Source organism: Triturus cristatus, chromosome 6 (assembly GCF_964204655.1).
Source record: "Triturus cristatus chromosome 6, aTriCri1.1, whole genome shotgun sequence".
Lineage (NCBI taxonomy): Eukaryota > Metazoa > Chordata > Amphibia > Caudata > Salamandridae > Triturus > Triturus cristatus.
This window is the reverse complement of record NC_140589.1, coordinates 1,653,280,509-1,653,352,597: the sequence shown is the minus strand read 5'-3', so window position 1 is coordinate 1,653,352,597 and position 72,089 is coordinate 1,653,280,509.

Below are 72,089 nucleotides of genomic sequence, written 5' to 3'. Positions count from 1 at the left end.
TACATATAAATTTTGTTACCTTCCTTACATCGTGACACCAATAGAGTAGTATACAACTCATAGATCGTCATCAAATAGATCAGGAATCCTTCATTCATAACGACATCTGTGCATAACACTGTGTAATATGTATATATATACATATATATGTAATTGGTCAGCTTCATATATTGTGACACCAGTATAGAAGTAAAACAACTCATAGACGGTAACTTCACTACTCGGGAACTACCCATATTGTGTAAAAAAAGTTCACCTCCCAAGATCCCCTAAGCGGGACATGCGCACAACGCACTTCCGCAAAGGGGCGTAGACTCGGAATTCCGGCAGTTGACGGGATCATCTCTCGAGGTTCAAGTGGAAGCTTAAAACCATGGCCATGAGGACGCGAGTGAGTCCGGATCGTGGGAACCCATACCGATTAGATGTATATACGGGGCAGGACCCTTGGTGGCGTGAGTAATCTGGATGAGTGACCTGAGTGGATGAAACAACCGATTGAGACACAGAGTGTTTGTTGGCAAACGTGTACCCGTTTCATTTAAGTTTATTTGTTTCTTCTTTTTCATATGTCGATAACCTGATATGGTTCTGGATCTCCTGATTGTGATCTGTCTTATCAAATATCGCGATCGCTGGATCGGGAATGTACCGATCTGCACTATTGTCACATTACCAATCCACAGTGTGTGACTACAGGGCTACCCCACGTATAGAGGTCCCACATGATGCTTATCCTCTCCTAAATCGGGGTAAGCTGTACGATACGACATATGTGTGAATGACAACACGCATTTATTATAGAGAAATAGAATAGGAGTGGATTTGTTTTTAAACTCGTGCTGATGTATTGGAAGACTGACTGTGAAGACAGGTGTCCTAGAATCACACGCAAATGAATGTGTGGAAATGGGAAGCGGATATATACCGCTACCTGAGTAGTTACACGTTATAAGAGTGTGTATGAATAGAATGCGGAAAATTACCGCCACCAAATATACACACGCTATAATTGTTGAGTGTCACTTACACGAGTGGTTATGCTACAATCACGCGCACATTCTATTTTTAGTTTTCATGCATGATGATGTGGAGAATACAGAGACAATCACATTATTCATGTTGAAAAGATGATTTACAAAATGGAATTGACGCACTGTTTGTTGTTTGTCTTTCTTGTTTGTTTTTCACAGATGGAGTGAATTTATTAACAGAACGACATCTTTATAATAAGGAGCAGCTACCTGCCCTTACATTGTGTATTAGTATAGGGAAGTTCCCTTTCTATTCTAACAGGGGGTACACGCCCTGAAGAATGTCCGTGCACCCTTTATGGGGCTTTTAGGACAGAAACATGTTGGCAATAGGGTCCTAGGACCATAATATCCCTGGATACCCGCTTATGTTGTTTTTATTATCAGTGCCAAACCCAAGAATAAAGGGAAACTGGGGTTTGACACCGATTTTTAATCTTTAAAACCCCCTGGCCAAATAACATCTCATCAAGTGCTCCCTGAAATACTGGTTGAGCCCACCCTGACTTTTAGGCATCGGGGTGTCCCGATGATGAAGCATGACACCACTAGGGTGTGTGAGGGAAAATAAAAACAAAAGGACTTGCTTCCTTCCCCACGCTTAGGTGGTGTCTCAAACTTCGGATAGGGCATACCACCGTTTGAACTAGCAGTATACTGTTATTATTGGTTTAACCATCGTGGGAGTACTTATAGTGATTTAGTGTTACTCACGGGAGGGCGTACTCCCTCTTTGAATTCCTCTCTGCCCCTTGCCTAACTAGGGAACCTCCCTACTATAGGTTTGTGTATTAGGAAACCTAACTTCATCATAACAGTGGGATTGGCGTACAGGCTAATGTTACCACAAATTAGGGTACTAGAGTGTTGTGCTGTGTTGGGTCTGTCTCTTGCTGTGTTGGTTGCTGTTCCACCCACCTTGTGTCACATGAATCCTTTGTGATCCCACTCACCTGACAATGCCTGCTTGCCCACAAAGGTGTCCCCAGTTAAAGAGTTACTTTTGTATGGCACTGTGTACACATGTGTGTCATTGTAGTTCAGCCCACCGTCATGCGTTGTGTACTAGCCTGGGGACACTGAGACACACACACCGGTTGTGTATGACATGCAGTGTGTGGCTGCCTGTCTGTGTTTGTGCATCTGCACCTCAGCATTGGTATGGCTTTAGCATTACATTGGGGGGATGTTGTTTGTGGGTTTGTCCCTGATGTCCATGCATCTTGTAGCTCATCATCCTGCACATTGATCATGTTTGGTATGTTCCATTGCTGTCGCGGTATGTGACTTTGTCACATAACATCGACAGTCTCCACAGGACTCCACAGTTTGTGTTTCTGTTCGTAGATATGTGTGTATGCATCATGATGCTCACTTTTCACATAGTCTAATTGTGCGCTGTTGGCATTGGCAGAGGTCATGGCCAATGTTTGTCTGCACATGGCAGAGGGAGTTCTTGTGCTACACAGCATTCTTTGCCTCTCGTACCTATGTTTGTATGTGACACAACCACTACATTGCCACTACATTGGTTGAGGTGTTGGGTCCAGTAGTCACAAATGCTGGTCTGGTGATGCTGCTATTGTTAAGTCCACACTCACCTTTTGGTCACTGTAGTGATGTGGGGTTTAGACCCCATTACCACAATGATCCTATGTATCATGTTTTTGGAACCCCACAACATGCATTTGTGCAGACATGTGATGTGAGTCACATTGTGTGTTCACTGTCAGGATCTGGTTTGTGGCTATTTTGCATCCTCAAACATATAATCTTGCCAAGATGTTAGGGGGATGGTTTATTTGGTAATCCTATGAGCGGGGAGGGTAGTGTAGGGTAGTGGTGCAAGGCATACAGCCCCCTTTGAGATGGGGGTAGTAGTGCAGAGCATACAGCCCCCTATAAGATGGGGTAGTGGTGCTGGGCATCCAGCCCCATATGAGTGGGGAGGGTAGTGGTGCAGGGCATACAGCCCCCTGTGAGTGGAGAGGGTAGTGGTGCAGGGCATCCAGCCCCCTATGAGTGGGGAGGGTAGTGGAGGGTAGTGGTGTAGGGCATACAGCCCCCTATGAGATGGGGTAGTGGTGCAGGGCATCCAGCCCCCTATGAGTGGGGAGGGTGGTGTAGGGTAGTGATGCAGGGCATCCAGACCCCTATCAGTGGGGAGGGTAGTGAGGGTAGTGGTGCAGGGCATACATCCCCTATGAGATGGGGGTAGTGGTGCAGGACATGCAGCCCCCTATGAGTGGGGAGGGTAGTGTAGGGTAGTGGTGCAGGGCATACAGCCCCCTAAGAGTGGGGAGGGTAGTGTAGGGTAGTGGTGCAGGGCATACAGCCCCCTATGAGATGGGGGTAGTGGTGCAGGGCATACAGCCCCCTATGAGATGGGGGTAGTGGTGCAGGGCATACAGCCCCCTATGAGATGGGGTGGTGGTGCAGGACATACAGCCCCCTATGAGTGGGAAGGGTAGTGTAGAGTAGTGGTGCAGGGCATCCAGCCCCTATGAGTGGGGAGGGTAGTGTAGGGTAGTGGTGCAGGGCATCCAGCCCCCTATGAGTAGAGACGGTAGTGGAGGTTAGTGGTGCAGGACATACATCCCCCTATGAGTGGGGACAGTAGTGGTGCAGGGCATATAGCCCCCTATGAGTGGGGAGGGTGGTGTAGAGTAGTGGTGCAGGGCATCCAGCCCCCTATGAGTGGAGAGGGTGGTGTAGGGTAGTGGTGCGGGGCATACAGCCCCTATGAGTGGGGAGGGTAGTGGAGGGTAGTGGTGCAGGGCATACAGTCCCCTATGGGATGGGGGTAGTGGTGCAGGACACACATCCCCCTATGAGTGGGTAGGATAGTGTAGGGTAGTGGTGCAGGGCATCCAGCCTCCTATAAGTGGGAGGGTAGTGGTGCAGGGCATACAACCCTCTATGAGTGTGGAGGGTAGTGGTGCAGGACATACATCCCCTATGAATGGGGAGGGTTGTGGTGCAGGGCATACAGCCCCCTATGAGTGGGGAGGGTAGTGTAGGGTAGTGGTGCAGGGCATACAGCCCCCTATGAGGTAGAGTAGTGGTGCAGGGCATACAGCCCCCTATGAGTGTGGAGGGTAGTGGAGGGTAGTGGAGGGTAGTGGTGCAGGGGCATACAGCCCCCTATGAGTGGGAAGGATGGTGTAGGGTAGTGGTGCAGCACATCCAGCCCCCTATGAGTGGGGAGGGTAGTGTAGGTTAGTGGTGCAGGGCATACAGCCCCCTATGAGATGGTGGTAGTGGTGCAGGGCATACAGTCACCAATGAGATGGGGTAGTGGTGCAGGGCATACAGCCCCCTATGAGTGTGGAGGGTACTGTAGGGTAGTGGTGCAGGGCATACAGCCTCCTATGAGTGGGGAGGGTAGTGTAGGGTAGTGGTGCACGACATACAGCCCCCTATGAGATAGGGTAGTGGTGCAGGGCATACAGCCCCCTATGAGTGGGAAGGGTAGTGGTGCAGGGCATCCAGCCCCCTATGAGTTGGGGATAGTGGTTCAGGGCATACAACCCCCCATGATTGTGGTTGGTAGTGGTGATGGACACCCCCTCAGGTGTGGTGACTGCTGGTAGTGAGGACCATGCTACCCCTGTGGTATTGCTGTTGCTGGTTGAAGGGATGTCACCCCCCTATGTGTGTGGGGCATTTCGCATGTGCATGATGTTGGTTTGTGGGGGTGTCTGACTTACCGTCTGCGATGTGCCGGCTGTCCCTGATCCGGTCATAGATATACAGTACTGGGATGACCTGCGCGATGGGATTCATCGTTGGTTCGTCTTGTACTTGCTGCTCGTTGTTCTGTCTCGTGCATGTTGAGAGTTGGTCCGTCTCGTAGCCGTGGATCGTGTTGTGGTGCGAATCGGACCTGATATGCAGCTCTACCGGATGCTGTGATGTGCTGCTAGTGGCGACCCGTCCGGTGCTTATGATTTCCGCATCGTACTTGTCCGGCCGGAAACTGCTGTGGGAACTGCTTCCGGGCGACTCGAATCGGCGTTCGGAGGTACGGCTCATACGGGAAATGCTTCTGGAATCGCTGCCTACTTGTCGGACGGATTTGTGGCTCTTTTGCGCATCGTACTTCATCGTCTGGATGGACCGGCTCCCGGTACGAGTCGGTCGTGAGGTAAGGCTACGGACAGCTCTCAGAGGGCTGCCCGACCGGGATCCGAATCGACCCCTCAGTAGAAAATAGACACTAATATTGTGCTTTTTCGACCCTATGTCTGCAGACACGAAGCATCTATGATGATCTTCTCCACTGCGTTGTATTACATTAGCAAAGATTGAAGTAGCACTTATCACGGCTGGCTCTGCAAAAGCAAAACACTGCAGTTCGTAAGATGCTTATTAGAGCCAGGGAAGTCAGTCCATGCCCATATGAACAAGAAAAGCATGTTCCAGTGGTAGGCAGCACGATAAAAGAAGGCTCGGCCATCGTACTTGGATGTTCGAATACGCCGGGGGCAAAGACGAAGTTGATTTTTAGATCCAAGGTTTCTGCTGGGACAATGGGGAATGAGTTTGTCCTGCAAATATTTGGGTCCATTGCCTGACAAGGCTTTATAAGTCATGCACAGTAATTTGAACCATGCTCTTCTTATGGGGAGACAGTGAAGGTCTCTAAGTAATGGAACTGAAGGTATGCCTGGTGGCATTGTGTTAAACAGGTGCGCTGCAGTGTTTTGGAGCACCTGCATCTTGAAAAGGAGAGAATTTCCATAGTCAGGATGGCTCAGTATCAATGCTTGGATAAGGGTTTTTAGAGGGCTTGTCGGAAGCCTTCTGAGGAAGCGCATTGTCTCAAAGCACGTGCCACAGGAGGACATAACCTGATGTTTCATTAATAGCTTATTTTCTACCAGTATGCCCTAGTTTCTGACTGTGTCGGTGGGTGGAGGGGCAGGGCAAAGCTCAGCAGGCCACCAATCAATTGTCCAGTGGAGTTGAGCTCTGCCAAACAGAAGGATCTCTGTTGTAACCCCATTCAACTAAAGAAAATTAAGGGACATCCAGGTGACAATTTTCCTCATGCAGGCGCTAAATAGATACTTAGCATTCTCAATGTCATGCCCAAAGGATATGACCAGTTGGGTATCGTCTGCATTGGAAAGTATTTAAAAAATACAGAACTTGACTAGCTGAGTAAGGGGAGTGACATAGATGTTTAAAAACATAGGGCTCAGAGCGGAGCCCTGGGGAACTCCCTTGCCCAGGTAAAGGGTTTTGGATTGAGAAGGGCCAATGGACAGCATTTGGCGTTGAATCAAGATAGAATGAGATACGGTGTCAGACGCCGCTGACAGGTCGAGAAGGACCAGCATAGCTCGATTCACAGCATCCAAAGATAGACTAAGTGTGTCTTCTACTGCTATAAGAGCGATCTCAGTACTGTGAGAGGGTTGAAAGCCGAATTGAGAGGCATCCAGCAGATGATGAATCTCCAGATAGGTGGAAAGCTGTTTATTGACCTAGGATTTTAGCATTTTTCCTATCAGAGGGAGGAGGTATATAGGGCGATAGTTTGCTGGCTCCTTGGAATCAGCATGGGTTTTAAAAAACAATAGGTTTAAAATGGGCAACTTTTGATGCTCAAGGAACAGCTGCTAAAGTCATGGATTGTTTACATAATGATGAACAGTGGGTGCAAGAAGGGTGGAAAGAGTGGCTATGACATGCGGGGGACAGAAGTTAGAGGGAGAGCCAGATTAAATGTTTTCCAGTAGGTCTAGCAGTTGAGTGTGGCAAATGGGCTCAAACATTTCCAGTACTACTGAGAGTGAGTGAGAATGAATGTGAGTGAGAATGGGTAAGAGTGAATGCAAGTGAGTGTGAGTGACATTGTGTTATGCTTGCACATCTGCAGATGGCCTTACCATACTGAAGGTAATGTTGTCCTACAGAGGTACCCATGGCAAACAAAACTGATTTTAGCATATTGGGGGTAATTTGTGGCATAACGTGCATCCATTACAAACTAATGATACTGACATACTAGAGGTACTTCTTGCCACAGTGGGCATCTGTGGAAAATTGCTGACACTAGAACAATTGAGGTAATACTTTGCACAAAGGAGGACAACCATGGCATATGGGAAGGGAGCAGCCATGGCTCTGACATACTGATGCAATTTTTAACATAATGATCATCCATGGTACTAGCATATTTTCTGTAATCTTTGTCATGTGGTGGCACCCCCATAGCACAATTTGAAAAAAAGAAATGGGGGCACCTCTGGAAAATGGTCATCTTTCATTGGCATGTTGCATTTAAATAGTGTATTTGACAAGGCTTTGGGCCATTAGAGAACTAGTGTTTTAAAATGTACTATTTGACCAGAGTTTTTTTTAACTCTTCTTGAGACGGAGAACCTCTACCAAGACATTAAAAAATGTCTGCTTGCTCTCTTCACTCAATAGCTACAATGCAGGGCTACATTATGCCCCAGTGCTTTCAAAGATCCCTACTAAAGGTGGTACTTAAAGTTTTGGTGAATCAATGTTCTTGCATTGATGGTTTTCTAGGCTGCTGGGAATGCTTTGCCTGTTGGATCGATTTGCTGCCTCATGCCCGTCAAAGGATCTGGTTTAGAGTTTAATCGACAGGTTACTCCCTTATTTCAAGTGGCATAGGTTATAATGCACTTTTAGTAAGAACAGAATATCCATTATTTTATGACAAAGTACCCTGTATGACAAAATTTAAATCAGACCCGTAGGTACTTTTTTAGAAGTCAAGATCCTCCAGCATGGCAAGCCAGACAGGACCACACAAGGCCAGGTACCTTTATCATGAGGTTTTGCTGAATCTGTTTTCAGCTATGCTGAAGGTTCCACTTCTCGCTTGCTTAGGGTGCAACCTTCCTGGGAAAGCCTAAGAAACTCCCAGTCATGCAAGCAGAGTATGGAATAAATGACTATGTGCCACTTTTCTATAGCTGCCAGGAGATTTCCTTCTGATCAGTCCTACAGCCCCTAGCTTTTCAGGGTAGGCATATAGGCTTGAGGGGTCATGTTTATCAAGGTTTTGTGTCACACTTGTGCCACATAAGGTGAAGCAGGGTGAAGCAAAACTGGGAATGAAATTTACCATTCCACGCACGGCCACCTTGCATGGCTTGGTACATCTGGAGTTACACAAGGCAGTGCAAGTCGGTGCCTTGCATTATTCTGTCCGCTGAAGGCATTCCATGGGTGGAGCATGGTGTTCCCACGCATCCACCCATGGATTATGGCGCATTCCCAGATTTACTAAGATAGGTAAACCTGGGGATGGGTCAAAATCCAACGCCTTGCCAGGAGAGGCACAAAAAGGAGAAATATCTTTATTTCTCCTTGTTGATTCATGCCTCTGATTGCTTTTATGCAGGAATGTATCCTTCCTGCAGAAAGCAATCCTGCTTAAAACAAAGGTACCCTTTCACCACAGCCCATGGGTGCCTCGTTGACGCAAGACAGCATAATGCGCACCAGCACAGAGAGAGGACTGTAATGCGCCATATAATATTAGATATGGCACATTCCTGCCCTGTCCCTCTCCCTTTCATGCAGTGCAGCAAAGCAATGTGTCTTGTTTCGTTGCATTAAAGTTTGATAAATCTGGTCCTTAGTCCCTCTCCAGACAGGCGTCCTGCAGGATGCAGTCCTGGTTAAATGGGAATTCTTGGAGTCAGGAATCCTTTTGAATTTTGTGTACCCGCAGTAAACAGGTCACTTTAACCTTTAAGCACTTTTCCAGAAACATGACTGCCAACAGAAGTAACAAAAATACAAGCCCTTGAATTAGTCATTGTCTTTCAACAGGAGTCAGAAGTGTTTTTTCCAGCAAGGCCAGTTCACCGGTCAGGAATGCTCTGAGGGGTAGTGATTGGGGTGTCAGGTTTATTGTATGCACTAGCCAATGCCTATTGAAATGCTGCCACCCAAACCTAACACTTTTCTTGCAGTTCACCTCCTCCTTCTTATACAGCACTTTCTCTTCTTTGCCATACTGTAAATTTACTGAGTGGCCCAGTTTCAATATGGTAGTTCCCTTCTGTTACCAGGCAGGCAGGCATATTGTTAGCTACTTAGCCACTGCCTTTTTGAAATTAGCTCTTCTCCCATATAAAAGTATCCATACTGGTTCTCTCCCATACTGTGGCTGGAGCCTGGGATTGTATAGGATAAGCCCTCCTTTGTATCTCATATTCAAAAGCAGTTCTACTAAGGTTGTCATTTGTTCTGCCAAATCCCTGCTACGTGGTCAGCAGTTAACACCACCTTGTACTTCCTGAACTCAAAAGGAGGCCATTCTCTTCTGAGCCAGAGTTGTCCCAGTTTAGTAAGTGTGTTCTAGCTCTGAGGCACAATGAGTGACAGAACTGGTTTTAAGCCAGTTGTGTGCCAGTCATTCTTAAGTACATTTTAATACAGTTAGTTTTCTACTCAAGTTATCAAAAGTCTAAATAGTCGCAATAAGCAAATGTTGAATATATTTGGCACCCTGCTGTTATGTGGCCGTGTTAGGCCCATGTAGCAACACTGCACATTTTCGTACATTTTCTTCATTCTGCACAATAACATTTCAGTGTAACGTTTTGCACACATTTGTGTATGTGACAATGTTGGATTAGTTTCTCTGAAATGGCCCTGTTTTTACAACTGGCTTCACGTGACATTATCATAAAGCCTCGAACACCAGGCACAAGGCCTTTGCACACGCTGTACAAATGTAGTTCTATCTTCATCCACGAGGCGACAGGGTTATCTACATATCCATTATTCATAACAATGCTAATCTGCATATACATTTCAAGGATGCTTTTTTATTATAAATGCATAAACATTTCCAGGATTAGCAGAGGAGACACTTCAGCTGACGTTGAGGGGCCCCTACATGCTGAGGTTTCGAAAAGAAGCTGCCTAACATCTCCCTGAGGGGTGTTTAGTTTGTGACCAAGACGGGGTCCTACCAGGTAATGACGTTGGATCATCCAGTGGTGGGATTCTTGGCTATGCACCTACATACACTCTGGACACACATAGAGTAGGCATTGCATAGTAGGATTATGTCTGATTACTACCTTGTTTTATTTGCCTGCATAGATATGCTGTTTTAGCACCATGGTGGAACTATATCTGCTATTCACTATTTTGGTGCTTTTAGATCACTTCCATATGCTTCTGTCTACTGATTATCGCAGCACATGTATTCTATATGAGACTAACGTTGGTTCAATAAATATATTGAAAACGTTACATTGTGTATTCTCTGTATATTTCTCTGAAAGCACGAGTGCATGAGTGACTGAGCGAAAGGGTTCTAGCTCTGTTACCAGAATCCCTGAGGGGTCAGGGTTGTCATATTCATTGGTTTCCCGAAACCATTTGCTCCCTGTTTGGTCAGGGGTGGGCCTTGTGATGGCACTGTGAGCTAGCTGTCTCTAGGCCAACATATACTACGGGGGTGCATGGTATCAGTCGGAGCACCTCACCCAAAGTTTATGTTGTCTACAAACGCGCAGTTCTTACGGATTAGTGGGAACTACACCACATGGACCTTACCGTTGGTTGCGTTCTTCTTTTATGGATGACCTGAGTAGTTAATTCGTGCCTTCTCAGAGATTCCTACTCCAAACCAGAAACTTCTGTGGTGGTAGGGAATCCACCTTAGCTGAGTAGGTAGACCCTATGTATTGGCTGTAGGTTATTAAAGCTTGAAGGATAAACCTCCCACATTGTATTAACCCTTCTGTAATTAATTTATATTATGTCTAGGGATGAAGCTGCCCACGCATTAAACATTGCAGAGAACTGCAGAAATGCAGTTACTCTCAAATTATTAAATTTTGATCTCTCGGCTACGGGGGGAGATGTTACCTTAGTGATTGAGGCACACGAAGCATTCAGGATGGAGGTATTCTATTACTGGGTTAAATTCCCAGCTGAAAATGCTCGTACACAATTATTTCATACCTATATTGAGGATGAAGCACCAAATGAATACACTCCATATGGAGACATAGAGATTCCTCTTTCTTACCAAGAACATATTAATAGGTTTAAAGGTGCCCTCCCACACAACAAAGCACATGAGACTCGGTCTGCTCAGGAAAGAAGGAGCGACATGGCAGGTCTTAGCTGCATGCACATCACATCCTGATACTGCTAATTTAACTGCATCATAAATGCGTATATAATACAAACATTTAGGAAAAATATACAGAAGTCTCACACAGTTCATAATGCAAACACTTACAGTAAACCCTGCATGGACTGCTCAAGCTCCATAACCACTATTCACTACAACGAGTATCAGCCTATAAACGCAGAAGGCTGTTATGTGAAAAATTCCCAACAGTCTGGAGCAAATTTCTTTCTAAATAGCACAAAAAACAAGCCAGTTGAAGCAGTTTTTCCCCCATACGGGATAACAGGAGAAACACGGAATATTAACTATTTGCTTACCGATGGGGATGGATCCCCCAGTGGAAGACTGTGCAAATTGGGGTACAGTCTTCGCTGCCATTTATACCAGAACATATGGTACCCCTTCTCTGGCTGTTCTACCAGATGTGTTGAAGCAGCTACAGAAAGAGTACGGGCAGCACCTGCCCTGGTCTTAGGGATGAAACTCATGGGCAATTTTGACGCAGTGTTGGCAATCATGTTAAGTAACATAAAAGGGGAGGCAGCTGCATTGGCTATACACTAACTACTGAGGGATCTCACTCCTGCACAGCAGGAGCAGGAATTACCTAAGATTATCGAAGAAACCTATGCTATGCTAGGTAGAGATAATTTGGGAGCCAGACCTGGGAAACCATAAGTTGAGTGTTTCTGAAAAGAAAAACTTTAAGCAAGCACCCGCTTCTTCGACGAAGAAGAAGTGGGATAATAAATTTTAAAAAAACAGGGTACACATGTCCATTTAGCAAAGGTGATACAATACCTATTTTATACAAATCACAATTGTACACAAATGCTGAAATGCATTTTGCACCCACTGAGAACATTCTCACAGTGGTACAGACTGCTGTAGTGAGAGAGAGAGCACTAACACAGACTAAGCGCATAATTGTTATATCCCCGGTATCAACCTTAGAGACTGTTACCAAAGTAAGCATTCCAAATACCAAAGCTTTACATCCACGATGGATACAATGGGCTAAATCTCTCACTGCAACAGATGTAGAATACTACATTACTAGCACAAGCATTTTTGCAGTATGAACAAGAATATCCTCTGCTGAATTAAATAATGCCTCCAGATCAATATGATTATATCATCTATACTGATGGATCTGCCCAGCCTGCCGTAGGGACAAAACACCAATATTCCACTGCATGCGCAATAGTAAAAGGGTGCATGCATGATGGAAAATTCCATCCTGAAGAAACACACTCGCAGTCACTAGATGATTGCACAGTGCAGCTGGCAGAGCTCAGGACCCTGATAATGGCACTGAATAAATGGATCATGGATTCCCCACACTTATCAAGCACAAGATGCTTTGGGAACAGGTGGCAAATCTGAAAGATTGCATGCCACGGGCTCATGTAATACACATATTGAGTCATCAACTTGTTGGTGCTCACATTGCAGGGAAATCCATGGCTGATGAAGCCACTAAGGCAACAGTTCGTACTGATGCCATTGCTGCAATCACTCGTTCTAGTATGAGAATAGACAGGGACATCATGGTGCCTTTCAATGCTGCGTGCAATGACACACCTGCAGAAAGGTCTTCCACTCAAGTATTCCTATAAGTAGAATGTACAGAAAATACTGTATGCTCAGATTCCAGGAGTGGGGGATAGAGTCATACCGGACACTGATCACAGATTAGTACTGATACTGGCTGCACATGAGGGTCTGTGTTCAGCACATGCAGGGATTACTGCTACAGTTACATTACTACAGCAGCGCTATTGGTGGCCAAGTCTTATTAAACAGACCAAAGACTTTGTCCTCAAATGTGACATCTGCCAGCAGATCAAGTGCTCAACCATAGCACGTCCACCACAGACACCTCTACTGATTTCAAACAAGGCTCTTGCTTGTGCCTATTTAGACCACTTTAGTCCTTTACAATCTGACGGGCTTATAAGTACATATTGTAGGCAGTGGATTCATGCTCTAGATTCCTGGGGCTATGGCCACAGCAGTCAGCTGACTCCCAAACTGTTATCAAAGACTTGAAAGTCTTCATCGGTACATACGCAATTGGCACACTACATTCTGACCAGGACCGACGTGTAGCTCCCAGGCTTATAAAGAAGCCATGTGAAGTTTGGGTGTGGCCTTGTGGTACTCCTCCCCCTATCATCCTAAGGGAAATTTGGTAGTCGAGAGGAAAAACCGTGACTTAAAGCAGTCTTTACCAGCAAGGGTATTAGGCTCATGTCACAGTTGGGTCCATCACCTGTGTGGGGTCCAGAGGGCAATTAACAACATACATGCCAAGAACATCCCTGGGTGGTCGTACTCCATATGAAATCCTGTTTGTGGTAAGAATGTGGGTCCCAGACCTCGATAATGGTGGCACAGTGGCGGCAGACACACCATTCCACTTCAATGAATGTTTGACTGTTTTACAGGAACCAAATGAATTCCTGGATGAACAAAGCAACTTCCAAGTAAAACGCGCTGCCATTGGGGAAGTGAAGGTTGTCACGGCAAGACCCAGCTGGGTCCCAAAGATTGGGGCACTGGTCAGGTAAAAGACTGTGGACAAAAAAGAATTCGGGCCATCTTACAGAACGCCTGTTCGAGTCCTGGCAGTTGAATGTACCAGAACTGTACTTCTTCCACCCCTTGCTGGTCCTCGAGACGAAAGGTTTGTCTCCATTGATCTGAACAAACCACATTATGTGGCCAATTCTCAACAGTAGGCAACCTGGGCTACTGGGGGTCTTGTGGTGGCACTGTGAACTAGCTGGTCTCTAGACCAACACATACTACAGGGTGCATGGAATCAGTCTATGCACCTCATCCAAAGTTTTTGTTGTCCACAAACATGCAGAACCTACAGATTAGTGGGAACTACAAGACACTGCCTTGTGAGCTAATAATGAAAATGGCCAATGCAGACTTTAGGGATGACCTATTCATTTCTAAATATAGGTTTTCCTACATGGCAAAAGCACTTTTCCTTGCCATGTGTTGGTGTAGTGCCTTTAAACCACAGTCCAGCTAGAGCACAGTGGGCCTCACGGTAGTACATGTTGTTGTCATATATGTGGATGGTGTAAGTACATTCTGCAACCAACATATGACATATAACCCCTATTTAATTGGTGCATTTTCTGCATCACTGTCAGCCTTTGGGTGGTCTTCCCCCAAACCTTTTGCCTCCTCCCCTCCTGTTTTTCTGATTTTTTTTTTTGTTGGGCTTAGAACTCTGTGCACTTTACCACTGCTAACCAGTGCTATAGTGTGTGTGCCTTCTCTTCTAAACATGGCAAATTGGCTTACATCTGGTTGGCATATTTAATTTACTTCTAAGTCCCTAGTAAAGTAGATTCCCATGTACCCAAGGATGGTTAGCTAAATGCTACAAGTGGGCCTGCAGCATTTATTGTGCCACCCACTTTAGTAGATCCTTAAAAGATGTTGCAAGCTGCCATTGCAGACTGAAGGCAGTTTTGAAGTGCCACTTTGACTTGGCAAAATAGCACTTTTGCCAAGCCTATAACTCCTTCTTTAATGCACATAATTCACCCCATAGGGTAGGTTCTAAACACTCTATAGGGCAGGGTGCATGGTATTTAAAAAACATGTACTTTTCAGTTTTACATATCCTGGTAGTGAAAAACCCACAACTGTGTTTTTCACTATTGTGAGGGCTACCTCTCCCATAGGATAACATTGGGTTACCCTATTACATCTAACAAGTGATAATTTCAATTAGGGTTCATCACATACAAGCAATTGATGCAGCTTGGATTTCCTTCCGGATATCAAGCCTTTCCCGGAGGAGAAGAAAAGTCAGTAAGCCAAGTCCCTGGGTATTATATTGATGTCCCTTGTCTGATCTTTGGGTGATGGGGTATCCAAAGATATTGGAGTAGACACCTCACTCACTTTTCGTGGCATGCTTCCTCATAGGCGTCTATCCACACCCAGGTAAGATGGTACGACCTGGGCGGACTCAACCAAAGATTTAATGGGAGTTATTATATAAAGCAGAAGCCAGTCATGCAGGGAACCAGATGAGTGATCATAAAAATACCTTCAGGTATACCCAAACAATATGTTTATTAGGAGGGTACCTGGGGTATGAATAAAAGTGTGCAAAGTTCGGACACCAGGAGCTTAGATTAAAACAATCTGTTACACAACTCACATCAAAAGTCTCAAAACAAACTATACAAATACATGAACTCCTAGCATTCAATATAAGACTTTTTATTAGCCGCTCAGTGCTACCATATCTAGACTCAAAAACTAGAACCTGCCTAAAACACAAACACTCATACTTTATGAATATTTTATTCTAAATGTTATTAAATCAAATAAAGCAAAGCAATTACAAATACCAATCTGAATAAATATTTAAAAACATAAACAAACAATCCAAAACAATCAACATTATTTTAGTTAAAACAATACTTTTCTACCACGTATAAAACTATATTAACACTGTACAAAAAACATGCATATAGGGAATGAATAATGAAACATACAATCAATAAAATAAACATTGCCCATTCAATAGAACAAATACGTAAAATCAGATAAGACTTACAAATTCATTGAAAAAATTGGGGTCAGTGAAATGACCATCCATAAGATAAGAAAAAACAAAATATTGAGAATAAAGAGCCCAAATATGAAAAAAATAAATCATAGATAAATAGAGCATCCAATGTGAGTCCAATGATCCAAGCAAACCTTCACAAACTCAAAAAATTAAAAATAAAATGAATAAATGCTCCCAGAAAACCACAAAATGGAGGAAAAAGTTACAATTTGTTTTGGTTAAAAAAAATCACCCAGTCTTTTTCCTTGAAAAACAATGGAATTCATCCAACTTAAAATAAAGTCGAACATCCAAAAATAAAAACTGTAAAAACCCACCAATATAAACCCCCTCAAAAACACTTACAGCACTGGCACAAACCAAAGTACAATAAAAATCTATTTTAAACACATAGAACACAGATACAAAATACAATTAAATATTTAATTTCACTGTAAAGTCTACTGCGATACCGGCTTAAACAAATTTATACATGCTACACTAAATAAAAATACACTAAAACAATATACAGTTACAAAAACAGGCCTAACTGCATCTGAACACCAACCCCTACAACTAAACCCTCATAAAATAAATGTAAAATTGTCTAACCTGAACCGGAGACTAGCAATAGGAAACCATGACTGCAGGCTATGGGAACTGCCAAAAAAGACAAAGAAAGACTACAAAATCAAAGCCACTGTAAAAAAAGAGTAAACAAATTAAAAAATACTTCCATCCAAAAGAAATCAATTTAAAACTATATATTTAATGTATTAATGTTTATAAAATACTAAAAAACAAGTCAATTATTTTCCTATGCATAAGAAATGTACAAAAATATATTAAGTATAAATATATATTAAAAAATACTTAAAAAAATATATGATCACATTTTCCAGTACTTTTTAGATATAACAATATTTTAAATATATAAATAATCTAAAAAATGACATCTATGTTCATTCTTTCTGTACAGCATGTTTAAAAAATTTGCATAACCACAAATGAAATTATAAGTATACTACAACATCATCCTATATATAATTAAATGTAATTTGGATTTAAAAATGTGAGGGGGAAAGTAAAGAAAAGTAACAAAAGTTGTGATAATGATTGAAAAATAATTTATAATAAAAATTGTATATTTTAGAACAGAGATTCATAAAATGTATACAAGACAGCAAACTTAACCACATTTGTGCAAGTGTTGGGACTTGGCAGGGTCAGATTTACTATTCCCACTCTAAACTTAAGCACGTGGGGTAAAATGGAGGACTTAGAGGCTTTCAGAATTACTATTCCAACTCCAAATGCAACCACAACGGGAAAGTGTTGGACTTTGTGGGTTATAGATTAGCTGTTTCCACCTTAACATAACCACTTTGAGGAACGTGTTGGACTATGTTGGACTATGATTTACTGCTTCCACTCCCATCTTAGGGCCTTATTACGATGGAGGTCGGTCGGACCGTCAAACACTTTTGCGGTGGTCTGGAGACGGCCCGACAAGCATGCAGTGGTCTGACCCCTGCATTATGAGTTCACCGCCATGCTGGCAGCAAGAAAGCACTCCATACCACTGTGGCTTGTGCTACGGCCAACGAAAAGGGCTGCAGCAAGAGCCGCTGTGGTATGGAGCACCTACTGCACATCCATGGATCGTGTCACCTTCACCATGTCGTGTATGGCACATGGTTAATATAACGTTATTTTAAATGGGGTTTTATTTGAAGGCTTTACCTCCACTATTTTCTATGGGAGGGTGTTGCTGTTCCAGTGATTGGCAATATGTGGCGCTTGACTTATTTCATCTCTCAGCTGGAGTAATTTACTATTGATTTGGGTTCCATTTTGATTGCAGTAACTTATAAAGTGCAGTTTGGTGATTAGCAATGGGCTTACTTTTTTGTGGGTGAGTACACGTCCTTCCTAATCCCATCCTTGAGACTCTCTAAGCCCCTTCTTACTGCTCCCTTAACCGCTTTCCTTTAGTAGTAAGTACGCCCTATTTTCCAGCCACTGCATCCTGTCCTCCACAATTACACTAAAATATATAGTTATGTGTGCGGATACTCTGAACTCATGAAGGGGATCTCCACCACACAGAGATAGGCTGGAGAGGCAGTGGAGAAAATTCTACAAGAGGTCCCATTTACCGCTAAAGTTATTCAAACAATTATCTTACCTAAATTGGAGAAATGGAATGGAGAGCTTTGAACAAATGCAGCCAGGAACAGCCCAAAATCACAAAGATAGACTTCAAAATTAATAAACACAAAAATGACTTAACTCTATAGAGCACAGTGCTAAATAAAAAGATATGTTTCTTTATTCTTTATTTTAATAAAGAAGCATTTTGAAAAAATTAACAAACATGTTAAAAGATTTAAAAATGCTACTGTACCAAAATTTCAAACATATATTTAAAAGAACTATAAACTAAAACATTACTTATGGCACATTTTGATATATAAAAACATTTCTAAATATGCAATGTATACAATAAAAGGTATGGTTAAATAAAAATGTATTACATTTCTGAAAAATGTATGTATGTAAAAAAGACTCAAAACATTCCATATGGATGTTAAAACAATTTAGTAAAATATATAAAAGAAAAGAATGTGATAATTAATGTTGTTAAAAAGTGTATGCCTATAACAGTTATGTTTTAGAAAAGGTATAACAATTTATGTTGAAATGCATGATATATAAAATGCATTAAAAAAAGTAAAGACACAACAGTATGTTGTTGATTTTTGTGTGCAGTTTATATGTTTGTGCATTATTAACAATGTGTAGAATGTGAATCTACTTTCGAATTTACATGTACACACTGACATACTGCTACTGCATTAGAAACAAATTTGTCATGTATTTTTAAAGTGTGTTTTTCTGGGATATGAGAACTAGGTAGCTGATTACGGCTTTCTGACAGCATCGTAATATGCTGGTCAGAATAAAAAACAGACATTCCGGCTGGCTTCTGAGCCCGTCCGCCAGACGGAAGTGGCTAGTAATCCCAAGGGTGGTCTTTCTGTCCTTGGGCTTATGATGTCGGGTTTCAGCAGCCTTTCCTTGCTGGCCTTTCTGACACAGAAAGGGTGTAGGAACTCGACTTTGGGGGCCCACAGCAGGGCCCCTCTGTTGTCCCTGCACCTTGTGGCAGGCACCTTGAGGTGGTTGGTTGGTAAGGCAATTTGACGTTTACTACGCCTGTGCTGTGGCTTGCTAAAAGTGTACTTTGTCTGCTCACATCATGATGATTCTGTGAAATTAATACTTTCCAATGCAAAAAAATATATATAAACCCCAGATTTTGGGGGTGAGTCGGTGCTTTCCTGAAGTCTTTCAGATGCTACTAGGGATGCTGTCCAATTTATTAATGATTTGCTGCCTGTTGGAACTTGGGTTATTTTGTCATTCTGCTCATATTTCTGTATTGCCCTATTAGTATGAGAGACTTCATGCATTTATTCTTTACCTGTCTGCACCTGATAATCTCTGTAAAATATCTTTAATATTTTTTCAGTAAAACTTTAAATGATCTATCTCTCCCCTAGCACTCAATTATTGAGTATTCCCTTCCTTAATTGACTGGATTTGGACAATGTGTAAGGTGCCTTATTTCAGGGACACATTGCCTCATGAAATTGATGTTTTAACACCATATGTGATTCATCCACCCGTGCATGTGCTGTGAGGTGCTATTTTGTGGTGTACAATTTTAGGGGTTTCAAGCCCCCACAACATTTTTGTAAAATGGCTGCATCTAACAAATACAACTGAGCTTACAAAACCACTGTGTCTTTTCTTAGTTTTAACTTCCTAACCTTTACTATAAAGCAAAGTATCATATTACAGTTTACATTCACATAAAAACACTACTTTAGCCAATAAAAATACAAATAACAATAAAACACCAATGCTTATTAAAAGAAGAGTTCTGGCTATCAAAAATTAAACATGGTACGCAAAGATTTCAATTTACAAAAGTGTAAATGAAATATTCCAACTCCAAACTAAGATACATTGTAGAACATTTTAGAGATTAAAGGGTGTAGATTTATTATTCACACTCCAATCTAAGCTACAGTGAGCAAAAGTGTTGGACTATGAGGAGTTTGCGTTTACTATTCTAAACCCGATCAAACACATTCTGGGGAATGCTGAACTTTGACGGGGTAGATTTACTATTCCCACGCCAATCTAAGCCACATTAGGGAAAGTATTAGACTTTGAAGGAGTAAACTTACTATTCCCACTCCAATTTAAGCCACATTGAGGAATATGTTACTCTTCAAGAGGTGTAGATTTACTATTTTACACTCCAATCTAAGACACATTGGGGAAAGTGTTGGACTTTGAGGGTTGTATATTAAGTATTTCCACTCCAATCTAAGCCATATTGGGGAAAATGTTGTACTTTGAGGAGGTTACATTTAATATTCCTAGTCCAGTCTAAGGCCTAATTATACGTTTGGCAGTCCATCGGACCGCCAACCCCACGGTGGATGTGCGGTGGCGGTCGGGGATCACCACACTGGTGGCCTGATCGACATATTATGGGTATGGCTGGCAGACCACCATAGGCACACTGCAACAGCTGGGAATCCGTGATCCCTGGTGGTGGTGCGGTGATCTAAGGCCCCAATATGCTGGCTGGGCCGTTGTTGCACCACCAAGCCTATTACAAGTTTCCTCAATGCCAGCGGTCTCATAGCAGTGATCATGTCAGAAAATGCTCTTGGTGAGGAAACTTAGGGGACTTAAAGGCACTCCTGTTGCCTCAGGGCCTGGGGGTGCACGCAGGTGGGCCCATGGTGTGCTCATCCGTCTGCATGCACCTCCTGTCCCTGCATGGCATAGACTGCATGACATGGTGAAGTTCATTCCGTGCAGGAGCGGGCTTTGGTGATCCCACAGCCCTGCCTTGCTAAGGCCCACATAGGCCGTGGGACTGCCAAAGCACCACCCACCAGACCACGATTGAAAACTTGTAATCTGGCAGGCGTCCAGCGATCGCCTTTGGTGGTGTGGTAGCAGGGCACTGGCATGGCAGCCCGCTGCCACACAGCCAAAGTCGCAATCAGGCGCTAAGTCGCATTTGGGGAAAGCGTTGATCTTTTATGGGTGTAGCTTTACTATTCCTATTGCAATCTAAGCCATAATGTGGAAAGCTTTTGACTTTGAGGGGGGTAGATCTACTATCAACACTCCAATCTAGTATATGTACATACATACATTTATAAAATATATTAAATATTTCTCCTCAAATACAGAATAATCAAAACAAAAAAAATCACATTTGTGTTAATAAAAATAATATATATAAACGAAATAAAATATATATATTAAAACTGAATTTTAGTTCCTTTGCAAAAAATAAGCACATTTAAAAATACAAATAAAATTATTGAAATTATTCCACTGGTCCATTTGAATAAAGTATCACTTTGTCAATGGAAGATACCTCACCTGTGCATTGTTCTTCTGACAGATGGGTGTTATTCTTAGCTTCTACTTTCATAATATTTCACTTGACGGATCAAACCTGATGTGTGTTGAAAGGTCCTCAAACTTTTTTAGACCAGTAAAATTGCTTTTCTTACATCTAGTTTAAATCAGGGTGACACACCAATGTGCTCTATAGCTGGTATTAGCAGTATGGTGTAAAACATGTGCAATGCAGGGCACCAATTTCCTATCAAAAGTTAGTTAGCACTTTGCTGCAGTAGATTAAATATTTCATTACTTCCTAGACCATCTTCCTTTTCCCAGACCTTGTTTACATGAGTAAGGAACAAGGAATAATGAAAGCCTGAATCCAGACATGGCACCTGCATTGTCAGGACCATGCAATGCTGTGCTATCCAGGACCCATTCAGAAACCGGACCCATTCAGAAACCCTCGTGAATGTGATGAAGTGGGTGATGGGACTGAAGCCTGCTGTGAATAGGTAACCCCAGGTATGTGAAGCTGCAGCACCATCCATCCTGCCTCAACTACAGAACTGGAGCAGGGTAGACTGCTGCCTTGCTCAACACCAAACACTACTGGCTGAGGCATTCAAGTGGATGGGAAATAGTACTGCATAGCAAACAATGCCACATGCAGGAATGGAGCACAAAATGCTTACTAAAAGGAGAAGGTTATTGCTTCCAGATTTTGACAGAATATAACAAGGGGTTTGGGAGTTTGGCGGTGCTATGGGCGAGGAGTATAAAGTATCAACAAAGAATGGGAAAAAAGGCTAGTAACTGTTTAAAATGACAGAAAAAGGTTTTTCTCCCTATGGGGCATAGGGTTCTTGGGTTGAGGCCTCACCTAAAGTAAGTAAGGACTGGGATGAGAAAAACTAGGATTAAAAGTAATGAAGATTACCAGTAAGGAATTGAGACGCTGCAAGCGTTTACTAAGGGAGACTCCGCTGAACTCAATTGACAAAACTCTACCTGTTAAATACAAGCGAGTGAGTGTGTGAGTGACTGACTGACTGAGTGGAAGGGGTGAGTGAGTATTAGAGCAAAGAAAGGAGAAAAATCTTCAGTGAATGAGTCAATGAATAGGCATGCCAATACAATGCACTTGTGGGGTAAGGTGTGTTATTTCCTTTCAATATTTTCCTTTCAATATTAATGTTTTTATTTTTCTTCTGTATAATCCCTCATTTCTAGCTTTAAGAATCTGAACGGGACTAACCAGTAAAAAAAAAGTATTTTAGGCTTGAGCTCATTTTGTAATCTTGACCCCGAAGATTGTAAGACTGCAATGAGTCACTGAGCACTATTAAGAATGAAGGGGCATATCAGCAACAACTGGAGATAATTATCGCTAAGCACACTTAGCGCTAGGATAATTATCACCGGCTAGCGTGGATTTTTATCACTGAGATAGCGTGCTATTAGCAACGCTTATCTCAAACGCGATAAAAATCCTAGCGCTAACAGCCAAACGTATGATTATTGCTGGAAACCCAGCGATAATCCCCCGAAGTTTGGCGATAGCTTGCTGATAGGGCCTCACATAGTGAGCCATGATATCCACCTTCCATAGGATATCATGGCTAAGTCAGTTTCAAAGCAGGCGTAAGGAAAGTAGCGACATTTCTCCTGTTATCCTGGGAACGCCCACTTTGCATCTCATTAGAGATGCAAAGATGGGCGTTAGGAATTCAGGCGCTAAGGCAAGATTTCACGTGATAGCGTGACCTTGCTAATATAGCGATAAAATTATCGCCGCATTTCGGCCGAAAACGGCCGCAAAAGCGGCGATAATTTTCTATCGCCACCTTGTAGATATGCCCCGAAATTTGTAAAAAAAAAAGAAATCCAATATGTTTTGAAGGTGGTGTTTGGGTTAGTATTCTCCCTGAAATCTTTGATTCATTGTGTTCATCAATAGTGTTGATATCTCAGTGATAATGATTGGACATTTTATGCGCTGTGGCATAATGTGCTGCGCTGTTTGTCACCCCTGACTCTCATCTAGACTAGCAACAGGATTGCATTTTTCTCGTCGCCATCACCATGGTGATAAATACAGTACACACTGTACGACAAAGTCTTTTCAGACAGTAAAAGCAATCCAGTTTCTTTTTCTGTTATATTAAATCATGTTGTTCTGGTTGTATTTTTATATTTTTCAAACCATGTAGAGGGGTAGCATAGGTTTTTTTCCAAACGTGTTAGATTTATTCACAGGTTCCTTTGGCCTGATAATACACTTCATTTTCAACTGCATTCTTTGAGAACTAAAAAACGCCTTTGCATTGACCCTGCTAGGTGTTCTCAGACGAGTTTACCAAAGCCTGACAACGAAAACCCGAGCCTGACATGGAAACGCCTGAAATACTCTGAGAAATGTGCTGGAATTAAAACTCTTCAGTTCTATTCATGTGACAATAATTGATGATCGCTTTTAACAGCGTATTGTATCTGCTTCATTTCCCAGGTACTTAGCACGCACATACGCATGTGCATAACTCTTCACAAGTTGATATGCGTGAAACATGCTATATCACACGCGCAAACACGCATGCATACAGACACGACATCTCCAAAACTAAACCTGCAAACCCATTCAATTATTTGAAATGCAAAAAACAGCAATACCATTGTTTGGGCGTTAGTGTTTTACATGCATTTCCATATAGTACATGATCAATGTACTCACATCCTTAAATTTAAAAAGGAACGAGGATCACAATTTATAGTCAGAGCAGAGCTGCTTTTTAAATAATTGCACGCTCGATTATTTTGTCGCTTGCCTCCTTCCAATGATTGTTTGTCTTGTCATGAAAGGGAAAAATGGCGTGCTTTATATATAGCACCAAGAATTTATGGGCATATTATCAAGGTGCGGCGATGATATTCTCGCCGTTTTAGCATCCGTTTTCGGACGAAAAGCGGCAATAATATTATCGCATTATTTACAAGGACACGCTAGCGCGTGTTTCCTTGATTCTGCTCCCATTTTGTGAACGCCTCGCTTTGCATCTCTAATGAGATGCAAAGTAGGCGTTCCCTGGGAAAACAGATGGGAAATTATCGCTAACTGTCCTTCGCCATGTTTACAATACGGCCCAGGACACCCTTAGCGATATTTAAAGGCGCACTAACAACGGTTATCGCCGTTATTGTATGTCTGCTTTTTTCCTGACTAACATATATTTTAGATGGGAGGTGGATTGAGTGGCTAAATCCACATCTCCCTATTATCAAGTATTCCTCTATCGCTGCAGGATTATCGTGGGATTCCCAGCGATAATCCTGCATTTCGCAGCCATCGCCGGATTTCACATTGCCATGGAGATAAGCGTTGTAAATTACGCGATAGCCGGCGTTAGGCATATCCTCGCTAAGCTCGCTCAGCGCTATTTAACGCTGTTCTTTGATAATATGTCCCGTACACTTGTAGAGACACATATACATATACGTGAACAAGGCAGCGTGAGCCTGTTGAAACGCGTAGATGCTAAACTTCATCTTAAAATAAAATAGACCGAGTGTCAAAATTTACCCTGGAGTGCCGGAGGATCATTTTAGAAAAGAAGTGTACTTATAATGGATATATATATATATATATATATATTCACTGAAAAAACCATGGGTTTCACACACGTTATAGTTAGGAATTAGCATTTAAAAAACCTTAGAAATTCACTGAAAAAACCATAGGTTTCACACACGTTATAGTTAGGAATTAGCATTTAAAAAACCTTAGAAATTCAGTGAAAAAACCATAGGTTTCACACATGTTATAGTTAGCTGGACATTTTACTCGTAAAAAACCAATGAAATTGCCCCGTTATAGTTAGTTCAGCTAACTATAACTCACGCGCCCGCAATGCACTGCTGATGACGTCACATATTACATCACTCATGACATGGTCAGTGACATCACTCATGACATCACTGATGACATCTCAAATGACATCACTGATGACCTCACTGATGACATCATCCTTGTGATAGAGTGGCAGACCTCCTCTTCCCCTAATAAAACCTTTGATACACACAATCAAAAATAGAGACTAAAATATACAAAACAATGGACATACCAATAACAGTTACAACAACCTCTTCAGTAATTCTAAGATCCACATACACATCCACTCATTCACCAACAGTCCAATACAGTCACTCATACATGTACTCACTTATCATATGTACTCATACACCTATACATCCTGCTACACAATGCCACTCATCCATAGAGCTACTCACACACATAGTCACTCATGCCAATAAAGAATCAAACATCCATTTACTTGCATATACAGTTAAACACACACCACCACACTTACTTCTACGGAAACTTACACATACTTAGTCTTTTAAACAATCACTTATAGAAACACATACTTATTCATACAGGAACTCTTTCAATCTGTCCCTCTCACATATACTCACATATATACACCAATAGTCACATATACTAGTTTAAAACATATGTAGTTACTCCTGAAGACACTATTGGGACAGTCATTCACTCACTAACACACCCATACACACACTCATCCACCCATACAGTCCTGCACACATGCTGTCTTCAACACATACAAACAGTGAGTCACTCATTCATGCACCTATGCACTACGTAATACCCCCCACCGAACCATACAGACACTCAGACTGATACTCAAAAAAACAACTACTAACCTATATAGACACCCATGTAGCTACTCACCAACCCATGCAGCCACTTATACACAAAGTGAGAGATACACTTAATCAGTCAGTTACACAATCAATTTTTTAAAAACAAATCATCCATTTAGACAGTTATATACCCATTTATTCTTCCATCGACCTTGAGATATACATATATAAAACATATTTAATTTTCAGAAAAACACACATTCACTGGATGATGTCATCAGTGAGGTCATCAGTGATGTCATTTGAGATGTCATCAGTGATGTCATGAGTGATGTCACTGACCATGTCATGAGTGATGTAATATGTGACGTCATCAGCAGTGCATTGCGGGCGCGTGAGTTATAGTTAGCTGAACTAACTATAACGGGGCAATTTCATTGGTTTTTTACGAGTAAAATGTCCAGCTAACTATAACATGTGTGAAACCTATGGTTTTTTCACTGAATTTCTAAGGTTTTTTAAATGCTAATTCCTAACTATAACGTGTGTGAAACCTATGGTTTTTTCAGTGAATTTCTAAGGTTTTTTAAATGCTAATTCCTAACTATAACGTGTGTGAAACCCATGGTTTTTTCAGTGAATTTGCAAGGTTTTTTAAATGCTAATTCCTAACTATAACGTGTGTGTAACCCATGGTTTTTTCAGTGAATTTGCAAGGTTTTTTAAATGCTAATTTTTTTTTTTATTCTTCATTTTTTTCAAACATATTTTTAATTTAATTTTCTTTCATTTTATAAAGACTATGCTTAAATTTTTAAAATCCTTAAATATTTTTTTTTAATATATTTTTTAAAATAAACATGTAAAATTTATTACCAGATTTTTTTTTTTTTTTTTTTTTTTGTTTTTTTTAGTACGCGTACCGTAAGCTCACGGTAAGCGTACGGTTTACGCAACGTCCGTAATCTATCTACGCTGCTTGCGTATAGTTACGCATTTTGCGTAGCCGCGCGTACTGCGCGTGGGACGCGTGCGCGCTTACGCCACACGCGCACGTTACGCGGAAGTGCCGGGGAGTGACTGTTATGTGCATGCACAGAAGCGCGTGTCTTTTTTACGCGCACGCGTACTTTTTGCCGTAAGCGTACCGTAAGCGCACCGTAAGCGTACGGTAGGTCATGTGATCATGAAACACAACTTTTGATTGGTTGAAACTACTTTCAGTTCTAGAACTCTCCTACACCACACCCATTCCCCTCATTTCTGCTTGTGATCCCTTGGGAGAAGGAGCTGGTTTGTCTTTGGGATACGATGGCAGAACAGCAGAGCTCTTCTGAGAGTGAGGCTAGCACTAGCAGCACTGTCTTGAGGCAGAGATCGAGGAAACAAAAGCCTTCTTATGTTTGGGATTATTTTACTTTTCCAGAAGGCCAGCAAAAGGTGAATGCACCCTTAGTTACTTGCAAGCTGTGTCAGCGTGTACTTTCTAGAGGTAATCCTAACAGGAAGTATTCCTTTGGGAATCACACCATGAAGAGACACCTCCAGGATGTACACAGAAGGACACATGGTCATCTTTTTGGAGGTAACTCTTCAGAAAGACGAGGCAGTACATCCACAGCAGCTCAGCCTGGACCATCACCTGCAGGGCTTACTCCTTCTTCTGCAGGTCAGGTGAGCCCTTCATCTGTGGGGGGAGAATCTCCTTTTGCTGGCCCTCTGGAAATGAACCCTCGATTTCGGAAGGTTGATATTCATTGCACATGTTGTAAAGATCTAATTTGCCATAGGGAGACCAGTGTTTCCCTAGTGAACAACAAAATAGATCAGCACATTTGTAGCTTTGAAAGATTTTCCCATGCTTCCTTTCCTCTGTCCCTGCATGAACACAACGGTTCTTTTAAGAGCCAACCTTATCTTTCATCTTTTTTTTACATATGTTTTTTTAAACCTTTTTTTTTTTTTTTTACCGTACGCGTACGGTGCGCGTACCTTTTTTTTATTTTTAAAAAAAAACACTAAAAATCAATTATCACATTACATGGTCCTTGAGAGACTACAATTATTATTATTGACTTACCATACTCACTCAAAAAAATATTTATTCATTTGTTTTTTTTAAAAATAGTTTTAAAAATGGTTGTAGTTTTCGAAAATTTTCTATATCGATCTGAAAAAAAAGAAAAAAGTATTAATATTTTTTTAACAATTTATAATACAGTATACATATTTACATTTTTTTCAAAAAAATATTTTTGCCTTATTTTTGCTGTTTTCAGAATATATTGCATTTCACTATAAATTGTGAAAGCAATTGCATTCATCATTTTACAGCGGGCAAAAAAAAATAACAATCTCAAAGATTGTATTAAAAAAGCCCAGAATCTCTTCTCACTTAAACTTATCATTACAGAAATGCATATTATTCTAAAAAAATATCATCTAAAAACAATACTTATTTCTTTAAAATACCGTCTGATATGTTTGTTTCAGAAGTATAATCACAATATTATATCTCAAATAACTCCAAAATACATCTGATTTCATTTCCTTTAGGCCAAATAGTATTTTTTTTTTTTTTTTTGGAATAAATTTCCAAGGGAAATCCATTAAAATTCTAAAGTTTCATCTGTCCAGATCTCACCGATTCTCTGTAACATTTTGGTTCACGAAAATTTTTTGAATAATTTATTTAGTCCACAATAGAATTGCTTACTTTTCCACATGGCCAAATAGTAATTTTTTAAATCATTTTTGAAAAAATTTCCAATGGCAGTCCAATAGCATTCCAAAATTTAAAATGTGCAGAAGTTACCGATTATCTATAAATTATTGGTTTTTCAAAATTGCATTAAAAATTAAAAAAGTCCACATTACAATTGGTTATCTTTCCTTTAGGCCAAATGATAATTTTAAAAATATTTTTTTCTACAAAATTGCAATGGTAATCCAGTAAAATGGTAAAATTATTTTGTCCAGATCTTGCCAAGTCTCTCTAAAATTTAGGTTTCAGGAAGATTAGATAGGAATTTGCTAAATCAAAAGGCAAACGTTGTTTGAAAATCAATTGGGAATCATTACACAGTGTCCAGCCTTTTTCACATTTTAGATAAACTGTGTAATGTCCAGAATTAACAGTAGGTCCATCATGGAAAATTATTGCAACAGTTACAAAAGTTTTTCCTGAAATTGATAATTGCTGTCCTGTAAACTTCTTTATTAAAGTATCCAATTTTGAACCATCAGCTCTACATCGTTGCATCATTAAAATTACATACTGTCCGTATTCCCTTAAAATTAATGTTGAAAACATGTCAGAATTACACTCACCACATTTCATGCTATGATTAGCATCTTTAACTAATTTTGCAAAAGTGACTGTTTTACTCTCTGGCAATGTCAAATAAATAAACCTTTCATTATCAACAATAGAGCCACATATATTATAACAATTATCACAACTATGTTCCCATTTATAAGAGAGACCAAAAAAAATGTCAATGGGAACTCCTTCTTCTTCCACTACCTGAAGAAAATACATCAAAAATTCGTGTGCATCTTGCTGTTCATTTTGTGAAAACTGTGTTCGTCCTGAACATACATCTAAAAGTTTTCTAATATCAGTAGCACTTTCTATTTGAGTTTTATCTTTACTCAGCTTTTGAAAAAGGAGACTCAGCTCTGAACAGAATCTTTTTCCCTGATTTACTATTATCTGCTCTTGCAAACTTTCCAGATAAAATGCAACATTCAGCACTACATTAGCATAGCAGTTGACACCAGAGCTATTTTCAAAATGACATCCTACAACCTGTTCTTCATTGTCCTTTTTCTTTTTGCTTGCAATTACATCACTCCTCTTTTTTTTCCTCTTCTCTATATCTTCATTACAGATATTCTCATTTCTCCTTTTACGAGAAACTACACGTTTCTCCAACACAGGATACTGACCTAAATGAGGAGCATAGCTTCTTCTTAATCTATTATACTCCTTTACACAGTTTGTATCAGCACTAACTTTTGAGTCATCAAAGTCTATCATGAATAAACCTGATAATGTTTTGACTCGTGACAAAGCTACATATGCCATACCTTCTTTGAACACAGTTGAACCAATGTTCACAAATGCACAATCTACAGTCAATCCTTGAGACTTGTGGATAGTTACAGCATATGCTAGAGAAAACGGAAACTGCTTCCTACGTACATATAAGTCTTTCACAAGCATAAAACGAACTGTACAACGACAAATATCTTTAACTTCATCTATCTGATCAAATTTTATCTGTAAACATTCAATTCCTTCTTTTTTCTGATAATTAATAAAACCCACAACTCTTCCCATCGCTCCATTCACTAAGCCTTTCTCAACATCCAAATTTCTCCTTAAAAATACTCTACAGTTCATGCAAACATATAGATTTTTTTCTAATCCTGCTGTTTTGGAGATGTTCTTCTCTAGTGAGTCCAATTTATTTTTCAGTTTGCCTGTTACTGTGACAGTAATTCTTCCATCCTCAATTTTGTCCACTGCTTCCAATTTCCTGATCTCTTCCTTTTCCAATTTCAAAAGCTCCTCATTAAATATTGAGCATTCACGTAGAGTTGGCATTAAGCAGATGACACTTTTGTTTTCTGCAATATTCTTGTATATTTTCTCTGCAACTATTTCTTCCTTTGGAAATAAATTATGTAGCAGCCGACTCTGTAATGCTTTTTTCCCAACTTCTGTGAGTAGTCCAATTCTGATATCTTTCAGAATACTTCCATATTCTTCATCGTTTGCTTGCCTCATATTAGTTGTAAGTTCCTTGTACTCAAAGAAGGACCAAATATTTGTATTTCCAATGCTTCTCAATGACTTCTTCGTGTCTTCATGTGTCACAGTATTAAACACTGGTTGTCCTTTAACTGGACTAAGTTGCAAAAGATCCCCAAAAACTATGACGTGTTTTCCACCAAATAACACGTCATAGTCTGTCTTCAAAATTTGCTGCATTCTTAAATGCACAAAGGCAAGCATTAAGTTTGATACCATGCTCACCTCATCAATAATGAGAACTTGCATCTTCTTCAATACTCTTGAAACTTCCAAGGATGCTTCTCCAGTTAGCTTGTTGAATTGTATTTTGTTCTCATGCTCCACTGGTAACATTAGCAAACGATGTAAGGTGATTCCTTTTATGTTATATGCTGCTAACCCAGTTGGAGCAGTAACCACACAAGACAAAGTAGAATCCGTTTTTTGCTTTAGGTAGCTTCTGATGACTTTAATTAGGAAACTTTTTCCAGTGCCAGCTTGTCCGCTTACATACATCCTGATTGGATGAAATGATGTGCATGAGCACTCTTTTTTTATATGTAGAAATCCGTGATCAATTTTGTTTTTGATCTCTTCATAAATGTGTTGCTGCTCTTGATTCAGTTGTCTTTCCAAATTTTGTAAGTCTATAAATTCTTCTTGAGCTTGATTCATAGCCGTTTCCACTTCATTCATGGCTATTGATGCTTCATTTTCAACGATTGGTTGTCCTAGGGGATCTTGACTGTATGTTCCTGAACTTTGGCTGTCCTGAGAACTGTCTCTAGCTATTTCTGCTGCAATTGTAGTTTCCTGTTCAATTTCTTCATTTAACATTTGCAGATAAGTTGAGAATGTACTGCATTGTATGCTGTCTTTGCAAGCATTAAAAGAATCTTCATAGCTCTGGAATTCTCCCAGTAGTTCATCCTCTGTACGCCATGGTTTAAACAACTGTAAAAGAGCCAAGTAGTAAAATTCTTTCTTGTCGGTTGTGTCGCAACTCAGCTTCCGGTGATTTATCAAACTTCCTTTGGTTTGCTTCATCAAACATCCTTCTTCACCAACAACTTTATATTTTCCACTGTTGATGTCTTCTGCAGCTTTCCGTGAATAAATGTAGTTCTGCAGCACTTCATAGAGACACATGTTCTCCAGATGATGACTTCTCTTGGGATAATATGTGTCCAACATGTTTGTTTTCAATATATCTGTACTTTCTGGGTCATTCTCGGCCAAATATTCAATTTCTCCAACAGATTTCAGTACCCGATTTCTCATTGCTGCAAGGCCTAAACTTGCCCAAATTATTCTTCTTGACTTCGAGTAGAGACTTGCAGAAGATAACCTATCTGAACATTCGTAGGATCCAATTTCTCGATGCGATAACATCTTCAAACTGAAACTGTACAGCTTCTTACTGACAGTCTTCTCGTGAGAAATCTCTTCCCACATTTCCTTCAATTCTGTTTTTTCTGATTTCGTAATGTAAGACGTTACATATCGTGCAACAGCAATGGAATTGTCAGCTACATACTGTATATCCATGTTAGCGTTCCACATGGATAAAATGACTGGGTTGTAGTCATTTATATTTTTTGATTCTTCTTTTCTTTTAAGGTTGTAGGTATTCTTAGGAGATTTTCTAGTGATAGTATGTCTCACAGCTGACATAAAACTGTTGACTCTTCCATTTGAAAGAACAGGTCTAGGAAATCCAAATCGACATTTAGTGTAGTATTTTTCTTTGCTCTTGTATTTCCGTCGACAGTATTTTCCACACCGATGACTTTGGAAACGTAGAACTTGCTCCTTTAACTTGTTCTCTTCTTTGCTTTTTGGTATACCACATGTTGCATATTCTTCAATGTAAGATAACACTGCTTCATCAGTATCTGTTCCAAACTTTGGGGCATCCTTGATCCACAGCAGCATATGAATATGAGGAGCACCTCTTGCCTGGTACTCTTTTCTCCAAAAGAAATCCACTACTTCTCCAAGGGGTGGATTTTTTTTATTGCAGATGAAGGACATCATAGCCTCAAATCTATGATTGAAATATCTGCAAACATTAACCGGATCCAATGAGCACAGTTCTCCTGCTGTCTTGTATTCGATGTTTTTAATGTTTGAATTGGCCTCTCGTAGAAAATCCAGTAAATCATCCCAAGCGTACTCGGCACAGCTTAGGGTAAGGAACCATGTTGGTGTTCCTAAATTGCGTAACATGCATTTTAGTTCACCATGGCGTCGGTACCAATATTCATTTGTCCCACGCTGACAAGCCATCAGATTGATCAGTTGTGTTTCCAAATGATCATCTCGGTGCTGCACTTTCTCCATAAAATCCTTAGCAGACACATTTTGTAAATGTACTCCACTTTTTAAAATGTGATTTACTGCATAAGACAGTGCAGACAAGTCGCTTTCAAATAAAAGATGGAACAAATAAGGAATACTTTGTCGAAATCTGGGATCTTCAGCATATAGTCTTGTAGTCCGATACTCTGAAGCTGGAATCTGTTCTGGACGTTCATCGTATCGTCCTCCTTTTCCTTTAGGAAACAGCTGGGGAAAACATCGAGCTTCCAAGCTCTCCTCCCATACACTCACGGGATTTCCTTTTGCTTTCTTCATCTGAAAGAGATCAATATTGTCTCCCATAACTTCTTTCGAATGGAGAGGATGTATGCTAAAATGTTCATAAATTTCTTCTTCCTTTGACTTGTCCACTTTTTCAATTTGTCCAGTTGGTGTTTCTGTGTGTTCTTGAAAATCTTCTTCTTCTTCTTCTTCTTCTATATAAATTGATTCATACCATTTGTTATTTTTTTTCAAATACAAATTTGCTCTTTGTACTTTCCGCACATCTACCAGCTCCTGCCAAATCTTCTTATTCTTTGTAGGTACACCATTAACCAGAATAATTAATGGTTCAGTTTCCAAAGTATCCGCATCAATAGTTTCCATATTTTTTTTCAAATCCAAGGGCAAATACACCACTCTACCTTTTAAACCTCTCAGTAAATCTGAAGGAGGTAATTTACCAGTTTTGGGCTCCATACGTACTATGGTCTGGAACGGATGAACACATTGAATGAGTATAGACTCATATGTATTTAATTCAGAAAGTTCAGCAGGAATAGCATCCAATTCTAAATTATTATGTACAGCTCTGGTCGGCATTCTATTTTCCTCTAACTTGTTGTAACAGTATTTACAAATACGCTGATCTTCACCCAATTCAAAACAATTTTCAAGAAATATATATGTGGCAAAATCCATCCACTTATAATTATCTTCATTTTCACTCTTTCTGTAGAGATCAACATTCCTAGTTTGTTTTCTATAATGAGTTCTGCGGCAACAAATACAAGTAACATTTGGTCTTTCATTAGAGACTATTGCAAATTTTGTTATGTGATCATTAAATGTGTTACTTACAGAGGGTTCTACATTCTCTTCCACTTCTGCCTCATTTACTGTGTCCTTCTCTGCACTGTTTTGTTCAGGACCAAAGTAACAAAACTGAATTTCATCAACAACCTTCTCTACATCTGATACCGTTCCTCGGAACAGAGCCCTATTCAATTCATTTAACTTTATTGCTGGACTTTTGGCAAAATACAACCGTCTCACAAACTTTCTCATTTCAGTATGATGAACAGCCAGCATCCTAAAATGATGGAAAACACTATTGCACACTTTTCTAGATAGACAAGCAAGAGAATGACCCTGCAAACCAGTATTCTCTCTCACTCTGCATGGATCCAGACTTTGAAGCACCTTAATCTTTTGTTTTACACTTTTTTTACTATATTCTCTTAGAAACTCTCGAAATCTGTCAATAGATTCCTGACGCACAGTGCAAATACTACTACAATTCCAAGTGTACACTGGGGCTTTAGGACGTCTCCCCATTGCCTCATCTGCCATCACTTGTACCTCATCTCTTGGAACCATTATCTCCTTCTCCATTATGCAACCATTTTTTACTTCGTATGAACGACCTCTGGTGTCAACTGCATGCAGCAAACTATTACTTTGAAAATAGCTCTCTTCATTAAAAAAAGGTTCACTACTTGAACTATGCATCCACTTTCCTAAAAACACTTTACAAAAGTTTGTTCTGTTCACTACTCTTTTGCTTTTGCTTTGTGATTTCAGTACATTAACCATTTTATCTAATGTACGCATCCTATTCAAAATTAATATGAATAGTTTCCTTTTTAATTCTAATGCTTTTGCTGCAATGGCTTCAATTTCTTTTTTTCTCTTGTAATATTTTGCCTTTTGCTTATATTTCTTTACATCCTTTATCAAATTGGACATAACTCTTCTCTGAAACATTTTTCTACGTATCTCTTTAAACGCTGTTTTTCTGTTTATGTTAAACTTTTCAATTGCAGAAGGTATATTTGCATTAACTAAATTCTCAATTTTTTGCTGTTCTCTATGTTTTGTTACATTTTTCCGAGGACAGACATTTTGTACATTTTTCTTTGTTTTGAATATTTTGTTAAGAAATTGTTTTTTCTGCTTACCAGAAGATTTTTTCTTTTTCCCAACATGAGCATCTTCTACTAACTTTGGTCCTCCAGTTGTCTTCAAATATAGTTTTTTTTTTAGCGTTTTTTGAGCTCGAGATTTTGTAGGCATCTTAAATTTTGTTCACTGTTCTTCAGCAATACCTGAAAAAAACTAAAAAAAAAATCCTTTATTGTATTTAAATATATTACTACATTTGTTTTCACAATAGTCATAAAACAAAATTTCTTTGCCAATTTGAATGCACACAAACTGCTCTTTTTTTTGGGCAAGTGAAAATCTCTTTTACAAACTGTCACATTATGAAACCACTTTTCAGATTTTTTAAAAAGCCCATGTCCACAGTGCTACACTCCACCAAGGGCAACCAGCCTTAGTGAAGCTCAATGTATTTGCATTACAGACTGAAACCTGAAAACCCCACTGGCTTCTAAATACTGTGCATGACTATACACGGCAAGCACATGGGTGTGTGCTAAGCCTCTGCTTCTTCCCCCAAAAATTCGCTCCCCCTTTCCATCTAATGCAACTGTGAAATCACCAGAGCAAGACGCAATAAATCTCTGCCTATAATTCCTCTATGCACACAGAGTCATGTTTTCACATTAGTCCCAAAACGAAATTTCTTTGCCATTTTGAAAGCACACTTACTGCTCTTTTTTTTTTCGGGCCGAGTGAAAATCACTTTTACAGACTGACACATTATGAAACCACTATTTTTGATTTATTTAATTGCACGTGTACAAACTGTTTTTTTTTCAGACCACCACCATGTGCATTCTCTGTGACTGCCTACACTCCACCAAGGGCAACCAGCCTTAGTGATGCTGAATGTATTTGCATTACAGACTTAAACCTGAAAACCCCACTGGCTTCTAAATACTGTGCATGACTATACATGGCAAGCACATGGGTGTGTGCTAAGCCTCTGCTTCTTCCCCAAAAAATTCGCTCCCCCTTTCCATCTAATGCAACTGTGAAATCACCAGAGCAAGACGCAATAAATCTCTGCCTATAATTCCTCTATGCACACAGAGTCATGTTTTCACATTAGTCCTAAAACGAAATTTCTTTGCCAATTTGAAAGCACACTTACTGCTCTTTTTTTTTAGGGCCAAGTGAAAATCTCTTTTTACAATTTGAAATCACTTTTACAGACTGACACATTATGAAACCACTATTTTTGATTTATTTAATTGCACGTGTCCAAGCTGTTTTTTTTTCAGACCAACACCATGTGCATTCTCTGTGTCTGCCTACACTCCAGCAAGGGCAACCAGCCTTAGTGATGCTGAATGTATTTGCATTACAGACTTAAACCTGAAAACCCCACTGGCTTCTAAATACTGTGCATGACTATACATGGCAAGCACATGGGTGTGTGCTAAGCCTCTGCTTCTTCCCCAAAAAATTCGCTCCCCCTTTCCATCTAATGCAACTGTGAAATCACCAGAGCAAGACGCAATAAATCTCTGCCTATAATTCCTCTATGCACACAGAGTCATGTTTTCACATTAGTCCTAAAACGAAATTTCTTTGCCAATTTGAAAGCACACTTACAGCTCTTTTTTTTTAGGGCCAAGTGAAAATCTCTTTTTACAATTTGAAATCACTTTTACAGACTGACACATTATGAAACCACTATTTTTGATTTATTTAATTGCACGTGTACAAACTGTTTTTTTTTCAGACCACCACCATGTGCATTCTCTGTGACTGCCTACACTCCACCAAGGGCAACCAGCCTTAGTGATGCTGAATGTATTTGCATTACAGACTTAAACCTGAAAACCCCAGTGGCTTCTAAATACTGTGCATGACTATACATGGCAAGCACATGGGTGTGTGCTAAGCCTCTGCTTCTTCCCCCAAAAATTCGCTCCCCCTTTCCATCTAATGCAACTGTGAAATCACCAGAGCAAGACGCAATAAATCTCTGCCTATAATTCCTCTATGCACACAGAGTCATGTTTTCACATTAGACCTAAAACGAAATTTCTTTGCCAATTTGAAAGCACACTTACTGCTCTTTTTTTTTAGGGCCAAGTGAAAATCTCTTTTTACAATTTGAAATCACTTTTACAGACTGACACATTATGAAACCACTATTTTTGATTTATTTAATTGCACGTGTACAAACTGTTTTTTTTTCAGACCACCACCATGTGCATTCTCTGTGACTGCCTACACTCCACCAAGGGCAACCAGCCTTAGTGATGCTGAATGTATTTGCATTACAGACTTAAACCTGAAAACCCCAGTGGCTTCTAAATACTGTGCATGACTATACACGGCAAGCACATGGGTGTGTGCTAAGCCTCTGCTTCTTCCCCCAAAAATTCGCTCCCCCTTTCCATCTAATGCAACTGTGAAATCACCAGAGCAAGACGCAATAAATCTCTGCCTATAATTCCTCTATGCACACAGAGTCATGTTTTCACATTAGTCCTAAAACGAAATTTCTTTGCCAATTTGAAAGCACACTTACTGCTCTTTTTTTTTCGGGCCAAGTGAAAATCTCTTTTTACAATTTGAAATCACTTTTACAGACTGACACATTATGAAACCACTATTTTTGATTTATTTAATTGCACGTGTCCAAGCTGTTTTTTTTTCAGACCACCACCATGTGCATTCTCTGTGTCTGCCTACACTCCAGCAAGGGCAACCAGCCTTAGTGATGCTGAATGTATTTGCATTACAGACTTAAACCTGAAAACCCCACTGGCTTCTAAATACTGTGCATGACTATACATGGCAAGCACATGGGTGTGTGCTAAGCCTCTGCTTCTTCCCCCAAAAATTCGCTCCCCCTTTCCATCTAATGCAACTGTGAAATCACCAGAGCAAGACGCAATAAATCTCTGCCTATAATTCCTCTATGCACACAGAGTCATGTTTTCACATTAGTCCCAAAACGAAATTTCTTTGCCAATTTGAAAGCACACTTACTGCTCTTTTTTTTTCGGGCCAAGTGAAAATCTCTTTTTACAATTTGAAATCACTTTTACAGACTGACACATTATGAAACCACTATTTTTGATTTATTTAATTGCACGTGTCCAAGCTGTTTTTTTTTCAGACCACCTCCATGTGCATTCTCTGTGACTGCCTACACTCCACCAAGGGCAACCAGCCTTAGTGATGCTGAATGTATTTGCATTACAGACTTAAACCTGAAAACCCCACTGGCTTCTAAATACTGTGCATGACTATACACGGCAAGCACATGGGTGTGTGCTAAGCCTCTGCTTCTTCCCCAAAAAATTCGCTCCCCCTTTCCATCTAATGCAACTGTGAAATCACCAGAGCAAGACGCAATAAATCTCTGCCTATAATTCTTCTATGCACACAGAGTCATGTTTTCACATTAGTCCCAAAACGAAATTTCTTTGCCAATTTGAAAGCACACTTACTGCTCTTTTTTTTTCGGGCCAAGTGAAAATCTCTTTTTACAATTTGAAATCACTTTTACAGACTGACACATTATGAAACCACTATTTTTGATTTATTTAATTGCACGTGTCCAAGCTGTTTTTTTTTCAGACCACCACCATGTGCATTCTCTGTGACTGCCTACACTCCACCAAGGGCAACCAGCCTTAGTGATGCTGAATGTATTTGCATTACAGACTTAAACCTGAAAACCCCACTGGCTTCTAAATACTGTGCATGACTATACACGGCAAGCACATGGGTGTGTGCTAAGCCTCTGCTTCTTCCCCAAAAAATTCGCTCCCCCTTTCCATCTAATGCAACTGTGAAATCACCAGAGCAAGACGCAATAAATCTCTGCCTATAATTCTTCTATGCACACAGAGTCATGTTTTCACATTAGTCCCAAAACGAAATTTCTTTGCCAATTTGAAAGCACACTTACTGCTCTTTTTTTTTCGGGCCAAGTGAAAATCTCTTTTTACAATTTGAAATCACTTTTACAGACTGACACATTATGAAACCACTATTTTTGATTTATTTAATTGCACGTGTCCAAGCTGTTTTTTTTTCAGACCACCACCATGTGCATTCTCTGTGACTGCCTACACTCCACCAAGGGCAACCAGCCTTAGTGATGCTGAATGTATTTGCATTACAGACTTAAACCTGAAAACCCCACTGGCTTCTAAATACTGTGCATGACTATACATGGCAAGCACATGGGTGTGTGCTAAGCCTCTGCTTCTTCCCCCAAAAATTCGCTCCCCCTTTCCATCTAATGCAACTGTGAAATCACCAGAGCAAGACGCAATAAATCTCTGCCTATAATTCTTCTATGCACACAGAGTCATGTTTTCACATTAGTCCCAAAACGAAATTTCTTTGCCAATTTGAAAGCACACTTACTGCTCTTTTTTTTTTCGGGGCAAGTGTAAATCACTTTTACACACTGTCACATTATGAAACCACCATGTGTAACTACAACAAAAACAATTCCCATTTCTATTATTCATTTCTTAAGTTACCACATACATCCCCTCTCAAACTGTAAACTCACCTTTAAAATTAGTTAGTTGTGAAAGAAATGTGACACTCAAACAGCAGATTATCAGAGCCAGGATCTCTGTTGTGTTCACCTCTCTCCTCTCAGCAGAACCAGATAATGGCAAACTTTCCCTCTATTTTTCCACACATATACATGTAAGTTTCAAATCTCAGTGCTTCCCCCTTTTTTTCAAATGTAATCACACATTTCTATTGGTTGAAAACCAACCCTTTTCCAAAAGTACCCTGCCCCCAACTTGACTTCTGCCTAGTACCCTTCCCCCAACTTGACTTCTGCCTGCTACCATAGCAACAGCTCATGGAACACTGCTGTGTGCAGTTAGGTCAGAGGTTCGACACACAATGTTTCAATTCCACAGAGCAAGAGTGCTTGACTTTTCAAACCTTACAGCAAATCCATAGTACTGTTCTTTGGTTACACATTTTTTTGTACCAATACAAAACATGCTTCTATTAATTTTCACATACAGCCTAGTTTTTATTCTAGAATGGTATGAAACAGCCAATCAGTTCTTTTTGTTTTAAAAAAATATGTATGCCTCCATTTCCAAACTGTCTTTCTTTTCATATTGCCATTCTACTGAAAGACACCTCCTGAGTGCATCCAGTTCTCCTTTGAAGATGTTCACAGTGTGGATTGTAGGGCACAGCTATGTCTTCTGGAGTGAAAAGTTTGCAGAGAAAACAGATATGGTGAGAGACCTTGCTTTGCCAAATGTAGACATTAAATGGATTGGTCAGAGAGGGTTAAAGTGGCACCAATTGATGCCATTGGTGAAATCCTTCATTCAAATCCAACACCCTGACCTCATAATAGTGCACTGTGGTGGCAATGACCTAGGCACTTTGACTGGGGTAGGTCTGGAAATGCTTATGAAGGACACCTTTGCACAACTGTTTACACTTTTCCCTAAAACTGCCTTTGTGTTTTCCAACATATGCCAAAGGCAAAAATGGAACTGGTCCAATCATTTCTGTCCACAGATTGACAAAGCAAGAAAGCACGTCAACAAATCTGTTTCTGCTTTCCTCCGTGACTATGGTATGGGTGCCATTTACCACAACAACTTGCGTTATGACATGCAAGACATTTATAGAGGAGATGGTGTGCACTTCAATGATGAAGGTAACAGAGTCTTCCTCTTGAACCTTAGACTCTGCATCGGTACTTACTTGTAGGTACCACTAAAAAAATGACTTCATAAACACAACAGCTCTTTTTAGAGCTCCCTAATTTCTAAACTCTTAAATCTGCTTTTCATTTATTTATTTTTATTTTTTTTACCGTACGCTTACCGTAAGCTTACCGTACGCGTACCCCGTGATTTTTTTTAAAATCAATAAATGTTTTTTTTGTACTTTTCTGTCCTTCTTTGACCCCCTTACAAATGTTAGGGGGTCTGTAACTCTCCTCATTGCCCCCTTTCCTTGTTTTCACTCTTTTTTTTCAGAGTGAAATACACAAAATGGCGGCCGCCGCTTCCTGGTTTCGACTGATTCGAATGTTTACTAAGATCTAAGAGCCAATCAGAATCGCGCTCGCGCACGCCACCGTACGCTTACCGTAAGCGTACGGTAAGCGTACCGTAAGCGGGCTCAGATATATATATTGATTTAAAGGCTATTTTCTCAGAATCTACTGAACAGATTTACACCAAACCTACAAAAGGCACTTCCTTGACCTAGGGACTACCTCTCTGCCAAATTTTGAGTAATTCTGTTCAGCCGTTCGGGCTGTAGCTCGTTCTAAAGGTCCTATGGAAAAATGCATGGGAAAAACGCGTTTTGGGACCCCCTTTTATCTCAGCCCCCCTTTGACGAATCCCCCCGAGACTTTCAGGGTAGGAGCGGAGCGTAGCGCCCCACCTATTTTGAGAAATTCGCGAGGATTCGTCGACCGGCGCCAAAGTTATTCAAAATAGAATGTTGAGGTTTTCCTATGGAAACGTGGTCCTAACTATAACTACCTACTGGCGACCGCCAGTAGGTAATATATATATATATATATATATATATATATATATATATATATATATATATATATATATATTACCTACTGGCAGTCGCCAGTAGGTAGTTATAGTTAGGACCCCTTTTCCATAGGAAATTCGCAACATTCTATTTTGAATAACTTTGGCGCCGGTCGACGAATCCTCGCGAATTTCTCAAAATAGGTGGGGCGCTACGCTCCGCTCCTACCCTGAAAGTCTCGGGGGGATTCGTCAAGCGGGGGCTGAGATAAAAGGGGGGTCCCAAAACGCGTTTTTCCCATGCATTTTTCCATAGGACCTTTAGACAGGGCTACAGCCCGAACGGCTGAACAGAATTACTAGAAATTTGGCAGAGAGGTAGTCCCTAGGTCAAGGAAGTGCCTTTTGTAGGTTTGGTGTAAATCTGTTCAGTAGATTCTGAGAAAATAGCCTTTAAATCAATATATATATCTGAGCCAGCTTACGGTACGCTTACCGTAAGCTTACCGTACGCGTACGGTGGCGTGCGCGAGCGCGATTCTGATTGGCTGTTAGATCTTAGTAAACATTCGAATCGGCCGAAACCAGGAAGCGGCGGCCGCCATTTTGTGTGTTTCACTCAGAAAAAAAAGAGTGAAAACAAGAAAAGGGGGCAAGGAGGAGAGTTACAGACCCCCTTACATTTGTGAGGGGGTCAAAGAAGGACTGTAAAGTACAAAGAAAACATTTATTGATTTTTAAAAAAATCACGGGGTACGCGTACGGTAAGCTTACGGTAAGCGTACGGAAGAAAAAAAAAATTAAAAAGAAATTAAATGCAGATTTAAGAGTTTAGATATTAGGGGGCTCTAAAAAGAGCCGTTGTGTTTATGAAGTGATTTTTTAAGTGGTACCTACAAGTAAGTACCGATGCAGAGTCTAAGGTTCAAGAGGAAGACTCTGTTCCCTTCATCATTGAAGTGCACACCATCTCCTCTATAAATGTCTTGCATGTCATAACGCAAGTTGTTGTGGTAAATGGCACCCATACCATAGTCACGGAGGAAAGCAGAAACAGATTTGTTGACGTGCTTTCTTGCTTTGTCAATTTGCGGACAGAAATGATTGGACCAGTTCCATTTTTGCCTTTGGCATATGTTGGGAAACACAAAGGCAGTTTTAGGGAAAAGTGAAAACAGTTGTGCAAAGGTGTCCTTCATAAGCATTTCCAGACCTACCCCAGTCAAAGTGCCTAGGTCATTGCCACCACAGTGCACTATTATGAGGTCAGGGTGTTGGATTTGCATGAAGGATTTCACCAATGGCATCAATTGGTGCCACTTTAACCCTCTCTGACCAATCCATTTAATGTCTACATTTGGCAAAGCAAGGTCTCTCACCATACCTGTTTTCTCTGCAATCTTTTCACTCCAGAAGACATAGCTGTGCCCTACAATCCACACTGTGAACATCTTCAAAGGAGAACTGGATGCACTCAGGAGGTGTCTTTCAGTAGAATGGCAATATGAAAAGAAAGACAGTTTGGAAATGGAGGCATACATATTTTTTTCAAAACAAAAAGAACTGATTGGCTGTTTCATACCATTCTAGAATAAAAACTAGGCTGTATGTGTAAATTAATAGAAGCATGTTTTGTATTGTTACAAAAAAATGTGTTACCAAAGAACAGTACTATGGATTTGCTGTTAGGTTTGAAAAGTCAAGCACTCTTGCTCTGTGGAATTGAAACATTGTGTGGCGAACTTCTGACCTAACTCCACACAGCAGTGTTCCATGAGCTGTTGCTATGGTAGCAGGCAGAAGTCAAGTTGGGGGAAGGGTACTAGGCAGAAGTCAAGTTGGGGGCAGGGTACTTTTGGAAAAGGGTTGGTTTTCAACCAATAGAAATGTGTGATTACATTTGAAAAAAAGGGGGAAGCACTGAGATTTGAAACTTACATGTATATGTGTGGAAAAATAGAGGGAAAGTTTGCCATTATCTGGTTCTGCTGAGAGGAGAGAGGTGTAGAGAACAGAGATCCTGGCTCTGATAATCTGCTGTTTGAGTGCCACATTTCTTTCACAACTAACTAATTTTAAAGGTGAGTTTAGAGTTTGAGAGGGGATGTATATGGTAAATTAAGAAATGAATAATAGAATTGGAATTCCTTTTGTAGAAGTTGTGTTTATTATTTTCTGTTTTGGGAGAAATTTAAATGTGAGGAACATGTAAAATAATATGGACTATTTTTTCATGATAAATTAAGGTGTACTGGTAAAAATAAGGAATACTTTAAGGGTTTGAGGTTGCAGTCAGTAATGCAAATACATTCAGCATCACTAAGGCTGGTTGCCCTTGCTGGAGTGTAGGCAGTCACCGAGGATACACATGGTGGTGGTCTGAAAAAGCAGTTTGGACATGGGCTTTTTAAAAAAATCTAAAAAGTGGATTCATAATGTGTCAGTCTGTAAAAGTGATTTTCACTTGCCAAAAAAAAAGAGCAGTAAGTGTGCATTTAAATTGGCAAAGAAATTTCGTTTTGTGACTAATGTGAAAACATGACTCTGTGTGCAAATAGGAATTACAGGCAGAGATTTATTGCGTTTTGCTCTGGTGATTTCACAGTTGCATTAGTAGGAAAAAGGGGGAGCGATTTTTTGGGGGAAGAAGCAGACTCTTAGCACACACCCAGCTCCTTTCCATGTATAATCATGCACAGTATTTAGAAGCGAGTGGGGTTTTGAGGTTTCAGTCTGTAATGCAAATACATTCAGCCTCACTAAGGCTGGTTGCCCTTGCTGGAGTGTAGGCAGTCACCGAGGATACACATGGTGGTGGTCTGAAAAAGCAGTCTGGACATGTGCAATTAAAAAAATCTAAAAAGTGGATTCATAATGTGTCAGTCTGTAAAAGTGATTTTCACTTGCCAAAAAAAAAGAGCAGTAAGTGTGCATTTAAATTGGCAAAGAAATTTCGTTTTGGGACTAATGTGAAAACATGACTCTGTGTGCAAATAGGAATTACAGGCAGAGATTTATTGCGTTTTGCTCTGGTGATTTCACAGTTGCATTAGTAGGAAAAAGGGGGAGCGATTTTTTGGGGGAAGAAGCAGACTCTTAGCACACACCCAGCTCCTTTCCATGTATAATCATGCACAGTATTTAGAAGCGAGTGGGGTTTTGAGGTTTCAGTCTGTAATGCAAATACATTCAGCATCACTAAGGCTGGTTGCCCTTGCTGGAGTGTAGGCAGTCACCGAGGATACACATGGTGGTGGTCTGAAAAAGCAGTCTGGACATGTGCAATTTAAAAAATCTAAAAAGTGGATTCATAATGTGTCAGTCTGTAAAAGTGATTTTCACTTGCCAAAAAAAAAGAGCAGTAAGTGTGCATTTAAATTGGCAAAGAAATTTCGTTTTGGGACTAATGTGAAAACATGACTCTGTGTGCAAATAGGAATTACAGGCAGAGATTTATTGCGTTTTGCTCTGGTGATTTCACAGTTGCATTAGTAGGAAAAAGGGGGAGCGATTTTTTTGGTGCAGAAGCAGACTCTTAGCACACACCCAGCTCCTTTCCATGTATAATCATGCACAGTATTTACAAGCGAGTGGGGTTTTGAGGTTTCAGTCTGTAATGCAAATACATTCAGCATCACTAAGGCTGGTTGCCCTTGCTGGAGTGTAGGCAGTCACCGAGGATACACATGGTGGTGGTCTGAAAAAGCAGTCTGGACATGGGCTTTTAAAAAAATCTGAAAAGTGGTTTCATAATGTGTCAGTCTGTAAAAGTGATTTTCACTTGCCAAAAAAAAAGAGCAGTAAGTGTGCATTCAAATTGGCAAAGAAATTTCGTTTTGTGACTAATGTAAGTCACTAAGGGTGCATTTACCTTTTGCTGGCCTTCAGGAAAAGTAAAATAATCCCATACATAAGAGGTCTTTTGTTTCCTCGCTCTCTGCCTCAAGGTAGTGCTGCTAGTGCTAGCCTCACTCTCAGAAGGGCTCTGCTGTTCTGCCATCGTATCACAAAGACAACCCAGCTCCTTCTCCTAAGGGATCACAAGCAGAAATTAGGGGAATGGGTGTGGTGTAGGAGAGTTCTAGAACTGAAAGTAGTTTCAACCAATCAAAAGTTGTGTTTCATGATCACATGACCTACCGTACGCTTACGGTACGCTTACGGTACGCTTACGGCAAAAGTGAGCATGCGCGTAAAAAAGACACGCGCTTGCGCGCATGCGCATAACAGTCACTACCCGACACTTCCGCGTAACGTGCGCGTGTAGCGTACACGCGTACGCGTCCCACGCGGAGTACGCGCGGCTACGCAAATTGCGTAACTATACGCAAACAGCGTAGATAAATTACGGGCGTTGCGTAAACCGTACGCTTACCGTAAGCTTACGGTACGCGTACTAAAAAAAAAAGGAAAAAATGTACTGGAAAAAATTATAACATGTTTATTTTATGAAATATATTTAAAAAAACATATTAAAGAATTTTAAAAATTTAACCATAGTCTTTATAAAAGGTTAGAACATTAAATTAAAAATATGTTTAAAAAAATAGAAGAAAAAAAATAAATTAGCATTTAAAAAACCTTGCAAATTCACTGAAAAAACCATGGGTTTCACACACGTTATAGTTAGGAATTAGCATTTAAAAAACCTTGCTAATTCAATGAAAAAACCATAGGTTTCACACACGTTATAGTTAGGAATTAGCATTTAAAAAACCTTAGAAATTCAATGAAAAAACCAAAGGTTTCACACACGTTATAGTTAGCTGGACATTTTACTCGTAAAAAACCATTGAAATTCCCCCGTTATAGTTAGTTAAGCTAACTATAACTCGCGCGCCCGCAATGCACTGCTGATGACGTCACATATTACATCACTCATGACATGGTCAGTTACATCACTCATGACATCACTGATGACATCTCAAATGACATCACTGATGACATCACTGATGACATCATCCTTGTGATAGAGTGGCAGACCTCCTCTCACCCTAATATAACCTTTGATACACACATTTATAAATAGAGACTACAATTTTCAAAACAATGGACATACCAATACCAGTTACAACAACCTCTTCAGTAATTCTAAGATCCACATACACATCCACTCATTCACCAACAGTCCTATACAGTCACTCATACATGTACTCACTCATCATATGTACTCATACACCTATACATCCTGTTACACAATGCTACTCATCCGTAGAGTTACTCACACACATAGTCACTCATGCTAATAAAGAATCAAACATCCATTTACTTGCATATACAGTTATACACACACCACCACACTTACTTCTACGGAAACTTGCACATACTTAGTCTTTTAAACAATCACTTATAGAAACACATACTTATTCACACAGGAACTCTTTCAATCTCTCACTCTCACATATACTCACTTATATACACCAATAGTCACATATACTAGTTTAAAACATATGTAGTTACTCATAAAGACACTGTAGAGACAGTCATTCACTCACTAACACACCCATACACACACTCATCCACCCATGCAGTCCTGCATACATACTATCTTCAACACATACAAACAGTGAGTCACTCATTCATGCACCTATGCACTACGTAATACCCCCCACCGAACCATACAGACACTCAGACTCATACTCAAAAAAACAACTAATAACCTATATAGACACCCATGTAGCTGCTCACCAACCCATGCAGCCACTTATACACAAAGTGAGAGACTGATACAGATATATACATATTTAAACATTACTCACTAAGCCATGTATTCACTATGATACACCTAATCAGTCAGTTACACAATCAATTTTTCAAAAACAAATCATCCATTTAGACACTTATATACCCATTTATTCTTCCATCGACCTTGAGATATACATATATAAAACATATTTAATTTTCAGAAAAACACACATTCACGGGATGATGTCATCAGTGATGTTATCAGTGATGTCATTTGAGATGTCATCAGTGATGTCATGAGTGATGTCACTGACCATGTCATGAGTGATGTAATATGTGACGTCATCAGCAGTGCATTGCGGGCGCGCGAGTTATAGTTAGCTTAACTAACTATAACGGGGGAATTTCAATGGTTTTTTACGAGTAAAATGTCCAGCTAACTATAACGTGTGTGAAACCTTTGGTTTTTTCATTGAATATATATATATATATATATATATATATCACCAACAGTCCCGATAATGGAGAAGGCTGTCAGAGAGGGCGGTCCGAGTTGGGGTAATCGGCAGCCCCAATTATAAAACTCCAAACTTTTCTTTATGCAAAAGTAAACACGGACTCCCAGGAGATTTGCAGTTCTAAAGCTTGTTTAATAGACTGCACACAACAACGCGTTTCAGCTTTCGCCTTGTTCACGTCAAAGAAAATACTGTTTGAATAAAGTTAAATACAATTGATTAAGCGCAAAATAGACAACAGACTCAACTAAACCACATAATGGTACAGGGAGATGGTAATATGGCGGCCATCTTAGCCTGGTGCAAAATTCATTCAAAAAACCTGTAATGTGAGATAACACTACAAAAATTGTAAATAAATAAAGCGACAGTGATTGACTTTCATTATCACAGCTCAATACTATTTTCAATGAATGTGAAAAGCAAATCATACCCCATATCATACCAAAAGACGTATAAAAATATACATCAAACACAATGCGTTAATATAGCCCAAGTGGGCAAAACACAGGTTTTGAAACCTAGAAACCTTCATACAAAAATTACTTGCCTAATAAGCAAATCTCTATTACTGTATCAATTACAGTCATCGAGATGCACAATTCCTCCTACATATATAGCCCCAGTGGGCAAAAGAAAAATGCAATGCTATAAATAATTTACTTAAGCTTGATACGAATTTCAAGTTCATCAGAAGGCCTCAGCATAATAATGGTACCACTCCCTGAAAAACATAATAGAACAAAACAAAAACAGATTTAATAACACATAATTCTAGCCTCAGTAATAACAATATAATAATAACAGTTTTAGTTGTGCAGATGTACAGATAGCTCCTCACTTGAGTTCAACCCTTTTGGAAACATAGTCTTGAAGTCCACAATAAATCTGGACTCCAATTGTCTTAAATGAAGTACTTTGTTCCCTCCACGTACAGTATCAGTAACAGCATCTAATACCACCATTTTAAGAAGCCGTTCATTTTGGGCATGTTGCTCGAAAAAGTGTCGTGCCACAGGGTATTGTTTATTGTTATGGCGCAGTGCCCTTACATGTTCTAGCACTCTTTTTTTTGCACGATGAATGGTGCTACCAATGTATGCCTTATTACAAGGACATACTAGTGCATAAACACAATACATAGTATTGCAAGTGAGAGCTTTTTTGATCTTAAATTTTTGACTCATGCTGCTGAATTGTACCTCCGTACAGTCCACACTGTATCTGCAAGCCTTGCAGTTTTTACAACAACGGAATCCTGGCCTGCCACTACTTTTTAAGGTCGTGTCACTAGTAATAACATTAGGACTTAGCTCATCCCTCAGAGAGTTGCTTCTCTTAAAAGTGACTTGCGGATGGTTCGTCAGATGTTTTTTAAGGTTATTGTCAGTCATCAACACGTGCCAGTGTTTATCCAGAACACGGCGCAAATCATGCGCCTTTCCAGAGTATGTGGTTATGAATAGGGGTGGGCGGAATTTGCGGAATTAACCTTCGCAAATTATCGCGAGAATGTTTAAAATTATCGCAAACAAGCAGAAATATCGCGAAGATGCAGAAGTTTTTTTCCGGCATGTTCGCGAGATTTTCTGCATGGTTGCGGGTCGCCAACTTACCCATGTGGTTGCTTGCGGGCGCGGCCATCTTGTTTTGAGTTGTTCTCGCGGTGCATGATCGCGAGAAGAAAGACGTGATCGCGCGACGCATGACGTCACTGCGGGCGCGAACTGTCGCGAGACAGCGCAAATGGCTAAAAACAATACAACATCTCATGGAGAACGCGACCGGATCAAGAAAACTTGTCGGCGAACGCAGGGATTCAGGTAAGGCGATCGCGCGCGCGCGAGAATGTATCATTTTACAGCGCGAGCAAGAAACAAATTATCGCCAAGCTGCGGAAACCGGAATTTTTGACATTTTCGCGCTCTCCGCGGAACGCAAAAATGTCAAATTATCGCAATTTCCGCGAACGGAACGAAATTTTTGCCCAGGCCTAGTTATGAAACGGAGACTTTCCACTTCTGATGCACGTGGTGCTGGATGTAACAACTCGTTCCGTGCCACAGCATCAGCTTTTTTACAAGCTTCTTTGATGGTGTGTAAGTGATAGCCTCTGTCTCTAAAGCGTTGCACCATATTGGCTTTTTCATTAAGATAGCTGGTCTCTGTACTACAGTTGCGCTTCGCGCGTAGTAATTCCCCATATGGGATGCTGCATACCAATTTCCGAGGATGGGAGCTTGATGCACATAGAATGCTGTTACCGGCGGTCTTTTTACGGTAAAGATGTGTGTGTATGGTTTGGTCAATGATCTCCACCCTAATATCTAGGAACTCAACAGAGGTTCTACTAACATGCTTGGTGAAGACCAAATTGTAAGGGTTGTCATTTAGCTTATCTACAAAAGCACTGGCAGAGTTGAGGTCGCCTTTCCAAATTAAAAAGATGTCGTCAATATATCGGAGCCACAGGACACAGCTGGAAAAATCTTCCAACTGCCAGGCCACCTGCTCCTCCCACCAGCCCATGACCAGATTGGCATAGCTGGGGGCGAAGCAGGTGCCCATCGCCGTGCCCTGCGACTGCCGATACACGACACCATCAAACAGAAAAAAATTATTGGTCAGACAAAATTCGATCATAGCCATGATCATTTCAGAATGGTGTAGGAGAGAAATAGAACGGGCTTTGAGGAAGTGTTGCACGGCCCTTAAACCCAACTGATGCTGTATGCTTGTATACAAGCTGCCGACATCACAGGTAACCAGAATATAATCAGGTTCCCAATGTATCCCATCGATGATGGTCAGAAAGTGGGTGGTGTCACGTACATAAGCCGGCAAAGCAACTACATATGATCTTAAATAGTGATCGATATAGCGGGAAGTATTTTCCAACAAAGACCCAATAGAAGAAACTATAGGTCTGCCCGGCGGGTTAATGGGGTCCTTGTGCAGCTTAGGGAGTAAATATAGCACAGGAGTCTGAGGATGAGGACATCTCAGGTAGTTAAATTCCTCCCATTCGAGTAACCCTTTTTCCCTCCATTCTATTAGAAGTTCTCCATACTTAGTATTGGACAATGTTATGGCCTTCCTGTCGGAAACCTCATAGCACGTCTGGTCTTTTAGTTGTCTGAAACCTTCACGCAGATAAGCTAGTTTGTCCTGAATAACGACATTACCTCCCTTGTCTGATTGCCGAACAACGATGGTATTGTCAGCCTTCAATTTTTGCAATGCCTGTATTTGTCGCCAATTGAGATTTTTCTCACAAGCTGGAATTCTACCGTATCTTAGTTTCTTTAAATCATTTAGGACACCTCTCTCAAATACTTATCTCACATTACAGGTTTTTTGAATGAATTTTGCACCAGGCTAAGATGGCCGCCATATTACCATCTCCCTGTACCATTATGTGGTTTAGTTGAGTCTGTTGTCTATTTTGCGCTTAATCAATTGTATTTAACTTTATTCAAACAGTATTTTCTTTGACGTGAACAAGGCGAAAGCTGAAACGCGTTGTTGTGTGCAGTCTATTAAACAAGCTTTAGAACTGCAAATCTCCTGGGAGTCCGTGTTTACTTTTGCATAAAGAAAAGTTTGGAGTTTTATATATATATATATATATATATATATATATATATATATATATTATCTACTGGCGGTCGCCGGTAGATAGTTATAGTTAGGACCGTGTTTCCATAGGAAATCTGAAAATTCTATTTTGAATAACTTTGACACCGGTTGACGAATCCTCGTGAAATTTTCAAAACTAATGGGGCGCTCCGCTCAGCTCCTACCCTGAAAGTTTCGGGGTGATTCGTCAAGCGGGGGCTGAGAAAAATGGGGGTCTCAAAACACGTTTTCCCCATGCATTTTTCCATAGGACCTTTAGTCGAAGGTACAGCCCGAACGGAGCGAAGCGCCCCACGTATTTTGAAAATTTCGCGAGGATTCGTCAATCGGCGCCAAAGTTATTCAAAATAGAATGTTGCGGATTTCCTATGGAAACACGGTCCTAACTATAACGGCCGCCAGTAGATAATATATATATTATCTACTGGCGGTCGCCAGTAGATAGTTATAGTTAGGACCCTGTTTCCATAGGAAATCCGCAACATTCTATTTTGAATAACTTTGGCGCCGGTCGACGAATCCTCGCAAATTTTTTAAAATAGGTGGGGCGCTACGCTCCGCTCCTACCTTGAAAGTCTCGGGGGGATTCGTCAAGCGGGGGCTGAGATAAAAGGGGTGTCCCAAAACGCGTTTTTCCAATGCATTTTCCCATAGGACCTTTAGACACAGCTACAGACCAAACGGCTGAACAGAATTTAATGAAATTTGGCAGAGAGGTAGTCCTCAGGTAAAGGAAGTGCCTTTTGAAGGTTTGGTGTAAATCTGTTCAGTAGATTCTGAGAAAATAGCCTTTAAATCAATATCTATATCTGAGCCAGCTTACGGTGCGCTTACGGTGCGCTTACCGTACGCGTACGGTGACGTGCGCGAGCGCGATTCTGATTGGCCGTTAGATCTTAGTAAACATTCGAATCGGTCGAAACCAGGAAGCGGCGGCCCGCCATTTTCTCTCTCGGACTTTGAGGGGGGGATGAAAAACAAAGAGAATAAACATGTAAAGGGACTGTTTAGACAGCTCCCAAGCACCCAGCCATGTCGAGGGAGTCCCCAACGATCCCCCAAGTGAAAAAAGGGAATTCTAATTTTTTCGGAAATTTCGCCGATTACGCTTACCGTACGCGTACGGTAATAAATAAAATACAAAAAAAAAAAATATCCACATTTTCACCACCCCGTGTGCAAATGGTGCCCGAAGGTCACCATTTGAGCATGGCTTATGATTATCTGAACAAAACATATATTTTACCTGTCACAACGATGCTCATCATATGTCCTCCATGTGCGCACGGTGCGCGAAGCGCATCGTGCGTTCATGGCCCATCTAGCGTAACGTGGGTACGCGGTGCGCGATGCGCACCGTGCGCGCACGGAAAGAACTGCGTTTAGTGGGCGCGCACGCCACAAATGGCGTAAAGTAACGTAGCATTTAAAAAACCGTACAAATTCACTGAAAAAACCATAGGTTTCACACACGTTATAGTTAGGAATTAGCATTTAAAAAACCTTGCAAATTCACTGAAAAAACCATAGGTTTCACACATGTTATAGTTAGCTGGACATTTTACTGATAAAAAAACAATGAAATTCCCCCGTTATAGTTACTGTAGGCAACTATAACTCACGCGACCGTAATCCTCTGCTGATGACATATGTGTCTTTATGAAAAAAAAATATTTGTAATATATGTATAGCTAAAATTTAATGGAAGAAGACATGGGCAAATAAGTGTCTAAATACAGTATTAGCATCAGCAGAGGATTGCGGTCGCGTGAGTTATAGTTGCCTACAGTAACTATAACGGGGGAATTTCATTGGTTTTTTATCAGTAAAATGTCCAGCGAACTATAACATGTGTGAAACCTATGGTTTTTTCAGTGAATATATATATATATATATATATATATATATATATATATATATATCCAATTATAGGTACATTCTTCTTAAAAAAAACTGAACATCCAGCACTCCAAGGCAAAATTATGACACTCGGTCTCCTTTATTTATCGGACGAGGATTAACATCAACGTGTTTCAGCAGACTCACGCTGCCTTGTTCACGATGTATATATATATGCAGCTTACTTTGCCAAGTAGAATTTTCTGCCAAAGGATCACGAATGCAGACCCGTTATTAGTGCAAATTTTACTTTATTTTGTGGATGCCCTGCACCACCGCCATGACGCGTTTCAGGCAACGCAGTGCCCTTGATCACATGACGCGCATGTGGAGTGCTTTCATATATTTAAAGTGACAGTGCTAGCAAGTGATAGTTTCAAAAATGCATTAGCATAATAGACATAGAAAAAACTTATATTAAATAGCTTAAAAAGACACTACAATGTCCCGAATGCATATATATCAGAGATAAATATATCATTATCATTATTAATATACACATTGAAAAGCACACGTTGGTGACATATTTGAAGCAGTTGATAAATATTTAAAACCAAGCATAGGTAAAGCAAATTCTTAAAATTTAAAAAGATGCTAAAAACGGGCTAAACAAGTATTTCACAGAAAAAAATTTCATGAACAGGAATTAAAAACAATGTTCAATCCTGAAACCATGCATAAATCAGTTAGTTAGCCTAGATACCTGTATACAGACCATGTATAAATACTAAATCAGGTCTGATAATGCTTTTGTGCAATAAGGGGTACAAATGCAGTTGATTAAGCCAAGTCCTCCCCAAGTGGGCGTTAATTAAAGAAGATTCTATGGCTAGAATTGCCTAAAGTGCCTGTGCAGATAGTGCAAAGAAGTCACCTATAGAAATCACAGCCATGACTTACTAAATTGCAAATGTGCAAAAAATAGAAAATTAAAGCTAAAACTGTTTATCTTGTGGGCAGCAGCTAAATGATTTTAAGATCATACTTAAAACATCATTTAAAAGCAATTGAGATCAATCACAGACATGTGTAAAAATCTTCGCTCAAATTCAGACCCTGGGGTATCTTACTGTCGAGTTCTAGGGTGTACCTAGTCTCGAGTCTCCTGAGCATGGCTTCCTGGTTGCCTCCTCGTTTTTGGGGAAGGATCGTATCTAAGATAAAGTATCTCAGATTGTCTAATTTGCTATCATGATGTTCCTTAAAATGTCGGGCAACCGGGTAAGTGACATCGTTGTTAGTGATGGCCCTCAGGTGCTGGAGCACTTGTTTATGTACCTGCAGTTTTGTACTTCCTACATATTGCAGGTTACATGAACACTGCAGCACGTAAACAGCGTATTCTGTTTTACAATTGGGTCTCTTAGTAATAGGTAATGGAATGGGTTGGAATGGTGTTGTATTACTAGTTTTGCTAACCCCATATTTACATGCCTTGCAATTAATGCAACGCGTAAATCCTTTCCTAGAACTCAACCATGTTTTGGGTATCACCACCACTGGGCTGCTTTTAACTCGGGAGTTACTCATAGAACAAGCCTTCCTACGGTAATACAGGGGGATCTTGTGACCTGACTGCTCAAAGCAGAATCACTGTGCACCAAAGCTCAATTCTTATTAATGATTTTAAATAGGGCTTTGTGTTATAAGTTGTAGGTAAGGATCAATCTGGTGGGGGACTCAGTATGCTTGTCATCAAAATCTTCGTTATTAGTTTTTGCCAGTGCCTGGGATCGATCTACATATAGTAGTTCTGTTCATAGGCCTATTGAGCATTTTTTCGGAATAGCCCCTGTCCAGGAACCTACCCCTACTTTGTATCTGGACCAACCTGCACTCAGTGTCAGAGCTACAAATTCTACGAATACGGAGCATCTCCCCGTATGGGATGCTGTTAATCAAATGACGGGGTGATGACTGGAGGCATGTAATACTGTGTTCCCAGCAGTTGTCTTTCTGTGTAGTCCAGTTTCCATCTTATTGTTGACAATCAATACTTCTATATCAAGAAAGCAGATATTTTCTCTACTCATCTGTGCTGAGAAGCATAAAATTAAGTTCTTACAGTTAATTTCCCCCACAAATTTGTGAGCACTACTTTCCATACCTTTCCAGACTAGAAATATATCATCAATGTATCTATACCAGCATAAAACGAGATTTGATAAAATCTCACCATAGGAAGCCACGAGGACCTGTTCCTCCCATAGCCCCTTATGCAAACAGACATAACTGGGAGAAAAACAGGCCCCAATGGCCACACCCCTGATCTGATTAAAAACCTGGTTGTTAAATAAAAATAAATGATTATCAAGGCAGGTTGAATTCATGGTGATTAACATTTTGTTATGCTTGTGCATGAAATCAGGTCTGGTGTTCAGGTAATCTTCTACTGCTTTAACGCCATCTTGATGGTTGATGCTCGTGTACAATGTTTTTAACATCCAGAGATATCAGAATACAGTCCTCTTCCCATCTAACAACACCCAGTTTCCTCAGAAAGTCTCCTGTGTACTGAATGAAGGAGGGGAGTTTTTAGACGTGATTTTGCAGGAAGAAGTCCACATAACGTGAAGTATTCTCCAGTAGACTCCCACAGGCAGATATTTAATGGCCTGTGTGTGTATATATAAATATGTATATATATATATATAAATATGTTCCAAAAGAAAGCTGCTCGCTGCTTGAGGATGCCACTCACTTTGTTTGATTTCACCCTTCTTTATTTCGGTAGGCAGCAGCAGTATGAACAAGCCCTTCGTGCAAAATCTTACGCCAATTACTGCTACGCGTTTCAGAACATTTCCTTCATCATGGCTTGGCGGTTGTGGGAATCGACAGCCACATGCATTACACAGGTGTTTTATAGTTCTTTAGTTCCGCCTAGTGGGCATGTCTTTGCTTGGCATTCTGGATACCGTAGTCCATATCATATTGAATCTATAGTAGACGCCACTGTCACTGTTCCTCCATAAACTTCATTAAATGCTGAAAGGGGCAAGATCGGCCCGCTGCTTCTTTGTGCCTTTCCGACTGGGTACAAAGTTCCACACAGTGCCTCAGAGTCAAGGCACATGCATCTGCTCCGTCAGCAGCGGGGCATCCTCGTGGTCAGAACGGACCACACTATATTCAAAAAGAAAGCTGCTCGCTGCTTGAGGACGCCACTCACTTTGTTTGATTTCACCCTTCTTTATTTCGGTAGGCAGCAGCAGTATGAACAAGCCCTTCGTGCAAAATCTTACGCCAATTACTGCTACGCGTTTCAGAACATTTCCTTCATCATGGCTTGGCGGTTGTGGGAATCGACAGCCACATGCATTACACAGGTGTTTTATAGTTCTTTAGTTCCGCCTAGTGGGCATGTCTTTGCTAGGCATTCTGGATACCGTAGTCCATATCATATTGAATCTATAGTAGACGCCACTGTCACTGTTCCTCCATAAACTTCATTAAATGCTGAAAGGGGCAAGATCGGCCCGCTGCTTCTTTGTGCCTTTCCGACTGGGTACAAAGTTCCACACAGTGCCTCAGAGTCAAGGCACATGCATCTGCTCCGTCAGCAGCGGGGCATCCTCGTGGTCAGAACGGACCACACTATATTAAAAAAGAAAGCTGCTCGCTGCTTGAGGACGCCACTCACTTTGTTTGATTTCACCCTTCTTTATTTCAGTAGGCAGCAGCAGTATGAACAAGCCCTTCGTGCAAAATCTTACGCCAATTACTGCTACGCATTTTGGAACATTTCCTTCATCATGGCTTGGCGGTTGTGGGAATCGACAGCCGCATGCATTACACAGGTGTTTTATAGTTCTTTAGTTCCGCCTAGTGGGCATGTCTTTGCTTGGCATTCTGGATACCGTAGTCCATATCATATTGAATCTATAGTAGACGCCACTGTCACTGTTCCTCCAGTACGAAGGGCTTGTTCATACTGCTGCTGCCTACCGAAATAAAGGGCGTTAGGATGCATGACTCCTAATTTTACCGTAAAAAAAAATAGCCCCTATCACTAATTTTTATTATTCCCGGGGGGCCCCATATAAAAAACGTGGGGGGAGCCCCAATGCCCCCACGGTCCCAGCCGGCTTCCCGCGTCCTTCGGGAGCCGGTATTGCTTTTCCACATGGGGAGCTGCTGACATGCATCTCCCGTGTGAAAAATCAATATGGTTTGGCCACGCAGCCCCCCTCCCTCAATAAATAAAGCCCGGGGGTGGTGGTCCCCGGGGCTTGGGGGGGCCGTTCAGCACCCCACCCTATTTATTTTCTAGCCCCAGGGGGTAGTGGTACCCAGGGCCCCCCATTAATTTTTTACGCATTTTGCCCCCGGGATTTGGCCCCCCCGGGGGCTGATTATTAAGGAAGCGCGAGAGCCAGCGCTTTTTTTTTTTTTTTTACGGCCGGATCCACGCACCCTGCGCGCACTTTGCCGTTGAAAAAAAAAAGAGAAGGGGCCCTGGGAGTCCTTCTGGGACCCCCTAAGCAACTCTAGAGGGTCAGAGTATTTCTACCCTGCTCCCTTTATATCTTTCACACACTTATTTCCCTTACTTCTTCAGCCTCGCTTCTACCGAGGCACAAAATGGCTGCCAACAGTTCCTGCTTTTGAATGTTGACAGACACTTGACAGCCAATTAGCATTCAGTGCGTGATCGGGAGGGTGCGCGCACGGTTCGCAGAGGGTGCGCTCAGGGTGCGCATAGGGTGCGCGGATCCTCCGAGGCCATAGATATATATGTACTCTGATTTTCCCAGGAACTACTGAACGGATTTACACCATTTAAGTAAAAGGCACGAGTCTGAACTGAGGACTACCTTTTTGCCGAATTTGATGTAATTCCGTTCAGCAGTTCGGGCTGTAGCTGTGTCTAAAGGTCCTATGGGAAAATGCATGGGGAAAACGCATTTTGGGACCCCCTTTTTTCTCGGCCCCCACTTTACGAATCACCCCGAAACTTTGAGGATAGGAGCGGACCGGAGCTGGCCAAAAGTTTGGACAATTTTGCGAAGATTTGTCAACTAGCACCAGACTTATTGGGAATAGAATGTTGCGGATTTTCTATGGCAAATAGGTCCTAACTATAACTACCTACTGGCAACCGCCAGTAGGTTATATATATATATATATATATATATATATATATATATATATATATATATATTATCTACTGGCGGTCGCCAGTAGATAGCTATAGTTAGGACCGTGTTTCCATAGGAAATCTCAAAATTCTATTTTGAATAACTTTGGCGCCGGTTGACGAATCCTCGGGAAATTTCCAAAACTAATGGGGAGCTCCGTTCAGCTCCTACCGTGAAAGTCTCGGCGTGATTCGTCAAGCGGGGGCCGAGAAAAAGGGGGGGTCCCAAAACGCGTTTTTCCAATGCATTTTTCCATAGGACCTTTAGTCGCAGCTACAGCCCGAACGGCTGAACAGAATTACGTCAAATTTGGCAGAGAGGTAGCTATAAGGTCAAGGAAGTGCCTTTTGCAGGTCTGGTGTAAATCTGTTCAGTATTTCCAGAGAAATTAGCATTTAAAAGCATATCAATATCTGTACGCGCGCACCCTGCCGTGCACGAGCGCAATTCTGATTGGTTGTTAGATGTCGGTAAACATTCGAATCGGTCAAAACCAGGAAGTGTCGGCCGCCATTTTGTCTCTCGCAGTCTGAGGGGGTGGAAAAAAAAGGTGGAGAACGTGAAAAGGGGGCAGAGTGGACAGTTCCTGACCCCCTAGCCTTGGTCAGGGGGTCACAGAAGAACCCCCAAGGGCGGAAAAAATTTTTTTTTTGTTTTTTTAAAAATCGCGAGGTGCGCACAGGTTGAATGCATGGCGATCCGTGGGCGCTCGATGCGCGAAAGCGCACCGTGCGCCCACTGAGCGTGCACGGTACGCGAAGCGCACCGTGCGCGCAGGGTGCGTGCACCTCGCGATTTAAAAAAAATAAATAATTCACGGTGCACGCACGGTGAAAAACCTGAAATTTTTTTTTTTTTATAAATACATAACTTAGCATTTAAAAAAACCGTACAAATTCACTGAAAAAACCATAGGTTTCATACACGTTATAGTTACGAATTAGCATTTAAAAAACCTTGCAAATTCACATATGTGACGTCATCAGCAGAGGATTGCGGTCGCGTGAGTTATAGTTGCCTGCACTAACTATAACGGGGGAATTTCATTGGTTTTTTACGAGTGAAATGTCCAGCTAACTATAACATGTGTGAAACTTATGGTTTTTTAAGTGATATATATATATGTATATATATTACCTACTGGCGGTCGCCAGTAGGTAGTTATAGTTAGGACCCCTTTTCCATAGGAAATTCGCAACATTCTATTTTGAATAACTTTGGCGCCGGTCGACGAATCCTCGCAAATTTCTCAAAATAGGTGGGGCGCTACGCTCCGCTCCTACCCTGAAAGTCTCGGGGGGATTCGTCAAGCGGGGGCTGAGATAAAAGGGGGGTCCCAAAACGCGTTTTTCCCATGCATTTTTCCATAGGACCTTTAGACAGGGCTACAGCCCGAACGGCTGAACAGAATTACTAGAAATTTGGCAGAGAGGTAGTCCCTAGGTCAAGGAAGTGCCTTTTGTAGGTTTGGTGTAAATCTGTTCAGTAGATTCTGAGAAAATAGCCTTTAAATCAATATATATATCTGAGCCAGCTTACGGTACGCTTACCGTAAGCTTACCGTACGCCTACGGTGGCGTGCGCGAGCGCGATTCTGATTGGCTGTTAGATCTTAGTAAACATTCGAATCGGCCGAAACCAGGAAGCGGCGGCCGCCATTTTGTGTGTTTCACTCAGAAAAAAAAGAGTGAAAACAAGAAAAGGGGGCAAGGAGGAGAGTTACAGACCCCCTTACATTTGTGAGGGGGTCAAAGAAGGACTGTAAAGTACAAAGAAAACATTTATTGATTTTTAAAAAAATCACGGGGTACGCGTACGGTAAGCTGACGGTAAGCGTACGGAAGAAAAAAAAAATCAAAAAAAGAAATGAAATGCAGATTTAAGAGTTTAGATATTAGGGGGCTCTAAAAAGAGCCGTTGTGTTTATGAAGTGATTTTTTAAGTGGTACCTACAAGTAAGTACCGATGCAGAGTCTAAGGTTCAAGAGGAAGACTCTGTTCCCTTCATCATTGAAGTGCACACCATCTCCTCTATAAATGTCTTGCATGTCATAACGCAAGTTGTTGTGGTAAATGGCACCCATACCATAGTCACGGAGGAAAGCAGAAACAGATTTGTTGACGTGCTTTCTTGCTTTGTCAATTTGCGGACAGAAATGATTGGACCAGTTCCATTTTTGCCTTTGGCATATGTTGGGAAACACAAAGGCAGTTTTAGGGAAAAGTGAAAACAGTTGTGCAAAGGTGTCCTTCATAAGCATTTCCAGACCTACCCCAGTCAAAGTGCCTTGGTCATTGCCACCACAGTGCACTATTATGAGGTCAGGGTGTTGGATTTGCATGAAGGATTTCACCAATGGCATCAATTGGTGCCACTTTAACCCTCTCTGACCAATCCATTTAATATCTACATTTGGCAAAGCAAGGTCTCTCACCATACCTGTTTTCTCTGCAAACTTTTCACTCCAGAAGACATAGCTGTGCCCTACAATCCACACTGTGAACATCTTCAAAGGAGAACTGGATGCACTCAGGAGGTGTCTTTCAGTAGAATGGCAATATGAAAAGAAAGACAGTTTGGAAATGGAGGCATACATACTTTTTTCAAAACAAAAAGAACTGATTGGCTGTTTCATACCATTCTAGAATAAAAACTAGGCTGTATGTGTAAATTAATAGAAGCATGTTTTGTATTGGTACAAAAAAATGTGTTACCAAAGAACAGTACTATGGATTTGCTGTTAGGTTTGAAAAGTCAAGCACTCTTGCTCTGTGGAATTGAAACATTGTGTGGCGAACTTCTGACCTAACTCCACACAGCAGTGTTCCATGAGCTGTTGCTATGGTAGCAGGCAGAAGTCAAGTTGGGGGAAGGGTACTAGGCAGAAGTCAAGTTGGGGGCAGGGTACTTTTGGAAAAGGGTTGGTTTTCAACCAATAGAAATGTGTGATTACATTTGAAAAAAAGGGGGAAGCACTGAGATTTGAAACTTACATGTATATGTGTGGAAAAATAGAGGGAAAGTTTGCCATTATCTGGTTCTGCTGAGAGGAGAGAGGTGTAGAGAACAGAGATCCTGGCTCTGATAATCTGCTGTTTGAGTGCCACATTTCTTTCACAACTAACTAATTTTAAAGGTGAGTTTAGAGTTTGAGAGGGGGTGTATATGGTAAATTAAGAAATGAATAATAGAATTGGAATTCCTTTTGTAGAAGTTGTGTTTATTATTTTCTGTTTTGGGAGAAATTTAAATGTGAGGAACATGTAAAATAATATGGACTATTTTTTCATGATAAATTAAGGTGTACTGGTAAAAATAAGGAATACTTTAAGGGTTTGAGGTTGCAGTCAGTAATGCAAATACATTCAGCATCACTAAGGCTGGTTGCCCTTGCTGGAGTGTAGGCAGTCACCGAGGATACACATGGTGGTGGTCTGAAAAAGCAGTTTGGACATGGGCTTTTTAAAAAAATCTAAAAAGTGGATTCATAATGTGTCAGTCTGTAAAAGTGATTTTCACTTGCCAAAAAAAAAGAGCAGTAAGTGTGCATTTAAATTGGCAAAGAAATTTCGTTTTGTGACTAATGTGAAAACATGACTCTGTGTGCAAATAGGAATTACAGGCAGAGATTTATTGCGTTTTGCTCTGGTGATTTCACAGTTGCATTAGTAGGAAAAAGGGGGAGCGATTTGTTGGGGGAAGAAGCAGACTCTTAGCACACACCCAGCTCCTTTCCATGTATAATCATGCACAGTATTTAGAAGCGAGTGGGGTTTTCAGGTTTCAGTCTGTAATGCAAATACATTCAGCATCACTAAGGCTGGTTGCCCTTGCTGGAGTGTAGGCAGTCACCGAGAATACACATGGTGGTGGTCTGAAAAAGCAGTCTGGACATGTGCAATTAAAAAAATCTAAAAAGTGGATTCATAATGTGTCAGTCTGTAAAAGTGATTTTCACTTGCCAAAAAAAAAGAGCAGTAAGTGTGCATTTAAATTGGCAAAGAAATTTCGTTTTGGGACTAATGTGAAAACATGACTCTGTGTGCAAATAGGAATTACAGGCAGAGATTTATTGCGTTTTGCTCTGGTGATTTCACAGTTGCATTAGTAGGAAAAAGGGGGAGCGATTTTTTGGGGGAAGAAGCAGACTCTTAGCACACACCCAGCTCCTTTCCATGTATAATCATGCACAGTATTTAGAAGCGAGTGGGGTTTTGAGGTTTCAGTCTGTAATGCAAATACATTCAGCATCACTAAGGCTGGTTGCCCTTGCTGGAGTGTAGGCAGTCACCGAGGATACACATGGTGGTGGTCTGAAAAAGCAGTCTGGACATGTGCAATTTAAAAATCTAAAAAGTGGATTCATAATGTGTCAGTCTGTAAAAGTGATTTCACTTGCTAAAAAAAAAGAGCAGTAAGTGTGCATTTAAATTGGCAAAGAAATTTCGTTTTGGGACTAATGTGAAAACATGACTCTGTGTGCAAATAGGAATTACAGGCAGAGATTTATTGCGTTTTGCTCTGGTGATTTCACAGTTGCATTAGTAGGAAAAAGGGGGAGCGATTTTTTTGGTGCAGAAGCAGACTCTTAGCACACACCCAGCTCCTTTCCATGTATAATCATGCACAGTATTTACAAGCGAGTGGGGTTTTGAGGTTTCAGTCTGTAATGCAAATACATTCAGCATCACTAAGGCTGGTTGCCCTTGCTGGAGTGTAGGCAGTCACCGAGGATACACATGGTGGTGGTCTGAAAAAGCAGTCTGGACATGGGCTTTTAAAAAAATCTGAAAAGTGGTTTCATAATGTGTCAGTCTGTAAAAGTGATTTTCACTTGCCAAAAAAAAAGAGCAGTAAGTGTGCCTTCAAATTGGCAAAGAAATTTCGTTTTGTGACTAATGTAAGTCACTAAGGGTGCATTTACCTTTTGCTGGCCTTCAGGAAAAGTAAAATAATCCCATACATAAGAGGTCTTTTGTTTCCTCGCTCTCTGCCTCAAGGTAGTGCTGCTAGTGCTAGCCTCACTCTCAGAAGGGCTCTGCTGTTCTGCCATCGTATCACAAAGACAACCCAGCTCTTTCTCCTAAGGGATCACAAGCAGAAATGAGGGGAATGGGTGTGGTGTAGGAGAGTTCTAGAACTGAAAGTAGTTTCAACCAATCAAAAGTTGTGTTTCATGATCACATGACCTACCGTACGCTTACGGTACGCTTACGGCAAAAGTGCGCATGCGCGTAAAAAAGACACGCGCTTGCGCGCATGCGCATAACAGTCACTACCTGACACTTCCGCGTAACGTGCGCGTGTAGCGTACACGCGTACGCGTCCCACGCGGAGTACGCGCGGCTACGCAAATTGCTAACTATACGCAAACAGCGTAGATAAATTACGGGCGTTGCGTAAACCGTACGCTTACCGTAAGCTTACGGTACGCGTACTAAAAAAAGAAAAGGAAAAAATGTACTGGAAAAAATTATAACATGTTTATTTTATGAAATATATTTAAAAAAACATATTAAAGAATTTTAAAAATTTAACCATAGTCTTTATAAAAGGTTAGAACATTAAATTAAAAATATGTTTAAAAAAATAGAAGAAAAAAAAAAATTTAGCATTTAAAAAACCTTGCAAATTCACTGAAAAAACAATGGGTTTCACACACGTTATAGTTAGGAATTAGCATTTAAAAAACCTTGCTAATTCAATGAAAAAACCATAGGTTTCACACACGTTATAGTTAGGAATTAGCATTTAAAAAACCTTAGAAATTCAATGAAAAAACCAAAGGTTTCACACACGTTATAGTTAGCTGGACATTTTACTCGTAAAAAACCATTGAAATTCCCCCGTTATAGTTAGTTAAACTAACTATAACTCGCGCGCCCGCAATGCACTGCTGATGACGTCACATATTACATCACTCATGACATGGTCAGTGACATCACTCATGACATCACTGATGACATCTCAAATGACATCACTGATGACATCACTGATGACATCATCCTTGTGATAGAGTGGCAGACCTCCTCTCACCCTAATATAACCTTTGATACACACATTTATAAATAGAGACTACAATTTTCAAAACAATGGACATACCAATACCAGTTACAACAACCTCTTCAGTAATTCTAAGATCCACATACACATCCACTCATTCACCAACAGTCCTATACAGTCACTCATACATGTACTCACTCATCATATGTACTCATACACCTATACATCCTGTTACACAATGCTACTCATCCGTAGAGTTACTCACACACATAGTCACTCATGCTAATAAAGAATCAAACATCCATTTACTTGCATATACAGTTATACACACACCACCACACTTACTTCTACGGAAACTTGCACATACTTAGTCTTTTAAACAATCACTTATAGAAACACATACTTATTCACACAGGAACTCTTTCAATCTCTCACTCTCACATATACTCACTTATATACACCAATAGTCACATATACTAGTTTAAAACATATGTAGTTACTCATAAAGACACTGTAGAGACAGTCATTCACTCACTAACACACCCATACACACACTCATCCACCCATGCAGTCCTGCATACATACTATCTTCAACACATACAAACAGTGAGTCACTCATTCATGCACCTATGCACTACGTAATACCCCCCACCGAACCATACAGACACTCAGACTCATACTCAAAAAAACAACTAATAACCTATATAGACAGCCATGTAGCTGCTCACCAACCCATGCAGCCACTTATACACAAAGTGAGAGACTGATACAGATATATACATATTTAAACATTACTCACTAAGCCATGTATTCACTATGATACACCTAATCAGTCAGTTACACAATCAATTTTTCAAAAACAAATCATCCATTTAGACACTTATATACCCATTTATTCTTCCATCGACCTTGAGATATACATATATAAAACATATTTAATTTTCAGAAAAACACACATTCACGGGATGATGTCATCAGTGATGTCATCAGTGATGTCATTTGAGATGTCATCAGTGATGTCATGAGTGATGTCACTGACCATGTCATGAGTGATGTAATATGTGACGTCATCAGCAGTGCATTGCGGGCGCGCGAGTTATAGTTAGCTTAACTAACTATAACGGGGGAATTTCAATGGTTTTTTACGAGTAAAATGTCCAGCTAACTATAACGTGTGTGAAACCTTTGGTTTTTTCATTGAATTTCTAAGGTTTTTTAAATGCTAATTCCTAACTATAACGTGTGTGAAACCTATGGTTTTTTCATTGAATATATATATATATAGCACATCAGGCCCTTTTCAGGACCTAAGCACAAGCCACTTTTCTGCATTAAGCGTCGGTTTACAAAGACTTATTCTTGAAGAATGTAGATGACTGAAATGTAGAACGTCTACCTGTGTAAAATCATGGATGATTCACAAAAGAAAGAGGAAATGAAATTTATGTTCAAAGTTACAGAGCTACATGTTCATAATGTACATAAACAATGTGAATATTATACACACACCATAACGCCTATTATAAGAGGACCGGTATTTGACTATAATGAAGTGTATATTTACTATTCCAACCCCACACACACTTTGATAGTAGGATAGGTTAAAAAGCAGACCGAGGCAAATATAACTGGACTTTTAGTTTTTGATACACTCACTCGAAAGTATCTAAACACACTTCCGGGACCTGTCCTCCTAATACATCGGCCCTTACAAAGATAGTGTTTATCTGGTTCTTTCAGGTTTTACCCATGCTATGAGGATTGATCCAGTCCTCACAGTGTGGGTTGTACATGCCCAGACACACACACACCTACACCACTTAATAGTTTGTAAAAATGGGAAATCTCAGTGTAGTGTCTTTCGAAAACCATCAACACAGGCCCTGGACGACTGCACATAGAGGGATTGGTGCAGGACGTGGCTAAATGTCTGGGCTTGAGGTTAAACCCTGCTGCAGCATACTGCCAACTGCACATTTTTGTTGAGCTTGGTTGAACAGCACCAAAGTTATTACGTAAACAAAAAAGTTCTTTAAATGAAAAATTTGGCCTAACCATAACTACGGAAACAACGCTGTATTGTGTGTATATACATCTATATATATATATATATTATATATATATTATATATATATTATCTACTGGCGGTCGCCAGTAGATAGTTATAGTTAGGACCGTGTTTCCATAGGAAATCCGCAACATTCTATTTGGAATAACTTTGGCGCCGGTTGACGAATCCTCGCAAAATTTTCAAAATAGGTGGGGCTCGGGGTGATTCGTCAAGCGGGGGCCGAGAAAAAAGGGGGGTCCCAAAACACGTTTTCCCCATGCATTTTTCCATAGGGACCTTTAGTCCAAGGTACAGCCCGAACGGCTGAACAGAATTACTTGAAATTTGGCAGAGAGGTAGTCCTCAGGTCAGGGAAGTGCCTTTTGCAGGTCTGGTGTCAATCTGTTCAGTAGTTCCTGAGAAAATCAAAAGTAAAATCATATATATATGTGGGCGGAGCCTAACCACACATCTCATCCTGAGATCTGATTGGCTGTCAGCACTTCATCCAAGAAGTGTTGGCAGCCATCTTGGGACCAATATACATGATAGCACCTCATTAAAAATCATTGCAGTTAATAGAAGGTTTTAAGACTTTAGTTACATTATAAATCATTTGTTGATGCTACCATACTCATTTTAGGAATTGTGGTATGTTCTAAGGTGATTTCACCATGTGAAAAAGCCTTCTGCTGGGATATCATGATTGAGAGAAAAATATTTTCTCATGCTTTTCCCACAGAGGTTTGGAAGGTGATCTATAAGCTAAACTGAGAGCATATTTTCTGTAAATTCACATTATCTTTCTCAGTCATGTGAGAATGAAGTCTGACATTCTCAGTAAAACATGTACATCCAACAAGGGCAGAGACAGTCAGTTGATTCCTTTGTGTTCTACTGCAGCTTCCCAGAGTGTTCCAAAGAACAACTAGAGCGCTAACAGTCCTACTTATGATAAACGTATGGCACACCTGAAGCCATCTTACTTGGATTAAAGTGGTAACTCTTAAAACATTTAATTTAAAAAGGAACAAAATGAAGGGGTTCATTTTTCCATAAAAAGTATGATTAGTGCTGCAGAAAGAAAAATTAGGGCACATTTTGAGTGACTTCTCAAATCCTCTTCTATTTCATTAAACAATTCTGACATGCAGACTGAAACATGCACTTTCAATACCAGCAGCAGTTTTCCCTGGTGAGCAGTAGCTTTACTACAGTGATCTAATGAGCAAAAAGAGTGTTAACATTCTGAATTTATGGCAAATGTGTGACACATCTGAATGCCTTCTTGATGGAATCAAAGTAAAAAACTGAAAGTATTTCCTACTGAGGAGACTGCAGTAAATGGGGAAATTAGGAAACTTCATAACAAATAAGTCTCCCAAGATGGCCACCAGAGACAAAAGAGCCCAAATGTAACCCAAATATCACCCAGATGTAGCCCAAGTATAGCCCAATGACAGAATGTCCCAGAGTGTTCTTAAAACCAACTAGAGCGCTTACTGTCTTCATTATGACAAAAGTATGGCACACCTGAAGCCATCTTGATTGGAATAAACTAGTAACACTTAAAACATTTAATTTAAAAAGGAACACAATGAGGGGGTTCATTTTGCCATAGAAATAATGATTAATGCTGAAGAAAGAAAATGAGGGCACATTTTGAGTGACTTCTCAAATCCTCTTCTATTTCATTAAAAAATTCTGACATGCAGACTGAAACATGCACTTTTAATACCAGGAGCAGACTTCCATGGTAAACAGTAGTTTTACTACAGTGATCTAATGAGCAACTAGAGTGCTAACATTCAGAATTTAGGGCAAATGTGTGACATATCTGAATACCTTCATGATGGAATCAAAGTAAAAAACTGAAAGCATTTCCTACTGAGGAGACTGCAGTACATGAGGAAATTAGGAAACTTCATAACAAATAAATCTCCCAAAATGGCCACCGGCGACAAAAGAGCCCAAATGTAGCCCAAAATCACCCAGATGTAGCCCAAATATAGCCCAATGACAGAAGTGTGCAAAACACTTATTATTGTGTGTTTTTGCAGTGTTATATAGTGCAGACTTGTCAGGTATTGGAGTGCTTTACATGAGCATTGGTTACATCACACAAGAACAAATTCATTTTGGTTGTAGACATGGGGAGACTAAGTGATTTGACCAGAATCACAGAACGTCGAGCTTAAGCAGAAACTCCAACCTGGTCCCCAGTTGCAAAGTCTGCAGTTCTGGAAGTAACACCACATCCTCTCCCCTAAGTGCAACATTTAATCAAGTGGTCAACTGGATAAAAAAACATAAAGATAACAAATAATTTAAAAGTGCTTTGTCGCTATTTGAAAACTCAGAAAATATGTCCTTATTTTAGTCTTTTAGAGCACTAACCATAATTTTGATGCCAATAAGACCCTCTCATATATGTAATTTCTAAAGGAAATGCTCTAGGTATTACAGTTTTGATTACATCAAGATGACGTCAGGCGTTCCGCACTTTTCTAATAAATATAGAATGTTAGCAATCTAGTTGTTCATTAGGATACTGTTGCGAGGCAGAGGCCAGGCCCACGGACTCTGAAAATTGAAGGCAGGTAGGAGGGTGCAAAGGCAACAATTTAACCACACTGAGCAGGCAGGAAGGGCCGTGGCAGCACAACAGACTATGGAGGGCAGTGGAAAGGGGGGCAGGGGCAACAAACCAACAATACAGGACTTGCAAGAGAGGCTGTGGCAATGTAATAGACCATTGTGGGCAGAAGGAAGAGGCAATTGTAGTACAACCATACATGCCAACAGACCCGATTCAGCCAGGAAACGTCCAATGTTTTTAAGCTCAAATGGGCTTTATTTGATCTGTCTACAATCTCCTCTTTTTCAATGTAACTCAAAGGGGAAAATCAATACCCCAGCTTTTTTTCAAAATCTCCCTCTTACCAAGTTCAAAATGTTCGCAAGTATCGTACATTGGATCATGGAAGGAAATGGGGTAGGGACATGGACTTGGATAACAGAGGACAGGAGGGATATGGAGAGGTGCACCAAACTGACCCTGCAGGGCAGGCATCAGGGTTTGCAGCAGCACAATACACCACTCAGGGCATGTGGGACGGGAGTGCAGCACAACAATCCATAGAAAGCAAGAGGGAGGGGACAGGATCATGCACATGGACAACAGAGAACAGAGGGGCAAGAGGCAATGGTAGCTAGCTGACCATAATGGACAGACAGGAGAGAAAGCTGCAGCATAACAGACCATAAAGGGCAGGAGGGACGGATCAGGGGAATTACAATGGAACAGACAAGCCAGGAGGGAGGGAGTAGGGGTCTGCACATGTAAACAGAGGGCTGGGGGCAAGGGGAAAGGGCAGGAGCAGCAAGATAGCCATGGAGGTCAGGCAGGATGGGCACTAGAAGCAAGACACACCATGAAGAGCAACAGTGAGACTGTGATGGCATACACACAGACCATGGAGGGAAGGTGGGAGGGGGTCAGGGGCAGCTAACTGACCACACAGGGAAGGTGGTAGGGGCCATGACAGCACAGAAGACCATGCATGGCAAGTGGGAGGGTTAGTGGCAGCACAATGGCTATGATGGGCAAGAAGGAGGGTGCAGGGGCATGCACAAAGGACGATGGAGGATAGAAGGGAGGGTCAGGACCTGTGCACAGACAAGAAAGTTCAGGGGAAGGGGCCTCACAACAGACCGCACGGGGCAGGCAGGAGGAGCAGTTGCAGCACAACAGACCAGGGAGGGCAGAAGGGTGTGGCAGTACAATGGACCATGTGGACAGGAGGAAGAGGATAGGGGCATGGCATGTGGACAGGCAGGGTGGAGGTGGCAGGGACAGGTTACAGTCATCTGACAATGCTAGGCAGGTGGGAGGGGAGTGGCAGCTCAACAGAACACTCAGAGTAGATAGGAGTGGCAGGTCCATGGAACATGGTGGGCAAAAAGGATGGAGCAGGGGCATGCACAAAGACATCGGAGGGCAGTGGGAAGGAGAATAGGGGCAGCAAGCTAAGCACAGAGTCTAAGCAGGAGGTCAATGATGGGACATAGAATTGAGCAATGGAGGGCAGGAGGAGTGAACTGGTACATCATACTAAATTGAGGGCAGTGGCAGCACATCAGACCATGCATGGCAGGAGGGAGGAGGCTAGTCCATGGATTCACACAACAGAGGATAGGGAGGAGGGGGATGGGGCAGCAAGCTAACTGTTCAGAGAAGGCGGGTATTAGGAACTTTATTGTTTTTAAAACGTGTGTCTGTGCGAACTACTTAAAATATGAACAAGTATGCAGCATAATCTCACTTTTATTCAGGAAGAAGAGGACGTTTGTGACTGTGACTCCGGGCTCACTTGGCAGAAACACCCCCTGACCCTCCACCCCCTATCGCAAAATGTAATGCCCGTGAAAAGGGTAGGTGAACACAGTGTTATATAGAACATAGTCCTGAGAGCACGATTGAAAATGAAAACTAGATATAGTGTATGGTATAAACTATGCACCAAAAAGTGTGATATAAGATGAACCAGGCGTGAAATATAATATGCAATACATTGTGCGCAATGACAGATTCATTGGAGAGCGCGAGATAGCACAGGCACTAGCGCGTGCTATGCGATATGCGCCTTGGAGTGTAATATGCACAGGGCAGTGTTGTGTAACCTAACTAGTCTCTAAAGTTGTAATATAAAATATTTTCTGGGGAGTGTAACTTTGCATATGCACTGTGACAAAGCTATGGATCCCAGATTGTAATATGTATGGCATAGCACTGTGCGTTATAACATAGGCATCGAGGAAGGCACGTTAGATGGGGCAATATAACCCGTGCGAAGACAAGTGTTGCATGACATATTCACGGGGTGGTGTTACAGTGCACATGGGCTAGAGAGCGTCATAGCATATGCACTAGCTAGTGGAATACAACACAGAGGTGTGTGGCACTCAGCAGGCAATGGTGGGTGTAACACAGCATTGGGCTCTGCCAGGAGCGCGCTGTGACTCTCAAGTGATGTTCGTCCCCTTTCCAGATTGTAAAATAAAAAGTATTACACATCCGGCAGTGGATGTGTGTTTTATTAATCATGAGGGGGGTTTCTTGCATAGTTTTGGTCGAATTTTTGTCGAATCCCCTTTGAATGGCTTGGTGTGCATGTGTATTAAATGTGCCCGTCAATAGCTACCCATGTTTGTATAAATAAACGACAAGGGTGTCTACCGGGAGTAGGCACGGTAGGGCATCAGACATGTCAGAGCTTCACTAGTGGTGTAAATACATTCCACGTGGATTCATTGTATGCATAGTTGCCTTTTAATGAATATCACGCAAATCGTCATGGTGATAGGTACGTACGGTTTGTCCAACATGTCCTAGGTGTGTCTATAAATATGTATTTTTTAAAATAATAAAAAACAGTGGCCG